The 72,089-nt window shown below is 42.2% G+C and overlaps 1 protein-coding gene across 1 annotated transcript; it reads right to left on the bottom strand.

Moving 5' to 3' along the window:
• Window positions 1–33,434: 33,434 nt before the first annotated feature.
• LOC134610737 (uncharacterized) lies at window positions 33,435–63,242 on the bottom strand. The gene is made up of 9 exons (XM_063453906.1): window positions 62,972–63,242; window positions 61,841–62,062; window positions 52,689–52,895; window positions 51,246–51,479; window positions 50,116–50,269; window positions 48,351–48,460; window positions 47,257–47,370; window positions 45,999–46,145; window positions 33,435–34,740 (listed from the first exon to the last, which is right to left on the bottom strand). Exons 1-9 carry the CDS (start codon window positions 63,065–63,067, stop codon window positions 34,606–34,608), a joined length of 1,419 nt encoding a protein of 472 aa, XP_063309976.1. The 5' UTR covers window positions 63,068–63,242; the 3' UTR covers window positions 33,435–34,605.
• Window positions 63,243–72,089: the final 8,847 nt, after the last annotated feature.

The raw sequence follows: 72,089 nt of genomic DNA, 5'->3' as shown, positions 1-72,089 counted from the left end.
TGAAGGGAGAGTGAGAGAGGAGGATCAGTATTAGGAGGAGGAAAGACAAGGAGTTCAGTTTTAGAGAGGTTAAGTTTGAGAAAGCGTGACGACATCCAGTCAGAGATGGAAGAGAGGCAAGCAGTGACACGTTGCAGGACGGCCGGGGAGAGGTCCGGTGAGGAGAGGTATATCTGAGTGTCATCAGCGTACAGGTGGTAGTTGAATCCAAAAGAGGCAATACGTTTTCCAAGAGAGGCAGTATAAAGAAAAAATAGAAGGGGACCAAGGACAGAGCCTTGGGGAACTCCAACCGAGACACGGCAAGGGGAGGAGGTATCCTTGGAAAAGGAGACACTAAATGAGCGTTGGGAGAGATAGGAGGAAAACCAAGAGAGGACAGAGTCACAGAGACCGAGTGATTGAAGAGTTTGAAGGAGGAGAGCATGATCAACTGTGTCAAAGGCAGCAGAGAGGTCAAGGAGAATTAATATGGAGTAGTGACCTTTGGATTTAGCGGAGATTAGGTCATTAGTCACTTTGATAAGAGCGGTCTCAGTAGAGTGGAGAGGGCGGAAGCCAGACTGAAGAGGGTCAAGGAGAGAGTTGGAATTAAGGAAGTGAGACACACGGGTAAAGACAAGTCTTTCCAAAAGCTTTGATGAGTAAGGGAGCAGGGATATGGGACGATAGTTAGAGGGGGAGGACGGGTTAAGAGATGTTTTTTTCAGGATAGGTATTACAGTGGCATGTTTAAGGTCAGCAGGAACAGTGCCAGAAGAGAGAGAGCAGTTAAAGATGTGTGTTAGGATAGGCACAAGACAAGGGGAGAGAGATCTGAAGAGGTGAGATGGGACAGGATCAAGTGGGCAAGTGGTGGGGCGAGAGGAATGGAGAAGTGCAGCCACCTCTTGTTCAGTAGCTGGGGAGAAAGTCGGAAGGGTAGGGAAAGCATGATTTATGTGTGGTTGAGAAAGAGAACGGCAAGGAGGGGAGAATTGTTTCCTTAGCTGTTCAATCTTTTCAGTAAAGTAATATGCAAAGCTATCAGCTGTAAGGTTAGTTTGGGGGGTGGCCACAGCAGGGCGGAGAAGGGAATTAAAAGTGTCAAAGAGACGTCTGGGATTGCGGGAGCATGAACTAATGAGAGAGGAAAAGTAGGACTGTTTGGCGAGGGCAAGGGCTGCGCTGTACGAAAGCAACATGAATCTATAATGAAGATAGTCTGCCTGGGTGCGGGACTTCCTCCAGGAGCGTTCAGCACAGCGGGAGCAACTCTGCAGATAGCGTGTTGATTTATTATGCCAAGGTTGGGGTCGTGTTCTCCTCGTGGTGCATGTTTGGAGTGGGGCTGCAGTGTTCAAGGCAGATGTGAGGGTAGTGTTATATGTGGAGATGGCCAGTGAGGGACAGGAGAGGGAAGGGATGGATAGCAGTTGTGAATCAATGTCAGCCGACAGCTGCTGGAGGTCAATAGAGTTAAGGTTCCTCCTGAGCTGAGGGGGGTTAGGCTGAGGTTGTTGGGTGAGGGGGTAATTGAGAGCAAACGATAAGAGGTGGTGATCAGAGAGAGGAAATGGAGTATTGCAGATATTAGATAATGTACATGAATAGGAGAAAATAAGGTCGAGGGTATTGCCAGCTACATGAGTGGGAGAATTAGCCCACTGCAATAGTCCAAGGGAGGAAGTAATTGAAAGTAGTTTATATGGAACATAACTTTGTCTCTAATACAGGTTTGTGGATGTCTTATGAAAATATGTGGTCACCCTGGACAATAATTATAATTACCATGGCTCTGCTGGTGTTTAAACTGGCCTCATGTCAACACAACTTTGGTAAATTTTTCTTTTTCTCTTTTTTTTTTCTTTTTCCTATGTATGTTTGTTTTTGTCTGGACTTGGGTAGGGTAGAGTGGTAATGAGAAGGACTGAGAAGGTCCGAGATTACTGGGACTAAATATATACAAGAGATCTTGATGCTCCTCATGCTTCCCCTCCTATCTTGATATTAATGTTTAGATATACAATTATCTATACTAGTATTACTTGTTTTTTCTATTTACTGCAATAGTATCCAAAATATGAAAATATGTGTATACATATTATCGTAACCAAATTTATATATTGTATATGGTATATAAGAATGTCTATTGTCTTTGTATAAAATTAAAACTTAATGTTTAATGTTTAATTAAATAAATAAATACAAAAAAGATAAACAATAAAGCAGATAAAATATTATCAAACCAATTTTAAAAAAACACAGGAAAATAACCGCATATATAAAATAATGGATCCATATGTCACCAAAAGCTATAGGTATAGTTTTTAATTAATACTACAGTCAACTATATAATGGATCTGTTAGGACAGCGTCGGGTGAAATAAAGAAGTATCTGGATAATCAAAAGATACCCCAAATTTCCAACATACAAACTAAAGAATTAACTAACCCTATTTGACAGGAAAAGATGGAATGGGCTATATAAAAAAAAAAAAAAGCACCAGGCCCTGATGGGTTCAGTGGAATGTTTTATAAATTTATGAAGGCGAATATTAGTGACTATCTGGCAGTGGCATTCAATGAGATGGGCGACAGAGGGTACTCTCCAGAAGAGTTTCTAAGGACTACCATTATCCCTATTCTTAAAGCAAAGAAGGATCCAGAAAGAAAATGGTGAATTTGTCAGGGTTTTTACCGTGACATCCAGACATGGTCGGCCCAGAAATGCAGCAAACAGCAGTTCCTAGTCATTGGACTTATTTTAGTTCTGTTATTCCTGGCTTTTCTGCAGCACTGGGGGCTGGACCTTGACAAACCCTGTGCTTCACCTGACCCTGATCAGATATTAGCAGGATATATAAACTCAGGTTCGCCCTGTGAACTGGATCAAGTCTTTGATCCTGTTGTGTGTGTTCCGTACCAGTGTTCCTGTCATTTGATATTCTACTTATTATTGACCCCGGCTTCTGACATTTACTCTGGCATCCTTTGACTTTGGCTACTCTTCGTTGATCCTGACCTCTGGCATCCTTTGATTTTGGCTATTCCTTGACTATCCTGCTGCGTTTGTCCTTGCCTGTACTGCGACTTGTAATTTTATCCTGCACAGCCCCGTGCACAAACTCACAGGCCAGGTGAATTCTTACCTGACCACCTTGGCCTGTGTCTATTTGCAAGGGTGAGCAACATATCTGCGCTACAGACTCCCAACTCATGTAAGATTCCTGACAGAATTACAGACCAATTTCGCTAATTAACTCAGATGCAAAATTAATGGCGGCTATTTTGGCTAAGAGACTGAACAGATACTCCTGGATACAGAGATCAAATAGGATTTATATCAGGAAGACCATATAGTGATATTAGAAGGATAATCAATCTGCTAGATAAAGCTAATAGAGATAAACAACCTCTTATAACAATTTCAATAGACGCTGAAAAAGGATTGGGAGTTTCTGTCAGTCTCTAAATAGTTTTGGTTTGGACGGGTTTATGTATAACTCTCTCAAATACTTATATTCATGCTCATCCATGAACTTAGGTCTAAATATTACCTCAGATCCAAAATTTATGATCGGAAATTTTCATGAAAGTCCTAAGAGAGAGTAATATTTTGTTTAAACAGCGGAAAAATCTACCCTTGTCACGGTTAGGTAGGATTAATATATTTAAATCGTACATACTACCTAACCGTGACATATATTTTCAATCATATACCTCTAAATGTACCAGAAAGCTGGCTCAATCTAGCACAGTCATACTTTTCTAAATGTATTTGGGCAGGGAAAGACTCAGTAATAACATTTTATATTTAAAAGGGCGGACGAGGACTATTATCTATTAGACAAATCTATGAGGCCAATTTACTATACCATACACATATGTTACATAATGAAAACAACTTTTCAGAAGCTCGGTGTTACGGTATGCTTCAGGCTAGCTGAGGCTTGGACCGCTTTGATGTCCTTGTCCCCGATCCAGGAGAGCGGTAGAGAGTTTCGATTCCACATCTAGCGATATTCCTGTAAGTGTAGAGGATTCAGGTAGCTCCTAGCAATCAGCATTTCCCTACAACACGAGTCGAGGCTGCGATTTGAGGGTAAGAAGTCTGGTTTATTGAATGGCACAGCATTGCTTAAATACACATTTTCAGGCCAGAGGCACACCCCTCTGGACCTGATGGTACACAGGGTGACAAGTGACAACAACCAATGGGGACAAAGTGCATATTTTCAAACCCTCCCCTCTATCCTGGAGATAATTGGTTTCAACGATTACAATAACCTAATTATCTCCAGGTACAAGCAATATTCACATTTTTACAGTTACATGAAAACTACATACAAATCTATAACTTGTACATCATATTATTTGACTTGTACATTCCTTGTACATTCATATCCCCAGACAGCTTGGATCTGAGCGACCACAAAATATCCGAAAGGCGCTCAGATCTCACGAATGGAGTGGAAACGCCATGGGGACAAACAATTGTCTCTAGGGCTGTTCGGCATTATCAGCCCAGCCATACTCTTCCCTAGTGTCCTTCATGGGGTCGGTATAACTGGCATAGTCCCAAAATACCAAACGGCACAGTGTTCGGTGTGTTATGCATGAACGGGCGGGGCACGGGGCATCCCAGCAGGGTTCGCATAAACTAGTGTCCGAAAATAGTACCAGGCGATTGAAGACCAGGTCCCGCTGGGCGTTCCACAAAACCGCAACTCCTGGATGGTTAATCAGGGGCACACTCCTCAGATAAGGTGGTTGGTCGTTCGATAGTTTGTTCAGTATTGTACAGGTGAACAAGGTTAATTAGCAGCAAACGCCAGGGTCGAGTGGTCGGTCATTCATACATACGAATGACCTGGGGAAGGTTTTTCGTGGGAACAAAGTAGCAAACAAAGTAGCACAAAGTAGCAGAAAGAGGGGACTTTGTAACACTCAGCATAAAATAGAAAGTGAAATACGCAATATGAAAGATTTAACGCAGATAATTTGGAGTAATATACCTTAGAGACTAATTATTAAAAATAGAATACAGAATAGTATAATAGATAACTTACTACTCTCTTGGCATAAATGCAAATCTAAATTAAGATTAAAAAAAAATTATCCTTTGTGTTTTGTTTTGGGGGGGTTTATGTGAAGCAACATTGTAATGCCTCAGCTCTTAATGAATTTGATAACTTATTGTTACACTGTATAGGGTCGTATTTCAGCCCTTAATGAATTTGATAAATTATTGTTATACTGTATAGGGTCGTAGCTCTATGTGTGTATTGTAATAGGCTGTATAAGATTTTATATGGCTATATATGTATTATGTACCCTATAGGGATGTATATTTTTTGTCTATGTATTTATTAATTATGTATTTATTGATTAGTCTACCTTGTGACTAACAATGTTGTAATATGAAAAACTTGAAGTAAAATAAATATTAAAAAATATATAAAAACTTTAAATATTGAAATAATATTTATATGATATCATATGAATGATATATCATTAAAAAGTTAGAGATAAGCAGGTATTGATAAAGTTCAAAAGTTATTAGAAGGATTAAATATAAAACCATTTGCTATATTACAAAAAGAGTTCAAATTGCAGAACAAAGAATTATTTGCGTATTTGCAAATCAAATTTGCATATCAAATTTTTTTTTTTTGTCAATCTTTATTTTTGCAGTGCGTGAGTAACATAAACAATCTTGTATCGCCACAACAGCATGTACAAGCTAAAACAGTAATACAGTGAATGCAGTATTATGGCATGCAAGAATGGCACCATTTATTTGTTAGTAAATGCAGGTTAAGTACTTATGTCTTTAGTTATAGCCTGTACTAGTTAGGTAAAAACGAGGTGAAAATAAAACATATCTGTTGATAATAAAGGAGTACTACCATGAAAAGCGTGTCTTAGGGCTAGCATACTCTTAGATTTTTTTTTTCAGGCTAAACACACATAAAGGCTAAAGGCCGCATGTTCTGCAGGGTTCGGCAAGACATATATGTAGCAGGCTTAAAAGTTGTAAACCTCTAGGCTTTTGGGGTGCATCTGCATCAAGCTAGGCATGTTAAGAAATAGACCATTGGACTGAAAAAAGAGAAAAATCATACTTTTCTAGTAAAACAAAAGCAGAATATACATTTATGGCATTGCTGGTAACGTTCAGGAGGCAACATGTGTCTGCCTGTTTAGAGCTGCCTGTGAGTAAGTCCCGGTGTGCACGCTGTGGTACTGTCCAGGAGTGTGTTTATGCGTTTATCCTATGCCCACGATCGGGAAGCTGCCAGCAGGTTGGTCTAGGGGCCGCATCCAATTTTGGCCACTCCGCTGGCCCAGGCCTTCTCAAGGGCCCTTGTGCATTTTCCACTGCTCCGGTCACTTTCAGCACCGCAAGCGAGGTCCCGGCGGTTGTGTGATGGAAAAGTCCCATCCGGGCATGTGGGGTACGCAGCAGGGTGTTTCCCTTTCGGGCACTCAGCCCAGGAAGGCAGATGCGAGCCTTGGATTTTATGGGCCGCCTTCTCCGCTTCGCTGGTCTCAGTTTCCCGGTCGTCGTGTGCGGTCTTTTCTTCCCGCCAGCCACTCCAGGCGGTTTTTCTGGCGGTGAGTAATGCGGTCGTGTAGGGTGTAGCGGCTCCCTCTGGGTCTGTGCCCCTTTGTTCTGCATTCTCTGCCAGAAGTTTGCGAAGAGGTCGTACAGGCGCTGTTCGAGTGTCTGCAGTCGGTTCAGTGTGTCTGTAGCTGGTGCAGAAGCCGCCATTTTGAGGCAGATTGCGCCCCTCTATGTCTTTGCTTTAAGACGATGTGCTTGTCAGGGATGAAGCTTGGCTGTGGTAATGGTGTCGGGATAACCCCCACCAGCAGGGGGGTAGCGGGGACCCGTATAACGTCAGCTTATTCCGGTCGGAGAGGCAGTAGGGAGATCGACCGCTTCTCCCAGGCTCTCACCTCAAGGTAGGCCTCAGTGGCGGTGTGGGCTCAATCTGCTTGTCGGACGCCTGGAAACCCTTGTGCTGTAGCAGAGTAGTTTGCAGGTAGGTATCAGCGCCGTTTGTTTGCTTTCAAAACTGTTTTTAGGCGATAATTGTCAACTTTTGTACAGAGCCCACACTGCATGCAGCCTTTCAGTTTGGCAGCCAGGCCCCGCCCCCTTGCGGATCAATTTTTTTTAAATTAATTAATATGTAAGATACAAGATAACTCAAAGTGAAAAAGTGAATGAAAAATAGATAAGGTTTATTATGTAACAACATAATAACTGATACCCATTTTCTAAGAATACCGTCAATTAAAACATGGAAAGATGATCTAAAAAGATATTAAAATGGTACAGTGGTATTTTGGCCTAAACGTTACACATAAATATATTCATTGTATAAATTTACAGGAAAATTTATTTAAGGTAATGAATCGATGGTACCCACAAAATGAAAAGCAATATATCCAGAAAGTACTGAAATATGCTGGAGATGTAATTAGAGTACGGGCTCCTACATGCATATCTGGAGGGATTGCCCAGAGATAAAGAAATTTTGGAGTATTTCTTTTAGAATAATGAAAGATTTGGTAGCCCCAACAGTGAATAATAAACCAGAATGTGCTTTATTGCATATGATAGATAAAAATATAACTGAGAAATATCTAATTTTAATAATTCATGTAATGGTGGCCTCAAAGGTTGTTATAGCCAGAAAATAATAAAAAAAAAATAGACGATAAAGCCAAATATACAAGAACTTATACAACAGGTTAAATATCAGATGACTGGCTTAGTGCAAAGGCCAGACAGAATTCAAGAATATATATAAACTGTCTTGAATATATAGATGTGAACTTAGACAGCAAAGATATAACCTTGGTCGAGATTGTATAATAAAAATTAAGAGAAATCCACACCATGTCAATTAACCCTGAGCAAAATATGTGTTTGATGTATTGTTGTACGTGGTTATAAAATGTGAAGTACGTACTATAAAATGTATTTGATACTTTTCTAATTAAATAATGTAAAAAAAAGAAAGAAAAGAAAACAGATTCATCATTTTTGTTTGCCCAAGTTTGCTGTTTCCAACACTTGCTGTCTAATAATCCCACTCCTTGATAGATGCCATTGTAACAATATAATCAATGTTATTCACTTTACCTAACTATATATAACAGACATTTTTCTGTTTCTCTTTTTTCCTTTGTTTGGTATCAGTTTAATATTGTGTCTCCAGAAACTATCAATTGTACAGAATAATAATAATAATAATAATAATAATAATAATAATAATTAATTAATTATTAATAAGAGCATTTCAACATTTCTGTAGCACCAACATTATCTGAAATGCTTTACAATTATACTATAAGGCTATTTTTTTTAAAGGGACTCTCCTGAGCTTTAAAATAATTCAGTTTTCTGAGGTGTTTTATGTATGAAGATTGCATCCTATTTTTTTAATTTTACAAAAAGTGCACATTTAAAAGGCAGTGGACAATAGATCTATAGCATTAACAAGCTATTTTTTTTTATATATCCCCAATGAAAAAAGCGTAATTAAATACCTGCATGTTTTCATTGGTGGTATATCCACTAAACAGTGATTTTTATATATTTATTTTGTTGTTTGGGCAGTGGAGTGTACCTTTAACAACAAGTAATTAACAGACACAAACAGACATGAGAGCTGAGAGAAGGTCCCGCTCAAATGAGCTTACAATCTAGAAAGCACAATAAAATGGTGATATATGGAAGAAAGTATGTATTGAGATTTCTATATTTGTCAGTTAAGTATTTAAATGTATAAATGTGTTGTTAATGTATAATGTTAATAGTATTGATAAAAAAAATAGACACTGAGCAGACAATTGACAAGCAAAATGAATACTAACTTAAACATGATGGGGAAAAAATCACATTCAAAAGATTTCAACATATTGTCCTTTGTTTTGCAAATTGGTTAATTCATTCTTTTTTTTGAAAATGTCAAATTTTCTTAAACACAAATTGACAAAATAAGCAGCCTTATGTACTGCGATGAACACATACACGTATAATCTACAAAAATATAATAACAAGGCATTTCCACACTAGCACAACTATCTGTTCGTGCCTAGTTTGTAGTAGAATCAGAAACAGATCAGAAATTGGATTAGTTTAAAAAAAAAAAAAAAAAGCACCTATTCCAGGCAAAAATAATGGGGGTTTAGTTACATTATGTGATCATACATTGCAAAAGCCTACCACAACATCAATGTACCCCATCAACTAATAAAAGCTGCCAACATTGAAGTTGCTGTTTAGTGGATAGGTGAGTGCGCTGGATATTGTGTATTGTATAAATTGGCCCCCAGCAGCACCTCATCTATGCATGTTCAGGTGAGTGCAGTTCTGGTTTCATATATATATATGGAAGGTGTGGCCTGAAGTTGTGGGAGGGGCTTGGTTCCCCTTCTTAAGGAGCACCAACCCTTCCCTCATTACCTGTTAGGTCTGGCGAATTGTTGGAGAGAGATCGTCACTTCCGGTTCTTCTCTGACGTCATTTCCTGTTACCGGCATCTCAGTCATCGGCATCCAGGGTCCTGTTACCTCCGGGGGCGATGGGCTGGTGCACCTTAGGCCGGGCGGTCGTCTGGTTTATTTGAGCGGTCAAAATCGTAAGTTAAAACGTCCGTCGCAAATTGGCGGCGCGGCCGTTTTTTGTCATCAAAAAATGACGATTTCTCCCACGTTCACAATGTCGATAATTTTACATGATTTACTACTGGCGGTTACGTCCTAGAATCGGTTCTTACTCTATGGGCAAATTTTATTCGTGCAAAACTCGGTACTTTTTGGGTCATCTTATGACCACTCATTTGCCAAACACGGTTAAGTAATGCTATACACTGTTATAGGCACTAGAGCGACCTCTGGTGGCTGATTATTATTATTGGTTTACTTTTACATTAATTCACAACCCTGGTGGTCATATAGGTTTTGATGGGTGGCTTTTTCTATTGTTTTTTTTAAACACAGGTTATTACATATAAGGCTGGTATAATTACAGAGGTTGACTATATTTGGGGCACATATTTAGTGCGTAGAATATAAGTAGGGAAATTCTGCATAAGGAGCTGGGTTTCTCATAATTAACTCAGCCTACGGTATAATGGTTGGATGTAATTTTATATACATAAGATGCTTAGCACTTGGGATGATTATAGACCTCTTTTATTTCAGTATTTCTCAGCAGTTCCATGGTGGGCAGCTATTCTACCAACTTTTCACTTGACTTAGGTCAGTAATCTTGAGTTATTTATTCCTTAAATGGTCACGCAAGACCAGGGTCCTTATATGTGTTTTTCTGTATTATTAGGTATAGGCATCCTTGCTCTGTTGTGTAATTGGTTCCAGTCCCCTACTAGTGAAGTACTACTGGTAGGTATCAGAATAGCAGAGGATTTAGGGGTCATATTTATTTACCCCTACAAACGTAAATTACTCTTGTAGGTTACTACAGATCGCCTGTACCCCCTTTTCATACTATCTGGCAACTTGCTCATCAGGTACGTCACGTTTTCTCGACTATTTCTCCCTCCCTACCTACCCTTTCGGGTTTTAGTACAGATTTACTGGCATACTAAAATAGGACCCACTAGGTATGTTTTTTTGGCCTTTTACGCCTTACGTTAGTGGTCCCGCGAGGCCAACATCCATCCTCATTTCGGAGGTATGGCATCCCCTCGGGCCTATTCATAGCTAGCCGCCTCGCTTGGTTGCATAGGGAGGGCCTCACTTGTCACTCCCATTCTGTTTTATGCTTTTACAAGTCATGGAGAGGCCATCACCCCGCCATAATGCCAATGGCCACGTACCCCACACGAGCCAAATCATAGATAGTGCCTCTCAAAGCCGCTTGGCTACTAGCAGGGCCTCACCTGTCACCTGTCGCCGCTTGGCATTAGTAACAATAGCCAGTTGGGTAGCACCCCAGGTAACATATTATTTTATGTTGTAGCATGTCACAAGTTCCTGAAGGAAGGGAAGATGTGTCCATACCCAATGCACCGGCTAGATTGGTCACTCCGTCTCGGGGTGACGACAACGCGAGCCCTGCATCACTCAGAGCATGGACTATTCCCAGGATCATGGCCGAATTAAGGAAGAGAAATATTCCTTTCCCTGCTACGGCTAGGAAAGCAGAATTGTACAGACTATTGAATACGCTGGGGCGGGGGAAGGGTCCAGTGGCACCCAGTCTTCAGATCTGCATACGGTTTTGTCCTCAGTCCTGACCTCTTTGGGTCGTATTATGGACAAACTGGACAAAATGGATGCAGATAGCCAGCAAAGGTTGCCTGCTGCTGCAGGGAATCCGGTCGCTTCGGTGCGCTTGGACCCCCTACCGGGTAATTTACCAACCAGTATGAAAGGCCCACATATCATTAACCCGCACACATGGTGCCTGCTAAAACAAAAAAGGACATCTTGGAAGGGAAGGATATCAATCTGGTATCACTTCTGATAGCCTCACAAGATGTCCTTGAAAATAAGACCTATGCATATGGGGATGTGTCGGTGGTATTGAAGTCCAGAGATCCCAGGTTGAATCAGAAGCTATCGATTCCAGAATTTGTGCTGGCTTTTGAGATATACAGTGATGTGATATGCTCTGTATATCCGGATAGGAGGGAGGAATTGGACCTTTACCTCCACAAGCTGGTGGATTTGGGGCACAAGTACGGTGGTACGTCTTTTTACGACTACCACCGTGCTTTTTCCGCAAAGGCGTCGGCCGCCCTATCACAGTTCAATTATCAAGCTTATTGGGGTGTGCTTGATACAGAGCTTTTTGGCCAGCACTTTGCGGGCCTAAAGACCCCAGCTTGTGCCATTTGCTCGTCCAACTCCCACACGGCTAATCTGTGCCCTAATTCTCCAGAGGTGAATGCTGTTTTTTCACCTACTAATGTGGTACCCACAGGGAGATCTGGCAGGGTGCTTAAAGATAAACTAGGCCGTGATATAGTGTTCTTGGGTAAATCGCAGGTCTGTAACAACTTCAACACCGGCACTTACGGTTACAGTGCCTGCAGACTTCTGCATGTCTGCTCACAATGTTTCAGGGCTCACTCCAAGGCAATGTGCCCCAATAAATTATATCCTAAGCAGTACTTATAGTCTCTTCATGTCTCCCTACTGAAAGAGCTTTTATGTGCTCACCCATCACAACATCTCGTGGACTTTTTGGTGGCAGGGTTTACGATGGGGTTTCACACGGATATTATTCACATGCCTACGGGGATCCTAGAATGTAAAAACTTACAGACAGCCCTAGCAGCACCCGACACTATTGACCTACTCCTACAGAAGGAAATTGACCAAGGTTTCTTGTTAGGCCCTTTCGACTCCCCGCCTTTCGCGGTTTGGAGAGCTAACCCCATAGGACTGGTCACTAATAAGTCCTCCAATAAACAAAGGTTAATTCTCGACCTGTCAGCCCACCATGCATCTCCTACCCCAAGTCTAAATTCACTAATTCCATCTGAAGAATTTTCCCTCCAATATGCCAACATAGATAATGCAGTCACGGCCATCCTCTCAGCCGGGGTAGGGGCATGGCTGAGTAAAACGGATATTGTAAACGCTTTTAAACTACTCCCTATCCATCCATCCCTATGGCATTTACATCGTGTTAAGTGGCAAGGCTTATATTACTTTTTCACACGTCTCACGTTTGGTTCTAAAAGCAGCCCCAGGATTTTTTATATTTTTGCTGAGACGTTGTGCTGGATGCTGCTTAACGTCTGTAAATGCCCCGCCGTTATCCATTACCTGGACGATTTCCTGACCATAGAAAGTAACCTGGTACCTCCTAGTAGCCTCCAGTCAATAACACGACTGTTTACACAATTAAGAGTTCCTATTTCACCAACAAAGACTGAAGGTCCAGATACAATCATCAACTTCTTGGGGGTAGTGCTGGACTCTGTGAACATGCAGACTAGCCTCCCCAGGGAGAAGATTGAGCGCATCCTGGCAGCCATCAACCTTTACCTAGGAGGAGGCTCATGTAATAGGAAGGAGTTGCAATCCCTGTTGGGTTCATTAAATTTCGCTATGAAAATTATTCCACAGGGAAGAGCATTCATTTCCAGGTTACTTAGCCTGTTTCCAATGTTGTAATCTGACGCATCCCGCATTACCTTAGACGTACATGCCACCGCTGACCTACATATGTGGAGGGAGTTTTTGCTGAATTGGAACGGGAAAAGCATTTTTATCCCGGTTTGGTCAGAGAAGTCGGTATCAGTCTGGACGGATGCCGCGGCCACTTCAGGATTTGCCGCGATTTGGGGCAATGAATGGATGTGGGGTAAATGGCCGGGGGAGATTGCTGAGATCCCCAGGTTTAAGGACACTTCAGCCTTATTTGAGCTCTATCCAATCGTAGCGGCAGCAGTTAAGTGGGGAGCAAGCTGGTCTGGGAATACGGTTCGTTGCTTCTCGGACAACATGGCAACGTGCCATATTGTAAACAAGGGACGTTCCTCTTCCCTGGCCATCATGCGGTTCATGAGGACTCTCACATGGCTAGCCGCTAAACACAGTTTTCTTTTAACTTGCATTCATGTGCCTGGGGTTCTCAATATTGCAGCTGATTACTTATCACGGTCTCGGTTTCAGGAGTTCCGGGAGGCTCTACCAACAGCTACCCTAATACCAACTCCGGTACCACAGTGGCAGGAGATGGTCTGGGACTAAAAGAACTGCTATGTCACGGGCAGCAACTCTCACAGCTCAGTCTTTCCGATAACACCAGGAAGGCATATGGCAGGGCTTTTCATGTTTTCAATAAATTCTTGTTGGACTTTAATGTCACTGACCAGTTTTCCATGGAAACCATTATTTCATTTATTTTTGCCACCTTCATCTAACATTATCGTTCAATACCATTAAATTGTATATCACAGGTATTCAACATCACATCCTCACCACTTGGCCTAACAGTGTCTGTCATTATACCAAGTTAAGGGTATACTTAAAGGTATCAAAGACTCCACCCCTATACCCTCACCAGCCAGACTACCCATCCACGATCTATTGTTCCAGTCACTGTCAAATCTACTAGACACCTCACCATTCGAAGCCCATACTAATCGTGTAATAAAAACAGCCATCTATTTGGCGTTTTACGGTTTTCTGCGGCCCAGAGAATTCACCACTACTAGCTATAACTCACCCACCTTCATCACAAGGTCAGATCTGGTAAAGGTTCAAGATCACTATCTACTATCCCTACACCATACCAAAACTGGCACCAAAGGTCAGACAGTCACTATCCCCTATTACCCCACTAGTAATACATGGTGTCCGGTGGAAGTTTTCGACACTCTTCTTGCCTTTTGTAATATGGCTCCGACACAACCACTCCTGTCCTTACACGGTAATAGGCTCACTACTAGCAAATTCATGATGTATGTTAGGATGTTGTTGATCAGGTTAGGTATGAACCCGGCCAGCTATTCTGGTCACTCTTTCAGAATAGGAGCCGCCACTACCGCTTCTAAAAAGAATATCCCGGCTCACATCATTAAGATATTAGGCCGATGGAAATCCACGGCATACACCAGATACATCCCTCAGCCAATACAAGAAGTGCGCCTGGCCTTCAAAACTATAAATATGTAATGTGTAATGTTGGGTTGTAGGACGAATAAATGGTTATCTCTTTTTGCCCTCTTTTATTTCAGGCCTACTTACTCGTCAGTTCCGGCACTCCACAACTGACATTTCCATTCTATGTTTGTCTTATGTAAATAATACTACGGCTTATGCCATGACCACAAATGGAAGGCGTGGCCTGAAGTTGTGGGAGGGGCTTGGTTCCCCTTCTTAAGGAGCACCAACCCTTCCCTCATTACCTGTTAGGTCTGGCGAATTGTCCCACCCACCACACCGCTTTTATAAGCATTTTATAAGGCAGGCCCTCTTTTATTTCAGGCCTACTTCCTCGTCAGTTCCGGCACTCCACAACTGACATTTCCATTCTATGTTTGTCTTATGTAAATAATACTACGGCTGATGCCATGACCACAAATATATATATATATATATATATATATATATATATATATATATATACATATATATATATATATATTTGGGAGTCTAGCCAACTCCTTGTTTTTGCACCCCTCCCTATCACAGGTGCCTCATCCCAGGGCCTATTTAGCCTTGTACTGCAGAGAGCCCCAGATGGAATTTTTTCCCCAAGTAAGTGGGTTAATCTCATAAGAGCAGACATTAGGCTGTTAGAGTAGGACCTACCAAAGATGGGTTACATTGACGTTGTGGCAGGCTAATGCAATGTATGATCATATAATGTAACTAAACCCCCATTATTTTTGCCTAGATTATGTGTTTCATGATCCTTAAACGTTGATCTTATTTTAAACACTTCAATAAAAGTTACGTTTTATGGAAATACGTGAGTGCAGCCATCTACTTTAACTACCTGAATACTGGAGTCCTGATATATATATATATATATATATATATATATATACACACACACTCTACATATAACTATTAACTACATAATTATTTGATTTTATTCATTATAATTTGAAGGACATGCCTGATAACCCAGGCAGACATTCCAGAGAATTTAATTGACAAGTCCTATATTTAACCCCATAACTTTACAAAACACCATAACACCTTTACATACATATTTTTATACTCGGGAGACTTCTCTGGTATGCCAAATGGTATGCCATGATGGGGTTAATTTTCATTCCTGGGCTGCTCTACTTTGTCAGTAACACATAACAGGAACTGAGAATCCATGCCTAAAGTACAATGTGAGAGAAAATAACACAGTAAAATGACTACCCAAATGTTTGAAAAAGACTGGTGGTAGAATTATTGCATGGAAAGTGTTAAAATACCACCATTTGAAATACCCTAGGGTGTCTACTTTTCAAAATTATATGGTTTGATGGGGGTAAATTACATTGTCCGGCTTCAAAAATGTCCCAAATAGGATGCATGATGACCATCTGGGAAAATTCCAAGTTGGAAAACTGGTATGCACACCCTCCAATTAAGGTCTTTTAGCCCCCAGAGTACCCAACACAGCTATACACGGGTGGTATCATTGTACTCAGGAGATGTTGCTGAACACATATTGGGTTGTTTGTTTGCAGTAACCCTTAAAGTTCTCAGTACACGTATTCTTAAATTGCTATGTGTGTCAAAAAAATCACCAATTATTTATTTTCATTTTTTTTATTTGGCATAGATTGGTGGTGAAATTGTTGCAAGAAAAGAGTATGAAAAGAGTCAAAATACCCCAAGTTTAATACCTTAGGTTGCCTTCTTTAAAAAATATATATATACATGTGAAGGGTTATTCAGGGATTCCTGACAGCTATCAGAGTTACTATGTAACTTGTAGACATGTGCAATTCGTTTCGGTCCGAAGAGGAATTCGGACGAATTCCGGGCAATTCGGACATTCGGGTACTTCCGAATGTCCGAATTGCCGAAATGCCGAATTGCCGAAGTACTGAAGTTGCCGAGGTCCCAAGGTTCCGAAATTACCGAATTTCCGAAGTCTCGAAGTGCCGAAGTGCCGAAGTTCCGAAGTGCTGGAGTGCCGAAGTTCCGAAGTTGCCAAAGTTCCGAAGTGTCAAAGTGCCAAAGTGCCGAAGTTCTGAAGCACAGTATTGCCTAAGTACTAATATACTTACCCAGCGAAAGAAGAAGAATGTTACATTGTATAGAAACATAGCCAGGAAACAGCTGTAAGCATTTGCAACACTTACAACAATCAAGTAACATACATTCATATAAAATGTAAGTTACTTAGCATGTCAATGTAATGACAGGGATGAATAAGTAGATAACTCCCTAATTCCCACGGTATTAGGGAGCTGTCTATTAAAAGGCTGAAAAACCTAAAATGGTCTTTCAGCCAAATTTACTAATACTAAGTAAAAAATACTTAGTATTAGTAAATTATGCCCCTACTCGCTATACCACGAGTAGGGGCAAGTCTATTAAACAGTGAGCAGCATGTGGCTGCTCACTGATAAAAAAAGAAAAGGTCCCCCCTCCCAAACCCCCACCTATTTCCCCCCCACCCCTGAGCAACGGGTGGGGGCCCTACAGTAAAATAAGGGGGGGGACCTAGTGTCCTCCCTCTGGCCCCCACCCCTGAGTGGTGGGTGGGCAGGGCCGGCCTTAGGGGTGTGCGAGCTGTGCGGCCGCACAGGGCGCCATGGAGCAGGGGGCGCCGTGCGGCCGCACAGCCGATTTAAAAAAAAATAAAAAATTTTTTTTTTTTTAAATTTGCAGCGGGGGCGGAGCTTACCGTGCGGCGGGGGTGGAGCTAAAAGCGCCGGAAAACTGCTGCAGGGGAAGCAAGAAGGAGTCCCTGCTTCCCCACCAAACAGTCACCAGGAGCTGCACTGCCTCCACAATGAACTCCACAGGTAACTGTGTGCTTGTCATGTGAGTGTGACTCTCTGCCTGTGTGTATGACTGTCTGCCTCTGTGTGTGTGTGTGTGTGTGTGTGTGTGTGTGTGTGTTACTGTCTGTGTGTGTGTGTGTATGACTGTCTGCCTCTGTGTGTCTGTGTGTATGACTGTCTGCTTCTGTGTGTGTGTCTGTGTGTATGACTGCCTCTGTGTGTATGACTATCTGCCTGTGTGTGTCTGTGTGTGTGTGTGTGTATGACTGTCTGCGTGTGTGTGTGTGTGTGTGTGTGTATATGACTGTCTGCCACTGTGTCTGTGTGTATTACTGTCTGCCTCTGTGTGTTTGTCTGTGTGTATTACTGTCTGCCTCTGTGTGTGTGACTATCTGCCTGTGTGTTTGTGTGTGTGTGTGTGTGTGTGTGTGTATGACTGTCTGCGTGTGTGTGTGTATGACTGTCTGCGTGTGTGTGTGTGTGTATATGACTATCTGCCACTGTGTGTCTGTGTGTATTACTGTCTGCCTCTGTGTGTTTGTCTGTGTGTAATACTGTCTGCCTCTGTGTGTGTGACTGTGTATGACTGCCTCTGTGTGTATGACTGTCTGCCTCTGTGTGTATGACTGTCTGCCTCTGTGTGTATGACTGTCTGCCTCTGTGTGTCTGTGTGTATGACTGTCTGCCTGTGTGTGTCTGTGTGTATGACTGTCTGCGTGTGTGTGTGTGTGTATGACTGTCTGCCTCTGTGTGTATGACTGTGTGTGTGTGTCTGTGTTTATGACTGTCTGCCTCTGTGTGTCTGTGTGTATGACTGTCTGCCTGTGTGTGTCTGTGTGTATGACTGTCTGCGTGTGTGTCTGTGTGTATTACTGTCTGCCTGTGTGTGTGTCTGTGTGTATTACTGTCTGCCTGTGTGTGTCTGTGTGTATGACTGTCTGCGTGTGTGTCTGTGTGTATTACTGTCTGCCTCTGTGTGTGTCTGTGTGTATTACTGTCTGCCTGTGTGTGTCTGTGTGTATGACTGTCTGCGTGTGTGTCTGTGTGTATGACTGTCTGCGTGTGTGTCTGTGTGTATTACTGTCTGCCTCTGTGTGTGTCTGTGTGTATTACTGCCTTTGTGTGTCTGTGTGTATGTGTGTATGACTGTCGGCCTGTGTGTGTGTGGATGTCTTCCTGTGTGTGTATGGCCGTCTGACTCTGTGTGTGTGTGTGTGTGTCACATACAACCAATACACGCATATCACACACTGTTAATATACCCATTACAAATATCACACATAGCATACATATCACACACAGTCATCACACGTACTATTACATACACAGACAACACAAACATAACAGCATACATGGATGACAGGGGGGGGGCGATGTTAAGATTTTTCGCACAGGGCGTCTAAATGCCTAAGGCCGGCCCTGTGGGTGGGGGACCTAAATTATAATAAGGGGGGGACCTGATGTCCTCCCACCTGGCGCCCACCCCTGAGCGGTGGGTGGGGGCCCTAAATTATAATAATGGGGGACCTAATGTCCTCCCCCTGGCCCCCACCCCTGAGCGGTGGGTGGGGGCCCTAAATACTAATAAGGGGGGGACCTAATGTCCTCCCCCCTGGCCCCCACCCCTGAGCAGTGGGTGGGGGCCCTAAATACTAATGGGGGGACCTAAGGTCCTCCCCCCTGGCCCCCATCCCTGAGCGGCGGGTGGGGACCCTAAAATAAATTACCTCCCCCCCAGGTGACTAGGGGTCCCCAAACCCCTAGTTAACCCTCTGATTGGTTACTTAATCCACCAATCAGAGAGTTATGAGTCAAATTACACAGCATGGGAAAATTCCAAAGAACTTTCCCACGCTGTGTAAAATGACACAGAGCACTCTGATTGGTGGATTTCAAACCAACCAATCAGAGTGCTGTGACAGGTAAATGTAGAGACTTACCTGTCAGTCTCTTCATTTACCTGTCAGAGCACTCTGATTGGATGGCTTAAACCCACCAATCAGAGGGCTCTGAGCCAAATTGCAGGGCGGGGCAAGGCTTTATAAGCCTTCCCTCACCCTGCAGAGCTCAGTCTGCGCGGAGCCCTCACTGGGTGAAGTTGGATTTTTTTTTTTTTTAATTGCGTCGGTTCTTATGGATTTTTATTTGGCCTTTTTTGGGGCTGAAAAAAGAAGATTTTAGAAGAAAGAAAACATTGAATGGTTTATTTTTTTTACAGGTACTTAGTTAAAGGTCCCCCCTCATTATTTTTAGGGTGAGGGGGGTATGTAGGGGGATTTTTTTTGGGGGGGGGAGGCGGTGACTAGAAGTTTGGGGACCCCTAGTCACCTGGGGGGTAATTTATTTTAGGGCCCCCACCCGCCGCTCAGGGGTGGGGACCAGGGGTGAGGACCATAGGTCCCCCCCTATTAGTATTTAGGGCCCCCACCCACTGCTCAGGGGTGTGGGCCAGGGGGAGGACATTAGGTCCCCCCCTATTAGTATTTAGGGCCCCCACCCACCGCTCAGGGGTGGGGGCCAGGGGGGAAGACCTTAGGTCCCCCTTATTAGTATTTAGGGCCCCCACCCACCACTTAGGGGTGGGGGCCAGGGGGAGGACATTAGGGCCCCCCTTATTATAATTTAGGGCCCCCACCCACCGCTCAGGGGTGGGGGCCAGGGGGAGGACGTTAGGTCCCCCCCTTTTTTTACTGTAGGGCCCCCACCCACCGCTCAGGGGTGGGGGCCAAGGGGGAGGACATTAGGTCCCCCCCTTATTATAATTTAGGGCCCCCACCCACTGCTCAGGGGTGGGGGCCACAGGGGAGGACATTAGGTCCCCCTTATTTTACTGTAGGGCCCCCACCCGCCACTCAGGGGTGGGGGCCAGGGGGGAAATAGGACCCCCCTTTAGATTAAAGGGGGGATCCTATTTTTTTTTTTTTTAACAGTGAGCAGCCACAGGCTGCTCACTGTTTACTAGACATGCCCCTACTCACGGTATAGTGAGTAGGGGCAAAATTTACTAATACTAAGTAATTTTTACTTAATATTAGTAAATTTGGCTGAAAGACCAATTTAGGTCTTTCAGCCTTTTGGTAGATAACTCCCTAATATTGTGGGAATTAGGGAGTTATCTACTAAGCGGCTGCAAAAGAGGTCCCGAAGTGCCGAAATTCCGAAGTTCCGAAATTCCAAAGTGCCGAAGTTGCCGAATTTCCGAAGTGTTGGAGTGCCGAAGTGCTGAAGTTCCGAAGTGCTGAAGTGTCAAAGTTGACGAATTTCCGAAGTGTCAAAGTGCCGAAGTGCCGAAGTTGACGAATTTCCGAAGTGTTAAAGTGCCGAATTGCCGAAGTCCCGAATTGCGAAAGTCCCGAATTTCGGAATGCTGAACCGAACAAAAGTTTTCCCCATGCACATGCCTAGTAACTTGCATTAATTTTGAATAAATGGTTTGGAAATAGCATAGTGATTCTTGTACTTATTGCCCTATAACTTGCAAAAACAAGCTAAGAACATGTTAACATTGGGTATTTGTAAAGGACAAAATATAAAAACTATTTAGCACAGGTGTTTTTGTAGATGCGTGACAGATTTTGAGGGTCAAAGTTACAAAAAAAATTTATTTATTATTTTACATTTGTTCATCATATTTTATTATTTATTTATAGTAAATTATATGATATGATGAACATAATTGTATCTTTAGAAAGACCATTTAATGGTGAGAAAAATGGTATCTAGTATGTGTGGGTACAACAAATGAGTAAGAGGAAAATTACAGCTAAACGTAATGTAAAAACAGTCCTGGTCCTTAACGGTAAGAAAATTTAAAAATGGTCTGGTCACTAAGGGTTTAAAGGAGGGGGTTGAAAATAAATGTAATGGTTTTTTTTAATGAATAATTGCACTATATATAATATACTAATAATAATTGTACACTATATCATAATACATCTAAAAGTTGATTTTCCCCCTCCCACTTGCATACTTTTGTCCTTAGAGGATGGAATACTGATCCCCTGGTGGTCCAGTTATCTGTGCCACCATTTAAATTTTATTTCTGCAGCTTCCCCGTGGGGCAGATCAGGAGCCTTGCTCTCACGAGAATGACGTGTACCCATTTCAGGTCAACTATTTGCATTTTATTTCCTCTGTTCTTCAGTATTCGGCACAGATTTTTTTTTTCTTTGTTTATTTTGTTTTTGTTTTTTCTTCATAACTACTACACCAACCAACATGTTTGTGTACTGTTATGTTGTTTTTTTTATACATGCCCTTAAAACTAGCCAGTGTAACGAAAATATACCCCAACACGCAGAATTCAGCTAAACAAAAGACAACACAGAGGATAGATACGTCTACCGGACTTTAGAATGGCCGAACTCGATGTATGAGAGAGGAGACAGAGTCAGGAACGATCTGAGGTCAAGGGCACAAAGAGACAGCGTAAACTAGGACTAGCCGGGGTCTGGTACACAGTAAGCTGCAAGCCGGCAAACAGAACAGGTAAGGATAAAGAGATAATGTAGTCAGAAACAAAGCCAAGGTCAATACGGAGGAACACAACTGAATACAACAAGCGCTAAAGGGAACTGCAACAGAAACCACGATAGGGCAGGAAGTAAAGGGAGAGGTAAGTTTAAATACCTTTAAAACTAATGTGATTGGCTCCTGTCATATCCACACCCCCAAAAGGTAAGTGTATGGGGAGTGTGGCATGACAGGGGCCAATGGGAGCCATTTGTTAATTTAGGCTCCCACTGTCTCTTTAAGAGCGCGCCCGAGACCCGCGGCGCGCTCTTAGATTCAGGCGGGACACGTGACCGCTTCTTGCGGTCACTGCCCGCCTTCCTGCTGAAGCCGTCGGATGAGCCGCGCACGGCTCGTGCAGCTGCAGGACCACGCGCGGCTCGAAGAGAGGATTGCGGCCGGCCCCTGGATAAGGTAAGTCAGTGGCGTCGCTAGGGGGGGGCCAGAGGGGGCCATGCCCCCCCCCACATTACATTTGTTCATCATATTTTATTATTTATTTATAGTAAATTATATGATATGATGAACATAATTGTATCTTTAGAAAGACCATTTAATGGTGAGAAAAATGGTATCTAGTATGTGTGGGTACAACAAATGAGTAAGAGGAAAATTACAGCTAAACGTAATGTAAAAACAGTCCTGGTCCTTAACGGTAAGAAAATTTAAAAATGGTCTGGTCACTAAGGGTTTAAAGGAGGGGGTTGAAAATAAATGTAATGGTTTTTTTTAATGAATAATTGCACTATATATAATATACTAATAATAATTGTACACTATATCATAATACATCTAAAAGTTGATTTTCCCCCTCCCACTTGCATACTTTTGTCCTTAGAGGATGGAATACTGATCCCCTGGTGGTCCAGTTATCTGTGCCACCATTTAAATTTTATTTCTGCAGCTTCCCCGTGGGGCAGATCAGGAGCCTTGCTCTCACGAGAATGACGTGTACCCATTTCAGGTCAACTATTTGCATTTTATTTCCTCTGTTCTTCAGTATTCGGCACAGATTTTTTTTTTCTTTGTTTATTTTGTTTTTGTTTTTTCTTCATAACTACTACACCAACCAACATGTTTGTGTACTGTTATGTTGTTTTTTTTATACATGCCCTTAAAACTAGCCAGTGTAACGAAAATATACCCCAACACGCAGAATTCAGCTAAACAAAAGACAACACAGAGGATAGATACGTCTACCGGACTTTAGAATGGCCGAACTCGATGTATGAGAGAGGAGACAGAGTCAGGAACGATCTGAGGTCAAGGGCACAAAGAGACAGCGTAAACTAGGACTAGCCGGGGTCTGGTACACAGTAAGCTGCAAGCCGGCAAACAGAACAGGTAAGGATAAAGAGATAATGTAGTCAGAAACAAAGCCAAGGTCAATACGGAGGAACACAACTGAATACAACAAGCGCTAAAGGGAACTGCAACAGAAACCACGATAGGGCAGGAAGTAAAGGGAGAGGTAAGTTTAAATACCTTTAAAACTAATGTGATTGGCTCCTGTCATATCCACACCCCCAAAAGGTAAGTGTATGGGGAGTGTGGCATGACAGGGGCCAATGGGAGCCATTTGTTAATTTAGGCTCCCACTGTCTCTTTAAGAGCGCGCCCGAGACCCGCGGCGCGCTCTTAGATTCAGGCGGGACACGTGACCGCTTCTTGCGGTCACTGCCCGCCTTCCTGCTGAAGCCGTCGGATGAGCCGCGCACGGCTCGTGCAGCTGCAGGACCACGCGCGGCTCGAAGAGAGGATTGCGGCCGGCCCCTGGATAAGGTAAGTCAGTGGCGTCGCTAGGGGGGGGCCAGAGGGGGCCATGCCCCCCCCCACATTACATTTGTTCATCATATTTTATTATTTATTTATAGTAAATTATATGATATGATGAACATAATTGTATCTTTAGAAAGACCATTTAATGGTGAGAAAAATGGTATCTAGTATGTGTGGGTACAACAAATGAGTAAGAGGAAAATTACAGCTAAACGTAATGTAAAAACAGTCCTGGTCCTTAACGGTAAGAAAATTTAAAAATGGTCTGGTCACTAAGGGTTTAAAGGAGGGGGTTGAAAATAAATGTAATGGTTTTTTTTAATGAATAATTGCACTATATATAATATACTAATAATAATTGTACACTATATCATAATACATCTAAAAGTTGATTTTCCCCCTCCCACTTGCATACTTTTGTCCTTAGAGGATGGAATACTGATCCCCTGGTGGTCCAGTTATCTGTGCCACCATTTAAATTTTATTTCTGCAGCTTCCCCGTGGGGCAGATCAGGAGCCTTGCTCTCACGAGAATGACGTGTACCCATTTCAGGTCAACTATTTGCATTTTATTTCCTCTGTTCTTCAGTATTCGGCACAGATTTTTTTTTTCTTTGTTTATTTTGTTTTTGTTTTTTCTTCATAACTACTACACCAACCAACATGTTTGTGTACTGTTATGTTGTTTTTTTTATACATGCCCTTAAAACTAGCCAGTGTAACGAAAATATACCCCAACACGCAGAATTCAGCTAAACAAAAGACAACACAGAGGATAGATACGTCTACCGGACTTTAGAATGGCCGAACTCGATGTATGAGAGAGGAGACAGAGTCAGGAACGATCTGAGGTCAAGGGCACAAAGAGACAGCGTAAACTAGGACTAGCCGGGGTCTGGTACACAGTAAGCTGCAAGCCGGCAAACAGAACAGGTAAGGATAAAGAGATAATGTAGTCAGAAACAAAGCCAAGGTCAATACGGAGGAACACAACTGAATACAACAAGCGCTAAAGGGAACTGCAACAGAAACCACGATAGGGCAGGAAGTAAAGGGAGAGGTAAGTTTAAATACCTTTAAAACTAATGTGATTGGCTCCTGTCATATCCACACCCCCAAAAGGTAAGTGTATGGGGAGTGTGGCATGACAGGGGCCAATGGGAGCCATTTGTTAATTTAGGCTCCCACTGTCTCTTTAAGAGCGCGCCCGAGACCCGCGGCGCACTGTTAGATTCAGGCGGGACACGTGACCGCTTCTTGCGGTCACTGCCCGCCTTCCTGCTGAAGCCGTCGGATGAGCCGCGCACGGCTCGTGCAGCTGCAGGACCACGCGCGGCTCGAAGAGAGGATTGCGGCCGGCCCCTGGATAAGGTAAGTCAGTGGCGTCGCTAGGGGGGGGCCAGAGGGGGCCATGCCCCCCCCCACATTATGCTGTGCCCCCCCTTGTGCCCCCCCAAATGCCAGCAACCTGCTGGCCATGTGTTAAAATTATATTCCCTCGGGCCATAACAGCCTGTGACAGGCAGCCCGAAGGAAAGCAGGGCAGAGCAGCTAGGGGGCTGTCTGTGTCCAGAGGGAGCACTGACAGGCTCCCAGGCACAGGCCCCACCCCCAAACGAAGCCCCGCCTCCCGCACACAAGCCCCGCCCCCGCCGTTAAGCAGCAGCCCATGCTGCTGCTGGAAAGGATAGAAGATGGCTGACCCCCAGCAACAGGCTCCAGGGACAGGTAGGCTTAATGTGCTTGTGTGTGTGTGTGTGTGTGTGTGTGTTAGTGAGGAAGTTTGTGTGTCTGTATGTATGGACTCAGCCTCCCTACCACCCTCAGCCTCAGCACCCCACACCACCCTCAGCACCCCCACCACCCTCAGCCTCCCCACCCTCCCCAATACCCTCAGCCCCACCACCCTCCCCACCACCCTCAGCCTCAGCACCCCCCACCACCCTCAGCCTCCTCACCCTCCTCAGCCTCAGCAACCCCTACCACCCTCAGCCTCCCCACCCTCCCCAATAACCTCATCCTCAGCACCCACAGCCTCCCCACCCTCCCCAATAACCTCAGCCTCCCCACCCTCCCCAATACCCACCCTCCACACCAACCTTTAGCACCCCCCACCACCCTCAGCCTCCCCACCCTCCCCAATGCCCTCAGCCCCACCACCCTCAGCCTCACCCCCTCACCACCCTCAGCCTCACCAACCCACCAGCCTCAGCACCCCCCACCACCCTAAGCCTCAGCACCCTCAGCCTCACCACCCAGGGGCGTATTAGCCGCGAGGCAAACAAGGCATTTGCCTTGGGCGGCATTTTCCAGGGGGCGGCAAAAAAGCCGCCCCCAAATGCCCAAGGCAAATGTCTTGTTAGCCTTGCGGCTAACAGACATGCCGGTGGGCTGCTGGGCGATCGGGCGGCACTGCCCGGCGGGCGGGCGGCCGGCGAGGGAGCACTTCCCCTGAGCTGTCTGCTCAGCTCCCTCGCCAGCCGCAGAGTGAGGCTGGGAGGCGGAGCCGGAATATGACGTCATATTCCGGCTCCCAGCCTCACTCTGCGGCTGGCGAGGGAGCTGAGCAGACAGCTCAGGGGAAGTGCTCCCTCGCCGCCCGCCCGCCCGCCGGGCAGTGCCGCCCGATCGCCCAGCAGCCACTGGACCACCAGGGAGGAAGAGACACCCCCCTCCCCAGCATTCCCAAAGGTAAGGAGGCTGGGGGGGGGGGGTGTTAAATAAAAAAAAATTGTGTTAAAAATAAATTTAAAATAAATGTGTTACAAATAAATTTGAAAAAACGTGTTAAAAATAAAAATAAAAAAATGTGTTAAAAAAAAAAAAAAATGTGTTAAAAAAATTAAAAAAAAATGTGTTCAAAATAAATTTTAAAAAAAATGTGTTAATGTGGGTGGGTGAGTGTGTGTCTGTGTCTGTTAGTGTGTGTCTGTGTCTGTTAGTGTGTGTCAGTGTGTGTATCTGTGTCTGTTAGTGTGTGTGTCTGTTAGTGTGTGTGTGTGTGTGTGTCTGTTAGTGTGTGTGTGTCTGTGTCTGTTAGTGTGTGTGTGTCTGTCTGTTAGTGTGTGACTGTGTGTGTCTGTTAGTGTGTGTTTATGTCAGTGAGTGTGTGTGTCTGCTAGTTTGTGTCTGCTGGTGAGTGTGTTTGTCTGTTAGTGTGTGTGTGTTTCTGTTAGCGAGTGTGTGTGTGTGTGTATTTAGAATGCGGGGCGGGGGGAAAGGTTGGGTGGGGGTGGCGCGGGGGGAGGGGGGGCGCCTGAGTTTTGTCCTGCCTAGGGCAGCACAAAACCAGGATACACCACTGTCACCACCCCCACCACCCTCAGCCTCACCACCCCACCACCCTCAGCATGACCACCTCACCACCCTCAGCATCACCACCTCACCATCTCAGCATCACCCCCCCACCCCAACCACCCACATCACCCCCCACCCCCCTCAGCCTCACCCTCCACCCCCTCAGCCTCACCCCCCACCCCCTCAGCCTCACCCCTCACCCCCCTCAGCCTCACCCCCCTCAGCCTCACCACCCTCACCATCAACCCCCCTCCTTCTCACATCATCCCCCTCCTTCTCACATCACATCACCCCCCTCACTATCACATCACCCCCTCACTCTCACATCAACCCCCCTCACTCTCACGTCAACCCCCCTCACTCTCACGTCAACCCCCCCTCACTCTCACGTCAACCCCCCCTCACTCTCACGTCAACCCCCCTCCACTCTCACGTCAACCCCCCTCCACTCTCACATCAACCCCCCTCCACTCTCACATCACCCCTCCTCCACTCTCACATCACCCCTCCTCCACTCTCACATCACCCCCCTCCTTCTCACATCACCCCCCCTCCGTCTCACATCACCCCCCCTCCTTCTAACATCACCCCCCCTCCTTCTCACATCACCCCCCTCCTTCTCACATCACCCCCCCTCCTTCTCACATCACCCCCCTCCTTCTCACTTCACCCCCCTCCTTCTCACATCACCCCCCCTCCTTCTCACATCACCCCCCTCCTTCGCACATCACCCCCCTTCCTTCTCACATCACCCCCGCTCACTCTCACCATCACCCCGCTCTCCCTCTCACCATCACTCCCCTCACACCATCACCCGCCATACACACAACACACTTCAGTTTCAGACAAAAACGCAAACATGCTCACAGAGACATACATTCTCACACACAAGGATACTCTCTGTCAGACACACTCTCAGGCACATACACAGGTACTGTGCATCAATGTGTATATGTGACACTTTTTTGCTAGTGGGGCCTCATGTTTGAGTTACGCCTAAGGCCTCATAAAGTCTAGAGCCGCCTCTGCTCAGCAGTCTGTGTGTGTATGGACTCAGCAGTCTGTGTCTGTGTCTGTGTGTGTATGGACTCAGCAGTCTGTGTCTGTGTGTGTGTGTGTGTGTGTGTGTATGGACTCAGCAGTCTGTGTGTGTATGGACTCAGCAGTCTGTGTGTGTATGGACTCAGCAGTCTGTGTGTGTATGGACTCAGCAGTCTGTGTGTGTATGGACTCAGCAGTCTATGTGTGTGTGTATGGACTCAGCAGTCTGTGTGTGTGGGGGGGGGTGGACTCAGCAGTCTGTGTGTGTATCTGTGTGTGTGTGTGTATGGACTCAGCAGTGTGTGTGTCTGTGTGTATGGACTCAGCAATCTGTATGTGTGTATGGACTCAGCAGTCTGTGTGTGTGTGTGTGTGTGTGTGTGTGTGTGTGTATGGACTCAGCAGTCTGTGTGTGTCTGTATCTAGGACTCAGCAGTCTGTGTGTGTATGGACTCAGCACTCTGTGTGTGTGTGTGTGTGTGTGTATGGACTCAGCAGTCTGTGTGTCTGTCTGTGTGTATATGGACTCAGCAGTCTGTGTGTGTATGGACTCAGCAGTGTGTATGTCTGTGTGTGTGTGTGTATGGACTCAGCTGTGTGTGTGTTGGATTCAGCAGTCTGTGTGTAAGTGTAAAAATCAGCCTGTGTGCATTCAGCAACGTCTGTGTGCATTCAGCAACGTCTGTGTGTGTGTATTCAGAAGTTTCTCGGTGTTCGTATTTGTGTACTGTGTGTATGTACTCAGCAGTCTATCAATAATTAAAATTTTTATTCCTGTGAGTTGTTGTGTAGGAAGGGCCCCAGTGCACTGCTTTGCCCGGGGGCCCTTAACACTGTTAAGATTGTACTGCTTGTGTGTGTCAGTGAGCTTCTATTTATTGAGCATGTGTGTGTCCCTGAACATCTTTGTAGTGAGCCTTGTGTTTATACAAGTGAGTTTGTCTGTAATAAGCCTGTGTGCGAGTCAGAGAGTTTTTTGTCTGTCAGTGAGCCTATTTGCGCATGTCAGTGAGCTTGTGTGCTCACTGTACTATATATATATATATATATATTGACCTGTAGGAATGGCATACATTTTTTTCCAGGGCTACTTTCCAGTTTGGCTCTGCCAGCGAGTGCGCTTTACCGCTGAATCATCTGTGTGAGCTGCCGCACACTTTAGCCCTGTTACACGCATCTGGGAGCTGCTGTTGACAGGTACTTGTAGTCTAGAGATTGGGACATGGGGTATATGCTCAGCTATCTGTATAATACTATAGTGCTGTTCTCTGTATAATACAGGTCTGTGTCTGTATAATATCCTGGGACAATCATTGTTCCCTGTATAGTGCTGCTCTCTGTCTTGGGATATTATACACAAACAGATCTGTATTTACAGAGAGCAGCACTATACAGGGAGCACTGACTGTCCCAGGATATTATACACACAGGCATGTATTATACAGAGAGCAACACTATACAGGGAGCACTGACTGTCCCAGGATATTATACACACAGCCATGTATTATACAGAGAGCAGCACTGTACAGGGAGCACTGACTGTCCCAGGATATTATACACACAGCCATGTATTATACAGAGAGCAACACTATACAGGGAGCACTGACTGTCCCAGGATATTATACACACAGGCATGTATTATACAGAGAGCAACACTATACAGGGAGCACTGACTGTCCCAGGATATTATACACACAGCCATGTATTATACAGAGAGCAGCACTATACAGGGAGCACTGACTGTCCCAGGATATTATACACACAGCCATGTATTATACAGAAAGCAGCACTGTACAGGGAGCGCTGAATGTCCCAATTTCTCAAATATTGGCAACTATGGCACTATATCAAGGGAAATGTTTGTTTTTTTAATAATCCCTGGTGGAAAATAATGAATCCTCCACCAGGGATTATTAAAAAAAACAAAAAAACACATTGTGTCGGGGGCGGGGCTTAACATGCGGCAGGGGCGGGGTCAAACTGCGGCGAGGGCGGGGTTAAATGTGCCCCCCTACTTTTGTCCCTGGCCCACCATGTGCCCCCCCTAAAAATGAATCCTAGAGATGCCACTGGGTAAGTAATGCTACAGCCAGCAACTGTAACTTGGAGTACACTAAACCTTTCAGTGCCACAGCAGTACAAATAAAAGAAGCCATGTAAGTCTTTCTTGAACTCCTTCGGATACCAATGTCTTGATCACAGATGTTTTGAATTAATCATGTTCACTTATTTTGAAATACTTAAACTGAAGTTACCTTTCGTCTTTTTAGTCAAACCTTTCTTAAAATATCATTTTCTAGATGGCCATGTGGTTAGGTTTTCTCCTTGAGAAACACAACTCGAATTATTCTGTTTTTATTTGATAACCTGATTGGTGAGGAGTACTGCAGGACAGGATTAAGAAATAAATGTTTGTTTTTTTTAGCAACATAAATGTTCTGTGTTTTGTTTAAGTTTTGCACTCTGTATATCTCAGCTAATCTGTGCTGCATCTCAGCAGGATTACATGATTTGATGATTGTGAAAGAAGATAATTTAATTGAGACAAAACCTGACCTAGTAAAGGAGAGATCATAATGCTGGTAAACAAAAGTTATCAGTTAAATGTTTGTCATTGAGTTACTCCAAAAACCATGACCACTTCAGTCATTAGAACTGGTCAAGGCACCTGAAGTTTTAATGTGCTGTGTTTTCCTATAACATGTTGCACATAAAGAGATTAACCATTAACTACCAGATGTGTAACTTCATCTTCATGAAAACAGGGGGCTGCACTAACCTGAACATACATAAATGGGGTGCTACTGGGGCCAATGTATGGCAGGCTTATGCAATGTATGATCATATACTGTAACTAAACCCCCATTGTGTTTGACTAGATTAGGTGTTTTTTTAAAACAACTATGAGCTTTTAAGTGGCTGTTTAGTGGATGAGTGAGTGTGCTGGATCTTGTGTATTGTAACTTCATCCTTAGCAACGTCATTCGCCAACCTGCTAATATCAATTATGTGTAAAATTGGCGCCTGACGCCAGCATGTACAGCATTTTTTTATTGGCATTTCGGGGGATGGACAAACACAGAAAGGGTTACTCCAACCAAAATCAATAGCATTTGCTTGTAGTAACTCTTTAACCAAGTTTTTACCTTAGTCCATCAATGCCTTATTATAGACTGTCTGGCTGAGAACGTGTGAAGCAGCTTTCTCTGAGGACTTGTTATGTTGTATATATGAGTTCTGCAGGCTTACATTTACTTATAGAAAATGCTTGATAAAGTTATATTACTAGTTCTTACTTAACAGTTAGTTAGTACTGGACTGCTTACCCTCAAACCCTTATTGGGAATCAAGTCATTTTATTCACAGCCTTTGTGACTGTCAGTAACACAGTTTATGAATAATAGAGTCCTGCTATCCAAGTCTTCAATAAAAAAAGGCATTAGAGTGAACCCAGACAGTACGTTCAGTGAGCAAGATGAAAAGTGACTAGTAAAATGTGGGTAAAGATAGCAACAATGGAAACACATCAAGAACTTGTTTGAATTAGAGACTAGTTTTAAAACTCATTTGCTATTTAATAAATCCTTGACACATTATATAGTAATGAGTCATGTTAATCAATACCGTCTCCAGTCTTTTTAGTCTCTAACAATAGAGAAACCAATTACAATCAGGCATTACAATGAGTTAGTCATTTGATCAGGTATCTGGAACCCAAGGTTTGCTAGACTAAAATTCCCATGAGTATTTAGCCATGTATTGCATTCAAAGAATTCTGGGAATTGTAGGCCATCAATATCTGGGGGGACAAAGTTTGAGAACCCCACATTTTATATATACTTTAGATTGCAGTGAAATGTTACAATTTGTCATCACGGTGAAGGCTATACTTACATTCAGTCATTATATATCAGCTATTTATTAGAGGTAGCCATTGCAGTAATTCATTGCAGAGAATGAAGACAGTGCTATTTATTGAAGCCACAACTGTGAGGAATTCAAAGTGGGTTTAAATGTTAGGCCAAAATAGCTAAGACGGAAAAAAATCCGGTAGGTTTTTACTTTTGACATTCACTGGGACAACCCAACAATTTGCACTTTAGTAAATAGAGTGATTACAGTGCAGCCATTGTCAAATTCCTTATATTTACAATAAACCTGTCACTATGTGGGGCCAATAGGATTCTTTTGAACTAAACACGGTATACTTGGAAAGAATACATCATATGCCATGAATTTCATCTGCCAATCATCACTTTCCACTTTCCTTCTTTACAAATTGAAAGTTTAGGCTTCTAGAAATGATTCACAGCTAGTCGATTTCCTGTTTTCTGCCTTTAAATACATCTTTATATGACACATATTCTCCTGCAAGTCATCTCCTTATGACGTGTCCAAGAGCTTTAGAACTCAAATTGCTGCTTTGGCAAATAGAGAAAATCTTCCTTGTATCCAAAAAGTTCTCACTTCCCTAAAACCCCAAATGACACCACAATATTACTGTCTTTAAAACCATTCATGTTTAACAGAATCGTTTTATTACTTTAGTGCATATTCATAGTATAAAATCAATACATATCTCAATAAACAAATAAAAAAATATGCAAATTATTAAATATATTACAGGAATATATGCTGAACACTTTTATAGTTTATACAATTACATTGTTTCGTTTCTTGTGCATTCATTGTATGGCAACGTGATATAGATTAAAGTTATGAGGAAGACAATGTCTTTCAATAAATCAAAACATATTACAAAGGAAAAGTATTTAAGTAAAGTATGTAACACAAATTGTAAAAAGCCATTATACAAGTGTCATGAGTTTACGCCTGCACTATCAACATTAACCATTTATATACCAGCATGACATGTATTTCTGTATCACATTACTCATTCTTCAGGCAACCAATGATTTCATTACTCACAAACAGCTGTAATTTTATTCACAGAGAGCTGACAACAAATAGCAAAATGTAAGAGCTTACAATCTTTTTTTTACAGTAAGAGCAATAAGGATATGGAATTCTCTGCCTGAAGAGGTGGTTTTATCAGAGTCCATTCAGATGTTTAAATAGCAATTGGATAAATACTAGCAAAAACATAACATACAGGGATATAATTTGTAATTAGTGAGGTAATCGCTGCTTGATCCAAAGAGACATCTGACTGCTATTTTGGGGTCAAGAAGGATTTGTTTCCTAGTTTGTTGCAAAATTGGAAGCGCTTCAGACTAGGTTTTTTTGCCTTCTTTTGGATCAACAGCAAAAACATATGTGAGGAAGGCTGAACTTGATGGACGCAAGTCTCTTTTCAACTATGTAACTATGTAACTATAAACTAGAAAAATGTAAAGATTTCTACAAAACAGGGAAAAAAATGTCAACTTAACTGAGTTGGATTTCTTTTCCATCTTCTGGCATAGATTCTGCACGTAGAGGCGATTGAATTTATTCTGTATTCCAGGAACATGTGAAAAGTCTGTCCCAACAGTATGACATTTGTACACATTACCTTTTCTGAGAAAGGAAGTATGTACATTTGCCCCTGAGAAAACGTCTAGTGGTTGTCATTCTGACAGTCACTCAAGGTGCTCCCTGTTGTGGTTCTGAAATCTTTGCAGAGCCGACGTTCAATGTCTTCAAGCTCTGCATGAAGACACAAACGCTTCCCATAGACACCCAGTGCATCTCAGTGAGGAGATATTGATTGCCATGCATGCGCAATAGCCCACCATTGCTTCCCTATGGGGATGAATTGGATTGGCTGAGGTTATCAACACCGGCGTGGAAAGAAATGTAAGTGAAGGTTCTTTATTTTCAGGGGGTGTCCTGCATGTAAATAAACAGGAGTCCGCTCTAAACTTTAAAATACCTGTTTGTATGTCTAATGTTAGAATGCTCCTTTAAGTAAACCAGAGTTAGAAGTGAATATACATTGATATACATCTTTATCCTGCAACTGTGAGCCTCCAGCTTAGCTCCTTCTCTATCATCAGTATAAGCTCAGTCCTTTGCACCCAAAAGCAAGCATGGAGAAAACAGGAGCAATAAAACAATGTTTCCATTTCTCCTCTTCACTTGCATTGTTTGCCCTGACTTTGCCTGGACTGGATTATGATGGGTTTTCTAAAATTCTAATTTAAACTTAAATAAAAATGAAACAACTCATGAAAAAAGGTTAACACAACGAATAGCTTGTTTTGTTCTGTTATGTAAATTCCAAAGAAGTGACAGATCCCCTTTAACTATTGAACTGGTTAGATGATGCGCTGCATCATTAAACATAAAATAATCTGGGTGGCCAGACAGAGGATCCACCCGGGATACATTGTAAACACATATAATATATAAGCAGAATGTTTCCACCTGCAGCATTGTGGAAGAGGATGAAATATGAGAACCTTTGAGGTCATTAAATTATTACATTCTGTATCATTATTCAACAATCAGTTCGACTGAATGGACAGACATATGTCCCAGCAGCATTGATAATGTCTACGTGTGACCACATGGCTAGTTAATGGGTTTACGGTATGTTCACAGCCTGGTCTTCATTAAATCTCGGAATCTTCTTAAATTCACTCTGTTTCTTGTTGAAAAGCTGAGCTAGGATGTGATCTGCTGTAGCGTGGAAATAGTCATCCATATCAAGGGTTTCCAACTGGGAGGGGATAACAGAAAGCCTTGTGTAAGTTTCTTTTAACAATCACAATATATCATTGTAATACTAGCTTGTGTCTTCTACTTCCTTAGATTTGATTCAATATTAAAAAAAAGTTATTTCTTTGTTTTATTTTTTTTCTGCTTTTTTTTTTTTTGGCAAGTCCGTATGTGTAAAATGTAACTAAATGGTAAAAAAAAAAAATGTAAACATGTTTTAACCGTTTAAGCATCAAAGGAATGATCAGAGCACTGCATTGCTTGCATTTCTTTCGTTCTAAGGATTATAACTACTAAATAAGATTTAACGTAACTATTACATTTAAAAAAAATTAAAATTGTAACCGTTTTTAACCACATGGTGGCACATGGCATTAATGTGATTTACATTTTATAGGATGACAGCTTCAATGCATAATGAAAATAACAGTACCTTGGTAATCATATATTCTTTATGTTTTCCTTAATATTTAAAAAATAGTTTTACTGAATAAGAAAAAAAATATATATTTTTTTCACTTTTTATATTTCTACAGAACTTTTCTGGAATAGCTTATAGAGTAACCATATCAGCTTGTCTGTGATGTAATTCCAGTAAAATACAAGTTTAGCAGGCTAAGATTGCCACAAGGCATATGTATGTATATGTGTTTGTAGTATCAGTTAGTTAATTACACGTAGCTAAGATACTGTTATCACTGTACTGACCAGGTGCAGGAATGTAAGAACTGGAATTACGCGTCCCTCTCCTTTGTATCAGATGAGCCACGTGGTTAGACCGGATGGATGAGTTTAGACTCTATTTATTAAATAGGTTAAGGGTATGTGTGGGTGTAGTTAATTGTGGGAGGAGCTACAGTGCTATATAAGGAATGTACTCTATGTATTCAGTACTCAGACTTTGCTGTATTTTGGTGACGCTAGTCCCTCTGAGTCCCGATCGGTGATCCAATAAAGAATCTCTTCCTTCCTGAAGAAACCTGTGTCCATCTCTCTGTGCTTGGCTTCCGTCAGTTTCTCCGGTATCATTTGGTGCATTGGCCGGGAAGCTCATCGTTCAACGGTAGCTGAGAGGCAGAGGCGTGAGACGGTCTATCTTTGCCCACGTTCTCTACGGCTGCACCCCTGAACTTCTGCGTGGACCTCCCTTCGTCTCGGCGCCACTGGTCTGTTGTCCAGGAGATCATCGGCCTCTACGTGAGAAGTGCTGGGGTGTCCCCGTCGATGAGTGTGAACTCAGGTTCAGGAACGAGGAGGTAAGACAACTGCTGTTTTAGACGGCAGGACCCACTAGGGGTATACCGATTGTGCGGTAGGCCCAAAGGGGTTTTGAATCTGTGTATCTGCCCCCTCTGTCGGAGGGAAGGAGCGAAGGCGCACCGCTCGATCGAACGCTCTTTAGTCAGACCGTTTGATTTGGTTAGTCAGGCGGGGTCCTGGTGTAAATAGCCCTAGCCGGACACCGGTGTCTTGTCTAGACTAGCGTTCTAGGGTGTATATTACGTTCGCTAGGTCGGAGGGACCGGGAGACTAAGCGGCGCCTGTGTAAATTCGGTTCGCTAGTTCTCATCCTATCTGGGCTAAGTGGGAAGGCGTGTAAATTTGGAACCCACTAGACTTTTGATAGTGCGACTAAGAGGCGCCTGTGTAAATTCGGTTCTCTAGCTCGCTATATATGTGGTGATTGGGCAGTGTGGCTAACCAAAACGGGTGTATATAGTTTTAGGTAGTCCATTCAAGGTACTGGCCAATAGTTTAGTTGGGAATTGTAAATGTGTTAACGATTGTTTTAGTAAAGTGTATATCTTGTTAGATAGCGCGAGCTCAGCCGTCTAGCGAGAGTGTTAATAGTGTGTTGCTGTATTATAGTGCACGGTACCATAACCCTGTATATTTACTGACATTATATAATAAGTACTAATCATTGTCGTCCATTGCATGTTTAACACCATAACCACTAATAATTGTATTGTGACCTTAACTTGTGCTTTGACCTATGCTAACCGTACTGTAACCGCTATTTGTAAAAGACGATGTTACTGGGGTGTGTTATAGACGGGTAATTCGTATATAGAGAATTATAGCGTGGGTGACTGTATAGTTACGCCAAAGGGCATAATATTGATTATATAGTGACTGGTGTAACAGCTGTGTGTGTACGGGAATTCCCTGAGTGTTTATTGTTATTGTGTACGTTTCACTTGGTAACCGTACCACGTGGTGCTGTTGCCAGAGGAAACGGGTGTGACTGTTGAATAGTACGCGTGTATAGTATTCGTTGTCGACGACGTTCCATTGTTAAGTATGGGTGCGTCGCAGTCAACGATTCCGGATCCCTTAGGATGTATGGTTAAGAATTTTAAAAAGGGATTCAAAGTTTGTGATTTTGGGGTAAAGATGTCTCCTGTACGTTTGGTCACTTTGTGTACTAGGGAGTGGCCTACTTTGGTTGCGGCATGGCCGCCACGTGGCAGTTTGGATCCAACTCTGGTACAGCGCTTACACGTGGCTGTATCGGGTAGGCCTGAACTTTACGGCCAGTTTCCTTATATTGACTGTTGGAGACAGGCCGTAAATGACTCGCCAAAATGGCTCCAGACATGCCACGAGGAGCAGTGTCGCCTCATGGTAGCTAGGACTTGCTCGTCCACTAGGACTGGTGTTAGGCCCATTTTGGACACGCCCCCTGAGTCCGAGATCCCTTTGCCGCCCCCTTACTTTCCGTTAAGAAGAAGTGACGCAAACGCAGGAAGTCCTGCACCCCTCCCCTCATTACCCTCATCCACTTCCGCTTCCTCCTCCAGTACAGGATCCACCCCCCCTCGTACTAAATCTCCCCTTCCGGAACCAGAATCCACCCCCATTAGAAACGAATATCCTGATTTGGCGCCACTTCAGACTTCCGGTCAAGCTTCATCTAGCTCGGCTCGAAGTGTTTTATTTACGACCTTTTCCCAAAACCGACCTCCCACATCCCCATACCCTATCTCTCCCCGACCGGAACCCATGACTGACGCCTCTCTACGTAGCCCCATCCAAACCCGACAGTTGACTGGTGCCCAACAATTAAAGCACTATCAGATGCCTCTTCGTCTGAATCCCGGGTCAGCTTATATCGATGCCGCAGGTCAAATGGCACACGCTGACCCAGTCTTCGTATATGTCCCATTTACCACAACCGATCTTTTAAACTGGAAGACCCATAATTCCTCGTATACTGAGAAACCACAAGCTATGACTGATCTGTTCACCTCAATAGTACAGACGCATAATCCGACATGGGCTGATTGCCAGCAGTTACTAATGACTTTATTTAACAATGAGGAAAGGACAAGAATAAATCAAGCAGCCATTAAAGCATTAGAGGATAGAGCCCGTGCTTTGAACCAAGCCAATCCAGCAGCATGGGCCGCGACACACTATCCCAACACCGATCCCGATTGGAACGTAAATGGTGCTGATATGGTTCAACTCAGAGCCTATAGAGACGCTATAATTGCTGGCATGAAAGCCGGAGGAAAGAAAGCCATTAACATGTCGAAGACAGTTGAGGTGATCCAGAAAAGCGATGAAGCGCCCAGTGTCTTTTATGACCGATTATTGGAGGCATACCGCTTGTATACCCCCTTTAATCCGGAAGACGCAGACAATTCCCGAATGGTTAACTCCGCCTTTGTCAGCCAAGCATACGGAGATATTAAGCGCAAGCTACAAAAGTTAGAAGGGTTTGCAGGTATGTCCATCACCCAACTAATGGAGGTAGCAAATAAGGTCTATATGAACAGGGATACAGAAAGTAAGAAAGAGGAAGAGCGCAAGATGCGTAAAAAGGCTGATATGCTAGCGGTAGCGATCGCAGGCGTAGATAAACGGGGCCCAGATAGAGGCAATAATAGATGGAGTAGGGAGCCTTTGAGTAGGGATCAATGCGCGTATTGCAAGGAAGAAGGGCATTGGAGGAACGAATGTCCGCAAAGAGAGCAGTACGAGAGAGACCAACCCAGGGCAGGCTACGGAAACTTTAGAGGTAGAGCGAGAGGTAGAGGAGGCCCCGGAGGGAGTAATGGTTATAGAGGGAGTAATGGGAACAGAGGAAGTGTTAGGGAAGACAGGTATATTCCAGCAGCGCAAAGGTCCCGCGATAGAGAAGGTAGGGACTTTGTAGGATTGGCTGACACTGTCATGGAGGACTATTGATACCGACCGGGCTCCTTCCCCCTTGGTCGAGCGGAGCCTATGGTCGATGTATCAATAGGGGGGAAAAGGAGTGCGTTCATGATCGACACTGGTGCTGAACATTCAGTGGTGACTAATCTAGTTGCTCCTCCATCTGGAAGGACTATTACTGTGATAGGAGCAACTGGAAGAAGTGCTGAAAAACCGGTTCTTAAAAGTCGACTCTGTACATTGGGAGGCCACGTAGTAAAACACCAATTCCTTTATATGCCTGAATGTCCAGTCCAATTACTGGGACGTGATATGCTATCAAAATTACAAGCGCAGATTACGTTCCTACCAAATGGAACAACATCCTTAAAGTTTAATGGACCTTCAGGTATTATGACTTTATCCGTACCAAAGGAAGAAGAGTGGCGACTTTATACAGTGTTGACTAGCCAAAACCCTAGGAGTGATGAGACATTGTTTAACATACCAGGAGTTTGGGCAGAGAACAACCCACCAGGACTGGCCCGCAATATTCCACCAATAAAAATTGAACTGAAACATGGGGTTTATCCAGTGAGCCTAAGACAATATCACATTCCGCAGAAGGCTAAGAAGAACATCCAATCCTATCTGGATAAGTTCATACGGTATGGTATCCTAAAATTCTGTACTTCCCCCTGGAACACCCCATTGCTGCCTGTTCAAAAGCCCGGTACAGATGAGTATCGACCTGTACAGGACTTAAGAGCAGTCAATGATGCGGTTGTTAGCATACATCCAGTTGTACCCAATCCATATAACCTGCTTGCTTTAATTCCGGGCGGGGCTACTTACTTCACAGTCTTAGATCTCAAAGATGCCTTCTTTTGCCTCCGAATTGCCGCAGAAAGCCAATGTATTTTCGCTTTCCAATGGGAGAACGCTGTAACGGGCTCAAAACGCCAAATGACTTGGACAAGACTGCCCCAAGGGTTTAAAAATTCACCTACCCTATTTGGTTCAGCTCTAAGTCAAGATCTACTGGATTTCGAGTCTATCCCAGGAGAATGTGTATTGTTACAATATGTAGATGACTTGTTGATAGCAGCAGTTACAAAAGAAAAATGTCAGCAAGCAACGCACGATCTACTACATATTCTCTGGAAGGCAGGATACAAGGTGTCCAGGAAGAAGGCTCAGTTGTGTTTGCCAACTGTCAAGTATCTGGGATTCCATATCTCTGAAGGTCAAAGGATTATGGGGCCAGAGAGAAAAGAAGCTGTCTGCCAAATACCAATACCCAAGAATAGAAGACAAGTGCGAGAATTCTTGGGGGCAGCAGGCTTCTGTAGGATATGGATTCCCAGCTATGCGATACTGGCAAAACCTCTGTACGCAGCCATCAAAGGTACAGAGCACGACCCCTTCTTATGGACCCAAGAACAGCAAACGGCATTTGAAGATGTGAAGAAGGCTTTGATGAGTGCCCCAGCATTAGGTCTACCTGATCACACACGACCATTCTACTTATATGTACACGAGCAAAGAAGAATGGCTGTGGGAGTATTGACACAGTACTTGGGATCATGGCAAAGACCTGTTGCCTACATGTCTAAGCAACTGGATGCAGTGGCCAGCGGACTTCCACCGTGTCTAAGAGCCGTAGCTGCAGCCGCCCTGCTAGTAGCTGAAGCCGATAAACTCACTCTGGGTCAAGAACTTTATGTACGAGTCCCACATGCAGTACAGACGTTGTTGGATTACAAAGGAAATCATTGGTTTAGTAACAGCCGTATGACCAAGTATCAAGCAATGTTGTGTGAAAACCCAAGAGTGCATTTAGAGACTGTAAACACCTTAAATCCAGCTACCCTTTTGCCGCAACCTACTGAAAGTCAACATGATTGTTTGGAAGTAATGGATGAAGTATTTTCAAGTAGACCAGATCTTCGTGATTTTCCCATCCAGAACCCCGATGTTCAATATTACACCGACGGCAGTAGTTATGTGAAAGAAGGGATCCGCTATGCAGGATATGCAGTGACAACAATAGACAAGGTGATAGAAGCTCGGCCACTGGCGAAAGGAACATCAGCACAAAAGGCAGAATTAATAGCACTAACACGAGCGTTACAATTGGCTGAAGGTTTAAGAGTAAATATCTATACGGACTCTAAGTATGCGTTTTTAACCACTCATGCCCACGGAGCTTTGTATAAAGAAAGAGGACTACTGAATTCAGAAGGCAAAGAAATCAAGTACGCAGCTGAAATCCTACAACTATTGGAAGCAGTGTGGGAGCCGAAAGAAGTCGGTATCATACATTGTCGAGCGCATCTGAGAGGAGATGGTGATGTAACCAAGGGAAATCGGATGGCAGATAGTGCAGCTAAGCGTGCTGCTGAATCAGGAAGACAGGAGTATGTGGGGCATATAGCTGCTCTTATACCAACTCCACTGTCCCAATGGACTCCAGTTTATACAGCTCAAGAAGAGGAGTGGTTAAAGACTGAACCGGGAAAGTATTTGGAGAACAAGTGGTATCAGCTAGAAGATGGAAGAATAGTCATACCAGCATCACTAGCGGTAGAAATTGTCCAAAATTATCACAACGGGACACATTCTGGGAGAGACAGTACTGAAGAATCTCTCAGGAAACATTTCTACATACCAAGATTGTCCAACTTGACTCAGGCCATTGTACGCAGATGTGTAACGTGTGCTAAGAATAATGCAAGACAAGGACCAGTAAAGCCACCAGGAGTCCAGTTTATGGGGGGACTCCCCATGTCCGATCTACAAATAGACTTTACAGTAATGCCTAAATCGGGTGGACATCGTTACCTGTTGGTAATTGTGTGCACCTATTCAGGCTGGGTAGAAGCATGTCCTACTCGTACAGAGAAAGCAGGAGAAGTTGTAAGATTCCTGCTACGAGAAATAATACCCCGATATGGACTACCCTGTTCTATAGGATCGGACAATGGTCCAGCTTTTGTTCATCAGTGCCTACAACAACTGACTCATATGCTTGGTATAAAGTGGAGGCTTCATACTGCATATAGACCCCAGAGTTCTGGTAAGGTAGAGAGAATGAATAGAACTATAAAGAACCAGTTGGCTAAAATGTGTCAGGAAACCCAACTTAAGTGGAACGTTCTCTTACCCATAGCTTTATTGCGAATCCGCAGTACCCCTACCAGAAGGATGGGCCTCTCTCCTTTTGAAATCATGTATGGGCGACCACCTCCCGTACTTGGTAACTTAAGGGGGGACTTGAGTCAGTTGGGAGAAGGAATTACCCGGCAGCAGGTTGTAGAGTTGGGTAAGACTATGGAGGAGGTACAGAAATGGGTACAAGATAGATTACCTGTGAATATTTATCCCCCTGTTCATAGTTATCATCCAGGAGACCAAGTGTGGATTAAAGAGTGGAATAATGTACCGTTAGGGCCCAAGTGGAGAGGTCCTTATGTTGTTCTTTTGTCTACCCCTACAGCGATAAAAGTAGCCGAAGTAACTCCGTGGATACATCACTCCAGGGTTAAACCAGCAGCAGTCGATTCTTGGCAAATTACAGCAGATCCAGAGAATCCCTGCAAGATCCGGTTGAAACGCACTACTCAGTCGGAGTAACGAGGAATTATTGTGGATTACAAATTTTATTGTTACAGGTGTGAGTGAGAAGGCCATAATAAAGCCTGTCCGCTTACCAACACATAGTGTATAAGCCAGGAAAGTCTCGAAGGGACACCTGTGAAGACGAGCAGAACTCCATTCCCTGCAGCCCTCACATCCTGGAAGCTGAGGTTCCATCGCACGGACGAAGACTGAGGATGACGGCGAAAGATGTGCTTTTGATTGTGTTTATTTATATGTGTTTTTATATTCAGGAAGGTAGAGGTACCGACACTCCTAGCTGTGAGGTATGCATTAAGACTACGAGAACAGGTAACCATATTTCCCAAACCCTAATTTGGCATTCACAATACGAATGTAAAGGAGAGGTATCAAGATGTAGATACCTAAATATAGACTATAGTGTGTGCCATTTAGGAGTAGGAGAACCTAAGTGCTTCAGTCCAGAGTATCAACCTCGTACAATTTGGTTGACTCTCAGGAATGGAGATCCTCAGGGGACCCTAATTAATAAGACGGTGTTAGAATCCGTACATTCTTCGGGTGTTCTGCTATTTGATGCATGTAAGGCGATATCAAGTGGTAGAAAACCGTGGAATGTATGTGGGGATCTTAGATGGGAGAGGACGTATGGGTCTAATGATAAATATATTTGTCCCAGTAGTAAAAATAAATATGTGAGTCCTAGATGCCCAAATAAAGACTATAACTTTTGTCCATATTGGTCTTGTGTGGGGTGGGCGACTTGGGGACAGACAGTAGATAAAGACATGATAGTGACTAAGTTGCCGACTAGCCCTTATTGTAAGTCTATGGAATGCAACCCAGTCCATATACTTATTAATAACCCCGACAAGTTCCTAGATAAGTATGGAAATTTATTTGGGTTTCAGATATACGGGACGGGTTTAGATCCTGGGACATTATTGTTTATAGGAATAGAGACTGATACGGTATCCTCCCAGACTCATCAAGTATACCATTCCTTTTATGAAGAGATGAGTATAGATAATAAGATCCCCCATAACGCTAAAAACCTGTTCATTGACCTAGCTGAGAGTATTGCCGGTAGTCTTAATGTTACCAACTGCTATGTGTGTGGAGGTACTAACATGGGAGACCAATGGCCTTGGGAAGCAAAGGAGGTAATGTCCGGTTCTGAGGCAGTTGACCAACTAATATCTACACAAGCCGATTATCATTTGAGTGTTAGAGGTAAATCTGAGTGGAGATTAAAGACCTCCATCATAGGTTATGTTTGCATAGCAAGGAAAGGAATAATGTATAATACTTCTGTAGGAGAATTAACTTGTCTAGGGCAAAAAGCTTATGATGATGATACTAAAAATACAACTTGGTGGTCGGCTTCAAATGTCTCAGAACCATCTAACCCGTTTGCTAGATATGCCAGTTTAACCCCTTAAGGACCAAACTTCTGGAATAAAAGGGAATCATGACATGTCACACATGTCATGTGTCCTTAAGGGGTTAAAGGATGTGTGGTTTGATTTATCCATCACATCTACCTGGAGAGCCCCAGCAAATTTGTACTGGATCTGTGGTAAGAAAGCCTATTCGGAGTTGCCACAGGACTGGGAAGGGGCATGTGTGTTGGGTATGCTCAAACCATCCTTCTTCTTGTTACCGATTGAAACAGGTGAGACTTTAGGTGTTAAAGTGTATGATGTGAATCATAGGAAGAAAAGGGGACCCTTAGAGATAGGCACCTGGGAAGATAATGAATGGCCTCCCCAGCGTATCATAGATTATTATGGGCCAGCCACGTGGGCAGAAGATGGTACCTTTGGTTATAGAACCCCAATTTATATGCTCAACCGTATTATAAGATTACAGGCGGTGGTTGAGATTATTACTAATGAGACCTCACAAGCACTCAATCTTCTAGCGAAGCATAATACCAGGATGAGGACAGCAGTGTACCAAAATAGATTAGCCTTGGATTACCTTTTGGCAGTAGAGGGAGGTGTATGTGGGAAGTTTAACCTGAGCAATTGCTGTCTTCAAATAGATGACGAAGGGCAAGCAATAGCTGAGCTTACTAGCCATATGGTTAAACTAGTGCATGTGCCTACTCAGGTATGGAAAGGGTACAATCCAAGTAGTTGGTTTGGTAGCTGGTATGAGTGGTTTGGAGGGCTTAAGGCAGTGGTAGGTGGAGTCCTACTGATTTTACTGTTGTGTCTACTCCTACCGTGTCTTATACCCTTAGTAGTTAGGTCTGTGCAAAGCCTGATAGGAAGTATAGCAGAGAGGAAGGCTGCTGCACAGATAATGGCGATATATAAGTATAAGGCTCTAGATCAAGGAGAACCAATGCAGGAAGATGAGTGTTAAAAGATTCACATCATAAGATAAGTCTGGTCTGGTTCATGGTAACCTGAGGTATATGCAAACCAAGGTTAAGTGATGCCTCAAGTAATTGTGAAATATCAGAGGCATCAAAGGGGGGAATGTGATGTAATTCCAGTAAAATACAAGTTTAGCAGGCTAAGATTGCCACAAGGCATATGTATGTATATGTGTTTGTAGTATCAGTTAGTTAATTACACGTAGCTAAGATACTGTTATCACTGTACTGACCAGGTGCAGGAATGTAAGAACTGGAATTACGCGTCCCTCTCCTTTGTATCAGATGAGCCACGTGGTTAGACCGGATGGATGAGTTTAGACTCTATTTATTAAATAGGTTAAGGGTATGTGTGGGTGTAGTTAATTGTGGGAGGAGCTACAGTGCTATATAAGGAATGTACTCTATGTATTCAGTACTCAGACTTTGCTGTATTTTGGTGACGCTAGTCCCTCTGAGTCCCGATCGGTGATCCAATAAAGAATCTCTTCCTTCCTGAAGAAACCTGTGTCCATCTCTCTGTGCTTGGCTTCCGTCAGTTTCTCCGGTATCATGTCGGCAACTTTTATTCTCAGGATATATATTCCTTCTGCATGAAACTCTGGGTGTGGGATCCACTGTTTATCAGTTCTTACAAAATGGAATAGTGGCCTTTTCCTCACGTAACATGCTTCCAACCAACATAGCAGTATTGAAAAAATCTACCTTATATTTAAGTTTCATTCAGCATTACTATTGTTTGATATTTTACTAGTTGCAAAATGTAGCTAAGCGGTTATGAATAACCGAGTCCTCAAAGCAGACCAAATGTCCAGAACAGAACTGGGAAATGTCTTAATCCTAGACTGGTGGTGTGCCTTGAGAATTGATCTAGAGATAGCAAAATCGAATTACCTACAGTTCACCATATGCATAGAACGTCATATACAGAGGTATACAACGGCAACAAGTATCCTCCACAGTGGAGTTTATTCACCATACTCATCTTGTTTTTGCCTGATGTATATGGTTTGAATTTGCATTATTGTTTTAGAAACTGTAGGGCCTAAGCACCTAGGTATAGATCAGGTCCAGATTTCTGGCTGTAAATATTTTAGAGTACACACCTGGTTTCCTGTGCTGAAGGCTAGAATCATATATAAATCTTCTGTACAAACACTCTTAATGTAATGCTGGGTTCCAATCGGGAAGAAAAATACATCTCCCACGTCAATGGCAAACTCTTCAACTGGCTCTGCACCCACAATACCAATCTAAAAGTAAATACATTGTTAGTAAATGGTTGTTCACAAGAAGAAGCAAAGCTGTATAAAGTTCTGATTTAAACCAATCGCAAACAAAATAAACACGTAGGACTAAAGTAATTAGTTTGTCACAATGTATATATTATTTTTTTTATTTTTTATTTTGTAGTTAATTGTTTCAGAATATAATGTTGCTTTAATAAATAGATATCAATAATATTGATGGTGAAAGTTCCATGGCACCAAATTTTCCTTTCCTATCTGAACTAAAGCTAATTTGAGGACTCATTCACGAGAAAACCTCTTGACTTTATTGAGCATAATGTATGTATCATTTTTTTTATTTTTTTTTTGCATATTAGAAAGAATGTTTTATTTCACATGATCTTATATATAGACACACACACTTAGAAAGTAAATTTGAGCAACACAAGAAAAGTATGATGCCAGAGGTGACTATCTATGAGATTGAGAAGGTACATGAATAATTCTGAAACAACAACTTGTAGATATGTAAAGCAAATATAAAAAGTCACCCATTTACTAAAGACAACGTAGATACCTATGGCAACAGACTTGCACTATCCCAGATCAGTTATTGTCAGGTTATAACTAACTCGTTATTCTTGGCTATTTACTAAGCACTGTTTTGCTTGTTAACAAATCCTGAAACCAAGCATTATCAGTTGTCCAGCAGCTTTACAATAAAAAGTACTGCTGACAGCATTGAGCTCACAACTAAAGAATAATGAACATCATAAAGTCCTCCGTAATGACACATGTGAACCAAAAACTTGTTTGAGACCTGGGCTAATGGGCTAATCAAAAGGCAAGCAGGTAAGTGTGTTACCCAATCTTAGTGTTCTCATAGTGTCTGTTTTTGTGTTATAAAATAAATATTTAGCTGCCTTTTGTTCACAAAGTATTCATATTTGTGGATATATTTGCATATTTTCTCTCTAAAGTGTAAGAAAAAAACAAAAAACAAATGTGTGCTACTTTTTATAATTAATATGTATTAATTGCTGGATAAAAAAAAATATATTAATGACAAAAAACAAAAAGAAACCAAGAAAATCACCCCTATTTACAATGATAGAAAAGTGATAAAGATAATTACCAGTCCACATCCACTGATAACATATCCCATTTCATGAGCGTTGAAATGAAAATGTGGTTGTCTGAGGCCATTGCTGTAAATTCTTAATGTTGCAAGGGTGAGTGTATCCTCGTGCTAAGTAAAAACGAAAAGGACAAGTCAAGTTATACCTTTTCATAAAACTAATGCATAGTCGCTTACATCAAGATGTTTCTAAAGGGATTTTTACCATTTCTAATGATAATTCATATGGATTAAACAGTAAAAACATCTTACCTACATAGGAAACTCACATTTTGTTTAACTCTTGAGAGCCCTTACTACTGAATCCAGTAAGCATATAACAATTAAGTAGTCAGTAGATGTACTTTTTTGGGAACATGGAACAATGTCGTAGCAAATGCTTTCCTTAAGCTGAGTGTTAGGGTTAATAAACATCAACGGGTTAAAATTAAAAACGTATTCATCCATTTACTAAACTAGTCATCAGATACTATTTATGGCAGTTTCATATTTCAGAGCATTTGTCTCTTAAGGCAAAATACCTCCTGGGACAAAATTATAACAATATCACCACAAACGAAAAAAACGAAGTGCATCCAGATTATCATTAAGATGAATTATCAGTAAAATAAAGAATTAAAAAATGATAGCCAACTTCTATATGCTGATTTGTATGTACGAAAACCAAGGTGCAGTCTCCTGACTCTCTGCCAGTTTCAGTTAACTTGGGTTGAGATTGCTCAAAGATTGCACGTTACAAAAGGTCCTCGAAAATCCAAAGTTAAGTCTTATTGGGATGAGAACATGCCTGGGTTTTAATGTCTGGAAATGCTATGAAATGTTTGGATTGATGAAGATCTACATGAATTATTGGATGGGCTTTAGACTGTAAGATCATTCGTTCGAGCCTCTCCCCTCCTCGTTTATTGTATTTCAAACGTTCGTTTCAGTTCAGCATATTTTTTGTTGACCAGTTGTATAATTCTATGGGATATGTTGGCAATTTATAAACAATACAATATAGTAATTATACGAATAATAATATAAATGCATATCGTGACATTTAAATCAATAGAAAATCCCATTTAAATATAAGAAAAAAAAGTATTTACATTATTGATGGATTCACTGTAGACTCTCTCTTTTTCATTCAGGTCCGCTGAATTTCTGCGATAGCGCGCCCACTGAATGATACCTCCAGGGAACTGATACTTCTTGGAGCCTTAAAGGAAATTCATAATATGTTGATACATGTATCCTAAGTAGTGATGTCCCAAACGGTTCGCTGGCGAATAGTTCCTGGCGAACATAGCGTGTTCATGTTCGCCACGGACGGCGAACATATGCAATGTTCGGTCCGCCCCCTATTCGTCATCATTGAGTAAACTTCAACCCTGTACCTCACAGTCAGCAGGCACATTCCAGCCAATAAGCAGCAGACCCTCCCTCCCAGACCCTCCCACCTCCTAGACAGCATACAATTTAGATTAATTCTGAAGCTGCATTCTTTTTTTTCTATTCTTTTGTTTTTGTGTTTGTTTTTATTATACATTATCCTCCATAGCCAGTAACCTGTATTTATTATACATTATCCCCCATAGCCAGTAACCTGTGTTTATTATACATTATCCTCCCATAGCCAGTAACCTGTGTTTATTATACATTATCCATCCCATAGCCAGTAACCTGTGTTTATTATACATTATCCTCCCATAGCCAGTAACCTGTGTTTATTATCCATTATCCATTATCCCTCCCATAACCAGTAACATGTGTTTATTATACATTATCTGGTGTAACAGTAGTGTACATTTAAAAAAAAAATACAGGAGGCTTGTTGTCACCTTTCGGGGACCCTTGGTCTTGTACGTGGCTGGGTGGAGGAAGATACCTTCAATGGCATCAGTGAGGACAAGGAACGGGACATGGCTAGCTTGGTATCCAACCTTGTGCAAATGGGGAGTTTGCGGTTGTGCAAATGGACTGTTTGCGGTTGTTAGCGGTGCGTTAAACGGGGAGTTTGGTCTGTCACTGTGAAGCGGGCGTAACCCTTACACTACCTGATCGATACAACATCATACCTGATGTTTTAAAGCACGTTATTCCAAACAATTTAGGAATGTTAGGTGATTTATGCCCTTCATGGATTAAAACCAGACTCTGCATCAACTATGTAATTTTCCATGGGAGTTTTGCCATGGACCACCCTCCGGAATGCCACAATTCAGGTGTTAGTCCCTTTGAAACAACTTTTCCATCACTATTGTGGCCAGAAAGAGTCCCTGTGGGTTTTTAAAATTCGCCTGCCTATTGAAGTCTATGGCAGTTCGCCAGGTTCGCCCGTTCGCGAACATTTGCGGAAGTTCTCGTTCGCCATTCGCGAACGGAAAATTTCATGTTCGCAACATCACTAATCTTAAGATATTGATACACACACACTAGCAATTGTTATGGTGATCACTACAGTTGCAGTAGGCATTACTAGAGTTAGGGTCCTAAAAGATAATGACAAGACTGGAAATTTCTACTGGCTGTTCTTAATTACAAATTTACAATATATTAACAACACTGTGAACAAGGCCTGAACTGATATTACATTAGCATAACTTTCTTATCATCAGTCCAAGTGCACTTAAAGCTGGAGAAGATCCTAGAACCATTGTCAAAAGTAAGAATTCTAAGTGAATTCAAAGTGAATTTAAAAGTGAAAGTCGGAGAAGCTGAATTGAAAGCATAGATGACTTAGAGAATGTTATTGGCTATTTTGACATTAAATTAGAGATTCAGTAAGAATTTTCAAATTAGTGAACAATCCTGATTCTTACAACTGTGAGATAGTCTCTGCTCCGAATACTTGTGATTTTATAATATAAATACCTATCAAGTCATAAAAATATTTCCCAACAAGATTGTCTTCAGACTGGACATAGCTGGCATTCTGGATAAGCTCCACCAGGTTTGGTGGGAGGTTGATAGCTTGGTCTTCAATTGGCCTCTTGAATGTCCTTATGAACTCTACCCCTCCGTCTGGCTAAAATAAATGGAATACAAAAATGCATACTGCATCAATCAGTCAAACTTGCTTGCTATTACAGCAAAGCACAAATTTAGTAAGTTCAGGTACCAGACTCAAATCAAACACTAGGTATCTTAATGAGGGATGGAAATCAGTTGGTGAGTCAGAGGCATGTTTAGAAATATCAAATAATAAATAATTTGATTTAATTAGTATATGGTGACATCACATGCTAAGAAATAATTGCATGAATGACATCACACACATGTATAAGTGCAGGTATAAGGCAGGCCAGGTTGGCTAGATTTGATTTTGGGATTCCAATACATTTTTTGACATTGAGGTGAGTCATCTACAACGCCACAATAAGTGGTATTAATGGAAAGGTATAACAAAAAGTATAGTAATCTGGTTTACTGGAATTAACAGTAAAGTAGATTTTTTTTAATTTTTTTTAAATTTAAATATAAAAATATAAATTTAAATATACAAATGGGGAAAATAAAGAAACGTATAGATAGTTTCACAAATTATATTTTCTATAAAAAGAAGGCTTCTAGAGCAAAGAAACACCTATAGGTAATAGAAGAAATGTTGTGGCAAGTCGGAAAATTCTGTTTTGTTTTTTTCTTGCTGAAGTGAAATAGCCTTGTAACGGAGATAGCAGTGCCTATTATTGAGTAAGCTTCTACATACGCTTGGCACAATATACTATTGGCATGGATAGAGAACAGAACAAAAGCAAGTGCATTGTGTGTAGTTTAAAACTGAAAAAGTACAAAGAGAAGAGCAAACATTATTGTATTGTTAGTCGAGAGACATCGCAATATGTTCCTTCCAGTGAATAACGTTCCCCATAAGTAAATAAACGGTCGGTTGTGTCCATATATATATTCTTTCAGTATGATTTAAATACTTGGCATTGATGGTTATGTGATAAAGTCAATACATAGTTGGAGAAAGTAGTCAGTGTTTTAGCCTTTATGCTGACCTTTAATGACCTTGAAGCAATGTCTTCTGGAGTCTTAAAGAATGCATCATCCACATCAAGGGTTTTCAGCTCATCGTGTGTAGTGAAAAAAAGAAGGAAAAGGCAATCTTCATCCCCCACACATTTCACCCAGTGGAGAGTGTTTTTTGGAAAAAAGATGACTTGGTCGGCAGAAACATTAAATGTGGCCACAGTGTTAGCTCCATCATCCACAACACCAATCCATGCCTTGCCCTGGTAGAATCCAAAAAGAACCATTTAATAATTATCTCTTCTACACAAGGCTTAACTTTAAATCTGTTGATATTGGAGAGGCATGCTATATCCGTTGGTGTATCAGTAATGTAACTGTTCATAATTACTCAGAATAGTCTGGTGATACATTATCGTTTTCACAACTACAAATCAATCTACCTGTCTGTCTGTCTGTCTGTCTACCTATCTACTTACCTGTCTTTCTATCTATCTATTTATCTATCCATCTACCTACCTATTTACCTACCTACCTGTCTGTCTTTCTGTCTGTCTATCTATCTATCTATCTACCTATCTATCTTTCGTTTCCACTCACTTGTTTTATGAGCATTCTTGCTCAGTTAAAAATTGAATAACTTAGCACTATGTCTTACAATACTGGGAAGTTTTGGTAAATTCCTTTCTTTGCCTCAGAGAGAAGATTGTCAAATGAAACCGCACAGCTCTGTATTTTTCCATTCTAAGTTATACCTCAATTTAATACACACTTATAATTACATCACACACTATTCATAGTTAATATTAATATATATATATATATATATATATATATATATATATATTTAATTTTTTAACAACCCCTTAAGGACACATGACACTTGGGACATGTCATGATTCCCTTTTCTTCCAGAAGCTTGGTGTTTAAGAGAGAGCTGGAGTGGAATATCATCCCTGGTGTCCAGTTGGGAGCTACAGGGAGGGATCTCACTTACTTACTGCTCAGCTCCTTGCTGCTCTGTACTGTTGCTGGTACTAACATTATATCCTGGCTCGAGCAGTCCAGGGTGCATGGGAAATCAGCGCAGAGAGTTCCCAGCAGCCCTCATGGCACACTTCACAGCCAATATCCACAGCAGAGGCTCAGGCTCATGCGTCAGGGGGTTGCACTGAGCATTTCCATGCTGCCTCTTACAGGGTGCATACCGTTCCCCCACCACCCACTCCGTTAGTACCCCACTGATGCTGAGGCAGCTTTTATGGAATTTGTATTTTTACCTCCCTTGTGGGTGGCATCAGTGTGATAAAAGAAAGGCCTAGGTTCACGGAGAAGGCACATGTGAGAAAAACGTTCTGTTAAAACCTAAGTGGAGACTAGCCAAAAGGCAAGCTATTACATGTTTGTCTGTTCTCAGTTTTCGCAAGCCTTCTGTTTGTTTTTTGTTGAAAATTAATAAATAAATGATGTACCTGTACCAGAAACCCATGCTCATTGGCATTAAAGTGCCAGTGTGGGGCTCTCAGACCTCTGCTCAAAATGCGTAGGGTGCCTGCCATCATTTTAGATTGATGACTGTTTATACTGTCTCCAAACTTCATTTCATTCTCACTGTTATATTCGTCTGGATTATTCCTGAACCGGGCCCACTGGATTGCACCTCCTTGAAATTGGAATGCCTGAAAAATAAATTACAGCATTTAAAAAGTGCTTAGGAGTATGACTACTAAAACCACTAATATCAGGAGACAGTCCACTATAGAATCATAATGTGTCAGGGCAGTAATAATTGTACCAATTATTTTCCATATTACAGTATAGTTACATTACTCAAAACTGTTATTAGAATTACAAAAAAACAAAACAATCTGCAGTATTACCCTCTAGAATATATTTTATATAGGTTCCTGGCAGAATAGATATTTAACCCCTTAAGGACACATGACATGTGTGACATGTCATGATTCCCTTTTATTCCAGAAGTTTGGTCCTTAAGGGGTTAAAGAATCACTACAGAGTTAGAATTACAAATGTGTATGCATAGCACTACAGTACCCTGGTAGATGTTTACTTTCCCGGCTCCCATCTGCAGGAAGTAAAAAAGATAGTTTACTTGCCTTTTCTCACTCGCAGTGCGGTTCCCTGTGCTGTGCTCCTCCTTGGCTGAGATCATCAAAATCAATTATCTCAGCCAATCGGATGCTTTTGCACAGGAAAGCACTGGGAGGCTAGTGCGCATGCAAGGCAAAACGCCAGACTGGATCAACTAACATCCCTATAAGACCATCTGATTTAAAAAGCAGAGTTTAGCTCTGCTATTTCATTAGAAGTGCCTCTAGTGGCTATCTGAGTGATGGTCACTTGAGGCATTTAAACAATACAATGAAAACATTGCCTTTCTGCTTGCATGGAGATGAAGTGGTCTCAATACCTAGAGCGTCCCTTTAAAGCTAGAATATACAACAAAATGCTTCATCATATGAACAGCAATAATAATTTAATTTAGAAAACTGGGCAGACTAGATGGGCCGAATGGGTCTTATTTGTCACATTCTATGTTACTATATAAACAGAAATAATTATTACGAAAGTCATTTAGATTCATAATCTCACACAGAATGACACATTACTGCAAAGTGTAATCTGGGCCAGCTAAAGGTTGACACACGGGTTGTAAAATGTAATAAATATTTTCATAAAGGAAGTACATGTTTTACATGTTTGGCTACTGTGCTGATGAGAGTCATCTGTAATTGCGATTGTTAAATGCTATTTGTATAGACTATGATAACTGATTTGTACTCCACACCCAGGAATCTTTCAGAAGACTTTCAGAAGACGGTCAAATGGGCACAGTGGGCACTTCCATTGATACAACGGTATCAGTATCCGGCAGCCTCCCCACACCCCACTTCCCCAGAAAATTCTCTGAAATTCTGTTATAAAGTAAAAATTACTCTAAGTGTATGGACCTCTGAAGACGATGAATGTTTGATTTAAAAAAAAATAACTAAATAACCATATTGCTCAGAATTGCATGGAATATAATATACCGGTAATTTCCCTTTTTTTTTTTTTTTTTTTTTTACCTAAACCCATTTAGGGTCACAATGATAAATGCAGATGTGCTACAGATAATATATGCATAAATGTATAAAGGATTCACACTGAATTGAACAGAAATAGAACTTTATTCATGCAATTTTCTAAAATAACTGTGTAGCAGTGACACAAATGCATAAATACGGAAAAAACAAAAATAAGCAACAAGATACTATTCAAATATGCTAACAGCCAATATTAAAAGCTGAACATTTTAGACTTGTGTAACAGTAAGTGTGTAGGGAGGCTGTGTGAGTCAAACAACTTTAGCTTAATGAAGCAGTTTTAGTGTATAAATCATGACTCTCAGGTTTCACTGCTCAATTCACTGCCATTTAGGAGTTAAATCACTTTGTTTCTGTTTTTGCAGCCCTTGTCACACCTCCCCTGGCTCTGATTGACACAGACTGCATGAAAAAAACTGGTTTCAATTTCAATCAGATGTAATTTACCTTAAACAATATTATCGCTTGCTTTGTAAATTGAACTTTAATCACATACAGGAGGCTCTTACAGGGTCTAGCAAGCTATTAATATAGCAGGGAATGAGAAAATCTAAATAAAAACAGAACTTGCAATAAAGGAAGGATAAACTTTAGATTACTCTTTACAGGAAGTGTTTATGGAAGGCTGTGCAAGTAACATGCAGGAAGGTGTGACTAGGGTTCATAAACAAAGTGATTTAACTCCTAAATGGCAGATAATTGAGCATTGAGGTTGCAGGGGCATGTTCTATACACCAAAACTGCTTCATTAAGCTAAAGTTGTTTTGGTGACTATTGTGTCCATTTAAACTCTTAAATGGCAGAGATTTGAGCAGTTACACTGTAGAGGCATGATCTTTATGGAAAAAACAAACAAACATTTAATTAAGTGAAAGTTGTTTTAAACTGTCCCTTTATATGGTTAAAGTAACATCGGTCATGTCATGTGTGGATGTGGGTAGGATTTATACTTTTTTATACCTTTTGTTGTCCCAAGCAACTGAAAAATTGATTTTAAGGGGCCACTCTATGTACCATAATCACTTTATCCTAGTGAAGATGTTATATGTGCCTTAAGTATTTTTTTTTTTTTTTTTTTTGTATTTTTTTACTTTTTTTTTTTTTTAATTCTTTATTTTGGTTGTGCTTGGAAGATACCAGACGGTATTTCACACTGGTAAGCCACATAGACAATTGTAATCACATTGAAGACTTAACAGTAGAGCTTATTCTGCACATTTAAGTATTTTTTTTTTAACATGCTTAATTCCAGAAATTAATTAAAAAAAAAAATTCTTAGTGCAGGTCTAGCTCAAAGGGCTGTCAATCAGGGCTGTCCTGTTTGGTAATGTCAGTTTTGTGCAACTTTTGCAACTCCGAGATGCATACGACATGCTTAACATAGCTGGGTGATCAAGCGAAAGCAAAGCTCATGTTGCCAGCTTTCATGTAATTTAACACTCTAATTCAATGATAAAGATGAAACATAAATCATTTATCATATCTGACCTCTGCTTTTCCTGTGCAGGGGTAAGAGAAAATTAAAATTACAATCTGTTAGCTAAATATATCCCATGAAACTGAGTTCAAAATGTTACTTGGCTCTGCTGAGCTACATCTCTATAATACTCAGTAATACCGACTGAGGCTGATAGGTAAATAAAATTTCCATTTGATATTTAGGGATGGCCAGGAAAACACTTACTAAACTGCATGGACTATATCATAATAGTTTGCAATAGCTTAGTGTAGCAAGTTGTCTTTTTTATGGACACATAAAAACGAATACTTAAAAACAGCACTTGCTTTACACCAGGCTTCCCCAAACTCCGGCCCTCCAGATGTTGCTGAACTACAACTCCCATGATTCTCAGCCTTTCTATTTCATTCATAGAATCATGGGAGTTGTAGTTCAGCAACATCTGGAGGGCCAGAGTTTGGGGAAGCCTGCTTTACACTAATACAACTGTAAAGTATGATTTTTTTTTTAATATGAGCCCTTAAAACTCAACAAGCCATCCATTGCCGACAAGATTTTTCCTCCGTGCAATTGATTGGACTTTGGTCAGTGATGGCACATAGGGGATGGCCAGTTCTGCAGTTTAGGGCTTTGAAAGATTTATGCACATTTTAGTAGGTTTACATGTGTATTTTTTCCAATGATTAACTATGTGCATTCAAAACAGTCTTTGCTATCTTTATTTATTAAAGACAGAATTCAAAGTGATTTTCAAAATTGGGTTGCAATGAGGGAAGCTAAACATTAGCTCCCATCAGTTTCAGGCAAATGTTATAAGAGTATGGCTTATTAAGACTGATAGGATTTGTAGTCCTTGAACTTTTTTTTTCCCAAGAACTCTTTTGCAATCCTTTGCTTCCATCCTTTCTGTGCTAGGTTTCTGTAGAATCTGTTGACACATCTTTCCAACATAGTAGAGAAATGAAGCAAGGAACTTGCCAGATATGATTACAGCAAATATGACATGTTGCAATCTCCAGTAACTCCAGCAAAGATTTAAAACAGCCCCAAAAACTATTTCTGAGATCAACACTAGTTTACTTAACCCTATAAATGTTATATATTATTGCCGGAGGTATAAATGGACCAAAAGAATATTTCGTTTTGTATTCTATGCTCGGAAAATAAGGTTCTCTTGGGTCATGAAGCTATTATTATGTTTTGTTTTTTTAACTTTTCACAACCATCTGTCTAAAAGTGAAATAAACTAAACCAGCGTAGTCATCTCCTTACTTAACATATAAGAGGAACCTATTTCTCGATTATAGAAAGAGTTACAACACTAGCAGTTTACCTAGTGACGTATTTCACAACACTCAATATTTCAGGGTTGTATTTGATAAAATGTTGCCGGCAGTGTTCAATTTTACTCAATACAATCTTCAAGTGTATTTTTTTGATTAATCCTTTCACTGCAAAAGTTTATGCACGTATGCAATATGAAATATTATAATAAACCCAATGTCGTCAAGTTGTTCAATTTAAGTTCACAAGAGCTTTACACAGAAAATCACTGCTTTGTTCAACACATGAAAATTTAAGGAAGACTTTAGAAGTATTCCTAACAATATAAAGTCCCAGCGTCCCCCCTCCACCTTGGGTTCCCCTCCCCCTGCACCCCACCCCCATCCATGAGAGGGTTAAAAAACACTTTCATTCACTTACCTGATTCCAGTGCCGATGTCCTTCAGCACTGGGTAGTACTTCTCCTCTGCCGATGTTAGCAAATGGGGAAACTTAATGCTCATTCTTTAAGACTTCCCCATTGGAAAGCATTGACTCAAAGCTTTCCTATGGGGTTTTACTTGATGCTGGACTCTCTCATGCAAAGCGTGAGGATGTCCAACATCGTTTCACGGAGTCAAACTCTGTGACACTGCTGGAAGCACCTCTAGGGTCTGTCTGGTAGACAGACTCTAGAAGCCGTCTTAACACTGCAGTTAAAACATTACCGTTTCTCTAAAACAGAAATGTTTTAAATTGCAGGGTTAAGGAAACAGGGACATTAATCCCAGACCATTTCAATAAGATGAAGTGGACTGGGTGCCAATAGTGTCCTTTAATACTTACAATGGCAATTGAACTAGTACAGCTGCAAACTATTACTTTTAATTTTGTTATGAATCTATAAATCTCTATAAAACCACACATCTCTATGAGAATCATTGGCCTAGAGAATTGTCCTCACTGCAAATCACTGTTTTAATGGACACATAAAAATAAAAACTTAAAGAAAATGTCTATGTAAAAAATATATATATGTTTAATGCACTTAAACAAAGCAGTAAAAAAAAAAATATGTTTTTATTAGGTTTTTACATTTATTTTCTTAAAATTGCACTTCTTCTGCTCATTCTGCAGCTAAACTGAACCACCCCATGTTTCAAAGCACTGCCTTCCTTGCAGGGGTGGGCTGGGCTGGGGGGCAGGGAGGCAATTGCCCCCCAGGCCGCCCTAAATGCTTTTAAGACCGGCCGCGGCGGGCCGGCCCTCTAAATGCTGCAGCCACCTGAGCGCTCTGTAAAGAGCGCTCAGGCGGCTGCCGCACTGCCTCACCTCCCTTCCCCTGTAGCGTGGCCGAGCTGCTCTCCGGTCCGCGGTGCCCGGCTGGAGTGATGGGAAGGTGCACGCTCAGTGTGCACTTCCTTTCAGTCCGGCCGGTAACAGGAAACAGAAACTCCTGTTCCGCGCAGAGTTTCTGTTTCCTGTAACCGGACGGACTGACAGGAAGTGCACACTGAGCGTGCACCTTCCCATCACTCCGGCCGGGCACCACGGACCGGAGAGCAGCTCGGCCACGCTACAGGGGAGGGGGTAAGAAGAAGAGGGGAGGGGGGAGTAAGAAGAGGGGAGGGGGGAGTAAGAAGAGGGAAGGGGGGGAGTAAGAAGAGGGGGGGAGTAACAAGAGGGGAGGGGAGGGGGAGATTAAGAAGAGGGGAGGGGGGGAGTAAGAAGAGGGGAGGGGGGAGTAAGAAGAGGGGAGGAGGGAGAGTAAGAGGAGGGGAGGGGGGAGAGTAAGAGGAGGGGAGGGGGAGAGTAAGAGGAGGGGAGGGGGAGAGTAAGAGGAGGGGAGGGGGGAGAGTAAGAGGAGGGGAGGGGGAGAGTAAGAAGAGGGGAGGGGGGAGAGTAAGAAGAGGGGAGGGGGAGTAAGAAGAGGGGAGGGAGGAGTAGGAAGAGGGGAGGGGAATAAGAAGGGGGATGGGAGTAAGAAGGAGGGGAGGGGGAGTAAGAAGGAGGGGAGGGGGAGTAAGAAGGAGGGGAGATAAGAAAAAGAGGGGGGTAAGAAGAAGAGGGGGAGTAAGAATAAGAAGAGTGGAGAGTAAGACGAAGAAGGGGGGAGTAAGAAGAAGGGGGAAGTAAGAAGGAGGGGAGATAAGAAAAAGAGGGGGGTAAGAAGAAGAAGGGAGAGTAAGAAAAAGAGTGGGGAGTAAGAAGAACAAGAGTGGGGAGTAATTAGAAGAAGGGGGTAAGAAGAAGGGGGGTTAAGAGGAAGAAGGGGGAATAAGAAGAAGAGGGGGAAGTAAGAAGAAGGGGGAGTAAGAAGAAGAAGGGGATAAGAAGAAGAAGGGGGTGTAAGAAGAAGAAGAAGGGGTAAGAAGAAGAATGGGGTCAGAAGAAGAATGGGGTAAGAAGAAGAAGGGGTTAAGAAGAAGAAGAGGGGGTAAGAAGAAGAAGGGGGAGTAAGAAGAAGAAGAAGGGGGTAAGAAGAAGGGGTGAGTAATAAGAAGAAGGTGGTAAGAAGAACAAGGGGGGAGTAAGAAGAACAAGGGGGGAAGTAAGAAGAACACAGGGAGGAGGGGGGTAAGAAGAACACAGGGGGGGTGAGGTGAACACACAGAGGGAGGAGTGAGAAGAACACAGGGTGGGTGGAGGGGGGGGGATGAGAAGAGCACAGGGAGGGTGGGTGAGTGTGAGAAGAGACCGCTAGGGGAGGGTGGGGGAGAGGAGAGACCACTAAGGGGCAGGGGAGAGCTCTAAGGGACAGAAGGGACAGCTCTATAGGACAGGGGGCAAGACAGGGAGCTCTTTCACACTATGCGCACACACACACACAATGCATCCCTATACATACACAGAAACACACAATGCATCCCTATACATACACAGAAACACAACATGCTTCCCTTACACACAGAGAAACACACAATGCATCCATTACACACACACACAATGCAACCCTTACACACACATGCAAACACACACACTGTTTTTCTTACATACACACAGAAACACAATGCATCTCTTACACTCAATGCACACACATACAGACACACACCTTGCATCCCTTATGCATACAAACACAGATTCACACAATGCATCCCTTACACACAACCAGAAACACATAATACATCCCTTATACACAAATACACACTGCTTCCACTACACACAAACACACTGCATCACCTGCACAAACTGGTATCCCTATACACTACATACCATAAGCACACATATTAGATCCTCTACAATAACACATAACACATCCCCTTCACACTCCACTCCCTGTGAGCGAACTCATGGGTGGGTGGAACATATAAGTGGACTTATGAGTGGGCCTTATGGGCATACCCACTGTCAGGCCCTGGGGCCCAGACCTTGAGCTGTGTAAGAGGCCCCCAAAAAATGGATCTGCTTCCAATTCTCCCAGAACATTGAATTTTGTGACCACAGTTGCAAACAGCCTCCAAAGATCCTGTTCTACACCAGACCAGTGGAGCCAAACTGCAGCCCATCATCATCCTCATCTAATTGTAAGTAGGCAATCTAGTATATTATTAGTGACACTAATCTATAATTTACCTCACATTAAAGGGACACTATAGCTTAATGAAGTGGTTCTGGTGTCTATAGCTGGTCCCTGCAGGCTTTTTAATGTAAACACACACTGTGTGCAGCACTGGCGTTAGTTCATATGGCAGATCATATGGGTGGGGCATTGTGATGTCACATGGGGGGGCGGCAAATTTATATTTTGTCTAGGGCGGCAAAAATCCTTGCACCGGCTCTGATCCTGGGCAGGTGCACCAGTCTACTGGTGACCCACAGGAGGAGAGTGCACTGATTGCACTGCACTCTCCTCCTGCCCAGACCCGTCTTGACCGCAGTGCAAGTGCCCTCTGACCTCTGCCCCTAATTTACAGTGGCTCACACTCACAACAAGCAGTGCCTGGAGCCCTTTGCAGAGACGGAAACAAAGAGGTTCTGCGGCAGCTGGCCGTCCTACAAGCATTACATTAAACAGCTGTTCCCCATGCAGCCACAGGTGGCATTGTGCTGGGAGACTGTGATTACTCTTCACTTCCTCCCAGCCTACAGAGCAGCGCATGGGGGAGAGAGAGGAGGAGGCATGATTTAATCTTACAATAAATCCTCTAAGCAAACCTTTATAAATTTGGGGGGATCAGCTCTGTTTCCACAGTTTATTGGTGTTTACTCTGATGTCTGTATTAATATTGAGGGATGTCTAAGTAGTAACGTCAGTGTGAATGTCAGCAGGGCCAGCCGTTGGGGTGGGCAAGCTGTGCGGTCATGCAGGGTGCCATGGCAACAGAGGCACCCGGCGGCCAACACAACTCACAAGTTGGGTACACCAGCATATTTAATTTAAACGATTCGCTGGTGGTCCACTGGTGCGCACCAGCAGTAGGTGCAGTCAAATCATATCCTCTCCCTCGTGGTTCCGGCACTCAGTTAGTGAGTCAGAGCACAGGCTCAGAGATTCTCAGCCTGTGCTCTGACAACATTGAAAGTCAGAGCCGTGAAGGAGCGGGTATGGCAAAGAGCTACTGATTAGCATAACATCAATATCCGTTATAAAACCAGGAAAAGGTGGGCATCGATGGTGAACTGATTTGGTGGCACAATGGCCACTTGACTGGTTTTGCCCCCCAGGCCTAAGGCTGCCAGCCCTCCCCTGCTTCCTTGTCAATACTGGGATGTGTCCAGAAATACACACATGAAAATAGATCATCATTGAATATGTTCTATATTAAAATAAATTGCTAAGGAAGGTTTTCCTTACCTTTGATTTTCCAAGTTGATGCAGAAAATTAAATCGACTTTTGGCTTCTCTCTTTGGGGGGTTCGCACCCATACCAGGACTCATTGCCTCCCCATTGTCTTTTTCATTAAAATGCCCCACATAAACTAAGGACAGAATCAACACTCCAAGTGCCGTGGTTATCAGGCAAGCCAAAAAGCAAACAAGGAAGATTCTCATTAGAGAACACGAATGGCTCTTTTCCTGCAAAATAAAGTGGGAAGGTATATGGGTAACCACCAATAAAAGTTATTTTGTTGTATAAATCTGCACAATTTTAATGTCAGTGCTTATACATTCACTACAATGGGTTCTCAGGTCTTTTTTTGGGTACCCCGTGTTCTTAGTCAATAGTTTTGGGAGTTATTTGACAATGATGCACTGCATTATCAATGTCCGTAGTTATGTCCAATCTGGACTGCAGAGATAAGCTGAATGTACAAGGGGGAGCAATCTAGAAATGCCAATGCAAAGCACAAAAGTCATGCAGAATAAAACACCCATGCATGCATGTCAAATTTATATTTGCAACAACATATCATATTTTGTACTCAAGTTATTCCAGACCAATAATCATACATTCTGAAGAGGTTATCTCATATAGATTATAAGGAGATTGAGAAGATATGAGGTTTAGTAAAGTAAAATAATAAAAATATAAAAATTATTAAATGTTCTATGTGCTTTGCTAGTGACTGTGTTTGTACACTCTTGGAATCATGGGGAAAGTGTTTTTTTACCACTAAAATAAGTGGGATTTCCTCTTTAAGAATCTGCAGGGTCAATCATATTGCCCTTAAATCTTAGGGTTGTTCACCAACGTATGAATTGTTGGGAATTTGAAGTGAATTTAAAATGTTAGCCTTAAATAGACTAACTTAAAAAAAGTTTTCACTTTGGCTATATTGGCGTGAAACTTTCCATTTTTAACAGTTCACACTTTTGTAAATTAACCTTCTCCTATTTTCTGAATAACATATGAACGTCCCACCAAAAAAGTTAGGCAAGAAAAATAAACATTAAGTAAAACATATTTGGCATCAAAACCACATAGGTCTTTATAAAAAGAATTTGTTAAAACAAGTGTATTCAAAATATGATAACTATACATACCTGACCGGATGAAATATACATGACATTTTTTTTATTTTTCTGTGGGTTAGGACCCGCCATACCCTCTTCTTGCATTTCAAACCCTCCATTGTCCATTTTGAAGAAGAAGCTCTGATGAGTAGACAAATCTTTGCTTAAGGATGTACTCAGCAGCACTTTATATGAGGTTTGTGGTAAATCAAGAACGTGTCACCTTTTATAGCTGTCTCACAAGGAAGTATCTGTTTTTTTTATTATACATCATGTGTGGGTAATGTTTAAAACAACCAATGCCAAACATGATTGCTTCAATAGAGTAGGCATATTGTTAAGGCATAAGGAGATTTCAAACCCTCACTGCAGTTCCTCAATAAATGGGCTATGACTCATGCTTATGAGTGTAAAAAAAAAAATGATACCAGGAAAATATTTGAGAAACATACATTTCCTAACTTCATGCTTACAGACAGATCATAAAACAGAAAAAAATAAACATATTCTGTTACCAGTTAACCTCGGTGGTAGTTCAAATCATATACAAATAATCATGTAAAAATATTCATTTAAAATTATAAACATTTTTTCTTTCAACTACCCATTACATTTTGATGACACAGCATTAAGGTGAACCATGAAAAGATGGTATATATATATATATTGTCTAACTTTCTGCAGTTTGATCTTTTAAAAAATAATTTTTTTTCAAACTTTAGTTGGATTTTTACCCTGGAAAGGTGGGCTTCGGTTTTGGGTAAGTGACTACATAAGACATCAGAGAATTCATGGAATTTAAAATTCTAACAGGTTAATATGAAGAGCTAGCAAATACATCAAAGTACAAAACGTGCAGATTTATTTACATGTTTATTTTTTCTCTTTTATATTCGTTCGAATTCTTACTTACTCGAATTCTTACTCTAAAACTCACTTATTTCCTTCTTTCTTTTAATTTAGTCTTATGGCAATCTCCTTTTCTTTTTCTCTTGTTTTTGCCCTTTTACATTTTTCTTCTCTCATTTTCTCTTATTTAACAGGAAGCACTGTTTTTTTGTTTTGTTTTTTGTTGTTTTCTTTTTCTTTTTTTCCTGATATCTATTGTGTCCCTATCCTTCCTGTGTTTTTTTTTCTGTCTCATATCTCCCTGTTTTTTTTCTCTTAGTATTCTTCTGTGGTGCATTATGAGTAAATATGTTTAGAAAGGAAGGGACACTAACTCTTATAACAACGTAATGTCATTTAAGTTGTCGTGGGGCCAACCCAGGTATGTTTAGTTTAACTTTAAAGTTGGGGCTCTGGCTCATGGAACGTCTACCTCACAGCTTCCGTTTCTCTCTGCACTATGGTATAAGGAAGGGTTAGCTGGGTGACCAGTGATAGGCTGAGAGCATAAGCCCATTGAGGGAAACAGTACATACTGTTTCTCTCAGTAGGTACCCATTGATAGGCTCTTAGCTTTTTACCCTTCCTTATATCGATTTGTTTTCTTTATGTTGCACAGTTTTTCAGAGAGAATTCAAGCTGGGAATAAGACACAGTATAGCTGAACTCCAGAATGCAAATGGACACTCTGGGCACCAATAAAACAATAATGCATTTTTTGGTATTTGGCCTCATTAATATGCTATATTTTAGACTTGTACATGGCAAAACAACAAAAAATGGGTGGACAGAAATTAGTTTAATTGGCTGCTTATTTTGGCAGGATTTTAATGCAGAACAATTGTTGTGGAAAGGGGGACTATGGCTGTGCTGACATGCAAAATGATACAATATTACCTGGCCATTACCTGACCTAATGGCTACCCAATATCAGCAATTTTTGCAAGTGAGAGAATGGTTGCTTGTCTTTTGCTATCTTGTATTAATGAAAAATGGGGAGCAGGAGTCAGTTCAAGTTCAAAATAGGGGGTTTATCCAAAAATCTAAGGAAAAATTCAATGGGCGATGTACCACCCACTCATCCAATCTACCCTGAAAAGAACAAAACTTTCCCACACATACAGTCTGTAGCATCACTGACCTTCAGTGTTGAAAAAAACACAGTGCCCTATTGGCAGCAAAACTCAGAAAAAGGTAGATTTAAGAAGAAAAAGGAAACAATGGAACAGGTAAATGGATCGTCAATTTCTCATTCACTTTTTTTTTTTATTTATTCCTTTGAAAAATCCCTTCTCAAATAAAATTACACCTCCTGCAACTACTCCCATTTTCTCAAATGCCTTTCATTGCAGAGTTTTATTTTTTTTTTTGCTCTGCCTGGTTTAGACTTACAGTGTAAGAGTGTGTGAAAGTGGCCCTGGTGCTAGAAGGTAGGCAAGAGGAACTTTATTTATTTTTTCTTTCTCAATTCTTTAGATGATGAGGAAAGCTGTTCCTGTCCAACCTGACTCTGTCAACTACTGGCACTATCCTCACCATCTCAGTCTAAGGGTGGTGGTAAAAGTGGAGGAGGTAGCACTGGTGGTAGGTTGTGACAACTGCACAGAATCAGATACAGCACCAGTGGACCTGCTGCTGGACCACCAGACCTAGCACTTTCTTGTTCTGCTACTGTCCTCAGTAATCCAGACTTGTGGTGCCTTTGCAAATGTGTTTTCATACCACCACTAGTGAGATGACCCTTCACTAACCCTTCACTCACTATCTTGCTACACAATCTGCACTTTGCAAGTCAGCTTACTGAGAGCCACTCAAAGTGATCCTAAAGTTATCTTTGTTGCAATGTATTAGCCTCCACCTTTTGCCTTGAACCTACTGATGATATGGGTGAAATTACCGTATATACTCGAGTATAAGCCGAGTTTTTCAGCACATTTTTTGTGCTGAAAAACCCCAACTCGGCTTATACTCGAGTCAATAGTCTGTATTATGGCAATTTGCATTGCCATAATACAGACTGGGGGCTGTGGGGGCTGGCAGAGAGCTTACTTACCTGTCCTGCAGTTCCTGTCAGCTTCCTCCTCCTCCGCGGCGTCCGTTCAGCACCTCGGTCAGCTCCCAGTGTAAGTCTCGCGAGAGCCGCGGCTCTCGCAAGACTTAGAGTGTGAGCTGACAGAAGAGCTGAACTGACGGCGCGGAGGAGGAGGGAGCTGACAGGAGCTGCAGGACAGGTAAGTAAGCTCTCTGCCAGCCCCCACAGCCCCCCACTGAACTGCCAATGCTGGACCACCAGGGAAGGAGAGCCCCCCTCCCTGCCATATATCAAGCAGGGAGGGGGGACGAAAAAAATATATTTTAATACTAATAATTAAATTAAATAATAATAAAAAATAATAATAATGAAATGAAATAAAAAATAATAAATAATAATAAAAAAATTAAAATAATATTTTTTTTTTCAAAATTGCCCACCCCCCACCAAGGCTCTGCAACACACACACACACTGCACACATACACATACACTGCACTCATATACACACTGCACTCATACACACACTGCACTCATACATACACACTGCATTCATACACACACACTGCATTCATACACACACACTGTATTCATACACACACACTGCACTCATACACACACACACTGCATTCATACACACATACTGCATTCATACACACACTGCATTCATACACACACTGCACTCATACACACACTGCACTCATACACACACTGCACTCATACACACACTGCATTCATACACACACACTGCATCCATACACACACACTGCATTCATACACACACTGCATTCATACACACGCTGCACTCATACACACACACTGCATTCATACACACACTGCATTCATACACACACACTGCACTCGTACACACACACTGCATTCATACACACACACACTGCACTCATACACACACTGCATTCATACACACACTGCATTCATACACACACACTGCATTCATACACACACTGCACTCATACACACACTGCACTCATACACACACGCTGCACTCATACACACGCTGCACTCATACACACACTGCACTCATACACTCACACTGCATTCATACACTCACACTGCATTCATTACACACACACTGCATTCATTATACACACACTGTAAATAAATATTCAATTAATATATTTTTTTAGGATCTAATTTTATTTAGAAATTTACCAGTAGCTGCTGCATTTCCCACCCTAGTCTTATACTCGAGTCAATAAGTTTTCCCAGTTTTTTGGGGTAAAATTAGGGGCCTCGGCTTATATTCGGGTCGGCTTATACTCGAGTATATACGGTACATCAATGGCAGCTGAAACTGTTGCAACATTGAAGGAGCACTATAGGGTCAGGAACACAAACATGTTTTCCTGACCCTATAGTGTTAAAACCACCATCTAGCCCCCTGGGCCCACTTTGCCTCCCTAAAGATAGTAAAATCTTACTTGTATTCAAGCCTAAAGCTGCTGCCTTTGCCTGTGAACTTCCTCTGACCTCTGACATCATCAGAAGTGGAGGCCTGATCCAATCCCAATGCTTCTCCATAGGATTAGTTGAAACTGACAAGGAGGCAGATCAGGGGCAGTGCCAGCACAATTCAAACACAGCCCTGGCCAATCAGCCTCTCCTCATAGAGATGAATTGAATCATGAATATCTATGAGGAAAGTTCAGTGTCTGCATGCAGAGGTAGGAGATACTGAATGTGTGGATGCATTTTAGGCAGCCATGACCCAGGAAGGATCTCTAACAGCTATGTGAGGAGTGGCCAGTGAAGTTATCACTAGGCTGTAATGTAAACACTGCATTTTCTCTGAAACAAGCAGTGTTTACATAAAAAAGCCTGAAGGTAATGATTCTACTCACCAGAACAAATTCAATAAGCTGTAGTTGTTCTGGTGACTACAGTGTCCCTTTAACCTGTACACTAGCACTTGGCTGATCTAGGTAGATCCACATCTGTTGTACTTCTACTATGATGCTATGCCAGCTGGGGATCTACAATTTCCCAATCCTTGCAGGGTTGTATTTGTGAGCAGTATTTTAATGTAATTATGGTTTTGCATGGATTATGTGTGTGCGTGTAGGGGTGTATTTGCATCTACCGTTGCTATTGGAATGCAGTGGTGTACTTTTATGTAATGTTTATGTTTAAATGCAGGGGTGTGTTTGTATGTAGTGCTAGCATTTAAATGCAGATTTTGTGTGTAGTTTTGGTGTTGAAATGAAGAGATGATTGTATCCAATTCTGGCCTTTAAGTACAGGGGTGTGCTTGTTTGTAATGCTTGTGTTTAAATGCATTGGTATGTTTGTATGTAGTGTTGGCTTATAAATGCAGGTGTGCGTTTGTGTGTAGTATTGATCTTTGAATGAAGGGGTACATTTGTATATAATTTTGGCGTCTGAGTTTGTCTGTATGTAATGTTTGTATTTGGTTGGTCAATTTGATATTAATTGCTGGGATGTGTTTACATATACACATACATACTTACACACACATACACATTGATGCACACACTGACGAATACACACGCACTCAGGTACACACATATACACACATTGACATGCACACACTCATTGATACACTGATACACACTCACACACAGATACACACATAGATACACACACCTAATTTTTATATTTTTAGCCACTCTACTATTAACAGAGCTTTTATGTGTGGGAGGGTGGTTTACATGGGGTTCAGCTGCTGGCTGAGTCTGATAAGAGTGTTTGGCTGGCTGTAGCTGGGCCTCTGCCTCTTCTTTCTCCCTTCTACTCTCACTGTATCTAGGAATAAGTAACTTGCGTCCTCCGAGCAGTGCAATGACTGCCATTATTACAGGAGCCCGGTTGTGCTGTTAAAGGGCCATTGTACCAGAAAAACCTTTTAAGTCACCCCCACCTGATAAGCCACCCCCTCATAAGCCCCCACAGCATGCATTCCCGGGGAAATATAGAATCCCTTTAATGCTCTGATTTAGGAGGAAGTAATGACGTGTGAATTTGAGGTCATCAGAAAACAAACCAAGATAACTATGCATTCTAAATCTAAAGTGAGTGTTCTAATTGGCCTCTCCTAATAATAAAAACCATCAGCTTTCATCATGAGGGTTCAATAACCCTTTTCTTTTATGAGACATGTAAATTACAATTACAGTACAGACATATGCTGGTAAATTCCCCGATGTTGAAGGAAATTAGATGTAATTATTAACAACACCTCCCTGTTGTCTTATCTGAGAGTGTAATCACAATCCTCAGAAATTCTGAAATATATTTATTGTGTCCTTGACACTTTAGGTGACGTTTCGGGTTAACATAAGGAAAACAAATCATCAGGTAACAATACTGGTTAGAAATAAGAAAAAAAGTCACACGTAGCGTACATAAACGAAATCATAAATAAACAGCAGAATTTTGTTGGTATGATATGGTTCTTAAGATGGGTGTAAGGTTGCTACAATAAAAAGTCAGAGCATTACTGTTTTTCCGTGTTTAGGTCTGACATCCTTCCCTAAATATTTTGGAAAGGGCGCAAATACACATGTACAGGCCTGGACTGGCTGTCCGAGGCTGGCAGGGGAGATCACAGCCCTCTATCCGAGCGCCGGCCCTGCTGTGTGACTTCGTGAGCCGGTGGGGAGATCAAAGATCTCCCTCACCGTCCCACAGGCACTGATATGCGGCTGGAGGGAAGCAGGAGAGGACTCGGGGAGCTCTAGCCAGCAGCCCTGCCGAGTGAGGTCGGAGCGTTGCTGCGATTACCACAGCAACGCTCAGATCTGGCTCTCAGTTCACTCTCACCACTAAGACCACCAAGGATGGCAGCAAGGCCCTCCCCCCTCCATGGCAGCATTGCTCCCCCCTCCCAGACTAAAGGTAATAATTGAGGGGGGATATTATTGTTTTATTATTTTTATCGCCATTTATATAGCGCTAACAGATTCTGTAGCGCTTTACAATAATATGAGAGGGGGGATTTAACAATAAATAGGACAATTACAAGAAAACTTACAGGAACAGTAGGTTGAAGAGGACCCTGCGTACAGTCTATAGGATGTGGGGTATAAAACACATTAGGACAGAAATATCAATCAAATAAGGTGGGAGTGAAGCAGAGCTGGAGAAGCGAGGAGAGTGCTGCCCTTTAGGAGAGAACAAGAGACAGGTATGTAAGGTAGCGGTTACTCTGGGAGGCCATAAGCTTTCCTAAAGAGATGGGTTTTAAGGCATTTCTTAAATGATTGAAGAATACGGGAGAGTCTGATAGCAGTAGGCAGGCTATTCCATGGGAAGGGAGCCGCCCGCGAGAAGTCCTGCAACTGCGTGTTGGCTGTACAGGTGCGAGCAGCGGACAGGAGAAGGTCACGGGCAGAGCGGAGGGACTGAATTGTTCAGTGTTTTATATGTATGGGTTAGCACTTTGAATTTTGAATTGACTCCTATAGGACTGACAGAGGGGTGAGGTGTGAGAGGACCAACTAGAGAGGAAAATCAGTCTGGCGGCAGCATTCATTACAGACTGTATCGGGGCAATACGGCTTTCGGGAAGACCAATCAGGAGAGGGTTACAATAATCCATGTGGGAAATTACTAGAGCATGGACAAGCTCCTTGGTAGCATCTTTTGTAAGAAAGGGGTGGATGCGGGCATTTCTCCTAGTCTGGGGGGACTGCCTGTCTGCCCAGACAGTCTCCCCGCGGCAAATTAGGACCCTGCGGACACGTGATCGCTCTAACAGAGCGGTCACATGGCCTCAATAGGTGCCTGTGTATCTGCCTGCAGGGGGACTGCCTGTGTAAAATAAAAAAATAAAGTAAAAATATATATATATATATATATATATGTATACATATATGAGATATATATATATATATGTATTATATCTCTATGTAATATGTATATATATCTTATATACTGTCAGGGTACCTGAAGTCTCTACCTCCGAGAGAGGTAGAGACTTAGACGTTCATCCGTCCGGACGGGCTGTTTCCTCTGTTCCTCGCGGTCCATCCGGTCACGTAAACGCCGGCCGCGAGGGACTCACTTCCTTTTCTAGCATGACGTCCGGAAACCGACGTCATGACGCCAACCCGTAACGACCTGTCACTCAATCCTTCAGAGACTAATCAGGACTCGTTGGAGGCGTGTCTACCCTTCCGAGCCAGGGTATTTAAACTTGCTTCTCCCATTTGCTCATTGCCCTGTCGTGGTTCTAGTCTGCCTAGTCACACAGTGCTCTTGTATTTCTGTTATCCCTTTGGTTCTGACCCGGCTTGTTTGACTTACTCTGTTTATCTCTGTTACCCTTGACCCGGCTTGTTCCTCGCTTACCTGTCTTCTCGTTCCCTCGACCTCGGCTTGTCTTTGACTATTCTCTATATTCTCCGTACGTTAGTCCGGCCATTCTAAGGTCCGGTATACGTATCCTATACCTGTTTGTACTCTGCGTGTTGGATCCCTGTCCCGTTCCTGACATTATGACAGGGGCAATGGATCCTGCAAGTACAAACAGTCAGCTTGGTCCTTCTGATCCTAGGTTCGAAGCCATGGAGCACAGAATGGATCAGATGGCGCTAGCACTACAGGCGTTATTGTCTCGTGCTAATAACCCGCCAGAGGAGACGCATACTACTTCTATTTCTCCTGTGAGCTCAGGCCTAGAGGTAGCCACTGTAGGTGCCTCTTCTCGTATTACACCACCAGTACGTTATGGCGGTTCACCTGAGAAGTGTCGTGGTTTCCTTAACCAGATCAGTATCCACTTTGAATTACAACCTCGCTCCTATCCTACAGATAGGGCGAAGGTTGGATTTATTATCACCTTACTCATTGAGAAAGCTCTGAGATGGGCCAACCCATTATGGGAGAATGATAACCCTTTGGTATATAATTATAATGCCTTTGTAGCTGCCTTTAGAAGAACTTTTGACCCTCCTGGTAGAAAGGTCAATGCAGCTAGATTACTGTTGCGCCTGAGACAAGAGAACCGAACTCTTGTGGATTATGCACTAGAGTTCAGGTCTTTGGCGGCAGAAGTTAAGTGGAACGAGCAGGCATATATAGATGTATTTTTGAATGGGCTATCAGATGTAATCCTCGACGAGGTTGCTACTAGAGAGCTTCCTGAAAATTTGGAGGATTTAATTTCATTCATTTCTCGTATTGATGAGCGTTTAAGAGAGAGACAGAACACTCGAGAGAGGAACCTTAGACCTTCATTTAAATTAGCT

Source organism: Pelobates fuscus, chromosome 5 (assembly GCF_036172605.1).
Source record: "Pelobates fuscus isolate aPelFus1 chromosome 5, aPelFus1.pri, whole genome shotgun sequence".
Taxonomy (NCBI): Eukaryota; Metazoa; Chordata; class Amphibia; order Anura; family Pelobatidae; genus Pelobates; species Pelobates fuscus.
The sequence above is the reverse complement of the archived record's forward strand: the minus strand, read 5'-3'. Positions and strand labels throughout refer to the sequence as shown.

Excerpts from the sequence above, each read along its gene's own strand:
- LOC134610737 (XM_063453906.1), bottom strand. The coding sequence starts at position 63,067 with ATGGACAATGGAGGGTTTGAAATGCAAGAAGAGGGTATGGCGGGTCCT. Across the intron at positions 50,270-51,245 it reads TTGCTTCAAGGTCATTAAAG|CCAGACGGAGGGGTAGAGTT; the intron begins GTCAGCATAAAG and ends CATTTATTTTAG. Across the intron at positions 34,741-45,998 it reads CCTTCAGCACAGGAAACCAG|TTGGAAACCCTTGATATGGA; the intron begins GTGTGTACTCTA and ends ATCCCCTCCCAG.